The 68,746-nt window shown below is 42.8% G+C and overlaps 1 protein-coding gene across 1 annotated transcript; it reads left to right on the forward strand.

Annotated features, from left to right (window-relative positions):
* The first annotated feature begins 5,796 nt into the window (after window positions 1–5,796).
* Window positions 5,797–37,256, forward strand: LOC123372238. The gene is made up of 7 exons (XM_045020248.1): window positions 5,797–5,965; window positions 9,306–9,416; window positions 15,517–15,556; window positions 25,112–25,157; window positions 27,247–27,501; window positions 36,217–36,313; window positions 37,029–37,256. Exons 1-7 carry the CDS (start codon window positions 5,797–5,799, stop codon window positions 37,109–37,111), a joined length of 801 nt encoding a protein of 266 aa, XP_044876183.1. The 3' UTR covers window positions 37,112–37,256.
* Window positions 37,257–68,746: the final 31,490 nt, after the last annotated feature.

The raw sequence follows: 68,746 nt of genomic DNA on the forward strand, positions 1-68,746 counted from the left end.
CAGCAGTTTCATCCAAAGTGAGTAGATTCCTTTTGGCACCCCCTTCATAAGGCCCTGGCCAGTCCAGCTGTATGTAGTTAATTTAGAGCATGTCAGGTGTGGCAATCAGCAGTTAGCAGGAAGTGAGGCAATAAGTGCACTTTTGCTATGTGAAAGAAGCTGGAAATAGTAGCCTGTGGGTCTTTCTATTGGGAGGTCTACGGATGTCGGTTAGATTGAAGAAAGGCTCAGGATGGCCTCAGGAGCAGAAGTCATAATGTGGAATTTTTCTCAAGAAATGGAGACAGTGTCTGTGAAGGATAGAAATCCTTCACTTAATAAATGTTTTGTTTATTGTGTGCCTTCAGTCAACTGTCTGAATTAGTTTAGACAAGCCTACCCCCAAGCACTCCCTGGGTTTTGTGTGGCATGAGCAGCTGCCTAATTCATTCCTGCAAAACAATAAAAGGCTTACGTGCCTAAGCTGCCTGAGTCCAGGTGGTGGATTCCCATTCATGGATTGCTAAGCAAAGATAGGTGCCTATCTCCAAGAGAGGGTCAGGTGTAGGACACACCCTCTTGTTGGCATCTCCCATTGGCTAATTTAGGCCACTCCCCACCTAGCATGCTGGCTTTTGTGGATGCCATTCGTTGTATAGGGAGCCTAGATGTTTAACTCCACTTTGTGGATCACAGCGTTGTTCCTGTGATTTTCTAGGTGCCTAAACTCAGCATTGCAATGCCTAAGCTGCTTCATGGATCTCACCCAAGGTTCTGCAAATGTTCAAATGTGTGTGTGTGTTCATGTGTGCCCAAGCACACAAACATATCCATGAACTTTGGAGTGATCAGGAGAGTTTGGACTCAAGGATTGATTTCCTTTCTCAGGAAGAGGGATGACCGTACATATTAAGGACAAGAATGATTAAAGGATTAGAAAATGTGTCTTATAAAGATAGACTTAAGGAGCTGTTAGCTTAACAAAGAGAAAGTTAAGGGGTGACTTCATCACAATCTATAAGTACCTATGTGGGGAACAACTATTTAATAATGGGCTCTTCAGTCTAGCAGAAGAAAGGTATAACACAAAGTTGAAGCTAGACAAATTCAGACGGGAAATAAGGTATAAATTTTTAACAGTGGGAGTAATTAACCATTGGAACAACTTACCAAGGATCACAGTGGAGTCTTCATTACTGACAATTTTTAACTGGATGTTTTTCTGAAGATATGTATTAGGAATTATTTTGGGGAAGTTCTATGGCCTGTGTTATGCAGGAGGTCAAATTAGATGATCACGATGGTACCTTCTGGCCTTGGAATCTATGAATCATACGTGACTTGACTTATGCCTCTTTATTCCAAGCACAGCACAGGGTCTTCACTACTGCTTCATCTCTGGTGGTCTCTTTCCGCAGTCTTCTCGTGTCATTTTGGTAGCTTTCAGTTCTGCTTCTGTTGTGCTTTTCCAAGTTCTCCTTAGTCTACCCTGTCACCTCTTGCTCTGAGGATTCCAGTCCAGTCCCTGCCTTGTTATATTGTTCAATTCTTTCCTCCACGTGTGTCCTAGCCATGTCCATTTTCATTCCACAATTTCTTGTGTTATCAGTTTGATTCATCCTCCTCCAAAGCTCTTCATCTGTGATTTTTTTTTTTCTGGCCATCTGATTTTGAGGATTTGTCTAAGGCAGCTGTTTATAGAACTTGGAGTTTAGATAGTAAGGCCTTGATAAGTCTTCAAGTTTCAGTGCTATATAGTAAGACAAACTTTACAAACTTTAAATATTTGAAGTTTAGTTCAGAAGGCAGATTGGTTTTAGGATTGCAAAAGCACAATATCTTCATCTGTTCCACCTGTTTTGATTACAAAACTGCCAAATTATGTGAAATATCAGACCACTTTCTATGTCAGTCCAGACAGTATTATTGGTGTTTCTTCTTGTGTGTTGATTCCCAAGGTTGGAGTTTTCTACAGGTCAATTTTCATCTCTAACTATACAAAGATCTGGAGTTCATTTGTGTTAGCTTGCATATCTCTGTGGGTATGGGACAGCGGGTTGATGTCATCTTCAAAGTCAAGATCCTCTAGCTTCTGTGTGAAAAACCATTGTATACCACTTGGTTATTCTGGGATCTTTTCTCATGATCCAATCTGTTTCCAGTAAGAGGGTCATGGGTGATATACGACATCCTTGTCTGATCGCAGTAGTTACTTTGAATGGCTTAGTCATTTCGTTGTTATGTATTACTTGACATGTCGTGTTTTCATAGAAGTTCTGAATAATATTCACAAATTTCTGGGGAGCTCCATAGTGGCATATCAGCTTACAAACATTGTTCTGTCTACTGTGTCAAAGGCTTTTTGGAAGTCTAAGAAATTCACGTAGACCAGTGACTGACATTTGATCAACAGTTCTATAATGATAAATTGGTTACTATTTGGTCAATGCATTTTCTTCTGTCTTTCACCCTGGTTGTTCTTGAAGTAGCCTTGAATCCACTGCTTTTTTTAGTCTGGCTAGGATAATGCACGTAAGTATTTTACTTGGGATGGACAGCAATTGAATGCCCCTTTTCATTGACATCTCCTTTCTTTGGCAGTTTCACTATATGGCAATTTCTCCATTCGTTTGGTATTTTTCTTCTTCCCATATCTTTTGTTTTAGGCCTATCAAAATATCTACTGCGTTCTTTGAGTGTGCCTTAACTAGATCCATTGGGATGTTGTCCAGACCTGGTACTTTTCCAGTTTTTAACCAATTGACAAGATACATAGGATTAATAAATTATTGCAATCTACTTAGAGAATGGACAGTTCCTCCAAACCAGACTTCTTCAAAATCCCTTCTATGATTAAAAGAAAAATATACAAAATAAACTTCATTCCCTAATTCTGGTGGAAGCAAATTGAACAAATATTTCTTCCAAACTAGTTGTGTACTAAAAACAAAGCGAGAGAAGCTGCTGAAAGTACCACAACACAGGAAATTACTAATTTTGTTGCAGTGTTGGTGAGAAGCGGGGCTGTGGAATCTGACAAAGAAACAAGCAGGGAATCAATCATCTGCTTGTGACCACGAAAATGAGAGGTCAGTGATCACTGGGCAGCAGAACAATGGAAGGGATCTGAGTCTGATAACCCAAGCAGTACTGTTAGACTTAATACTGCATCAGTGACTGAAGCCTTCACCTCTTTGGGTAAGATCAGACACAGCGGGTAGTGGATCTGGTAATGGAACAACAACAATTTCCCTTCAAGTGTCTTTTCTTTCTTTTCAAGTCTCTTTTCCCTTCAAGTGTCTGAGCTACCCTAAATAGAAGTACCAGTCAGTGTATTACTGATAGCAATGAAGGTGGATCTTTCATTTCTCTACCCATGCAAATTACAGTGTTTGTGAAGAGCGAATCTTAATATACTCAGAGCAATTAAATCTAGTCTACTTTCTCTGTTAGTAACAAAATGGGGGCACAACAGTAAGAACTGTCAGCAAACAGCTGACAATTCCTGAAACAGAGAGAAAAAAACACTTTTACTCCAAAACAGCCAAAGGCCACAGAGCTAGCTCAGTGGATACCAAGAATTATTGCAGTAAATCTTTTTCTACATTCAGTTATGGAAAAACAAGGTTCCTACAGCATGCCACAGAATGTAGTTATGCTACAATATGCCACTCTGTAAATATTTTTCCACTGTGGCTACCATACTAAACAGGTTTAGAAAGAAAGGACCAGATTCTCCTTTCTGTTAATACCACTTTATACCACTCTGGCAGTGTAAAAAGGCCTTAAAGTGGGTGTAAATGTAATTTATTCCCACTTTAAGACTCCTTTGCACTGCCAGAGTGGTCTAAAGAAGCACCAGGTCCAATCCGTCAATGTATACTTGGTTATGAACATGAATTCCACACCCCCATACACACTTTATTTAAAAAAAAAGAAAAGAAATTGGCCTAAAATGAAGCAGTTACTTATGGCAGCAGAAAGTAGCATTACATACTGCTTTCACATGTGAACCAGTCCCTGAACAACTGATGTTTGAGTTTTACTACCCTGTGGACAGCTCCCCTACCACCACATACACACCACAAGACAGGTAAGTTTGCAGAAAATGACTGCAATTATGTTTAAAGTCTTTGATAAAAAACCACAGTGTTGAAAGTTTGCTAGATGGTTGTAGAGAAGCTAAGCTACTGGAACAGCAAAACGCAGTGCAGATTGGAATTGATTGGTCCAGACAGGATAATAGTGACATCTCAGCAATGGGCAACATAGAATGTCTGCCCAATTCTTTTTCACTCCCATTGAGACAGCTACCCATAATGTTGTGGATTCTGAACATGCCAGTCTAAGCCACATCATTCTTATCTATCTAGGTTGTATAAGGTCACCAAGCCCCATGGCATCTGAGCACCTCTATCAGACCCACCCAACCAGATGAATGTGTTGAAAATCATTTTGAGAAAAGTAGGGACCTTGAGGCTGCATCCCTTGGCTCCCCACAGGAAAGAGTCATAAAAGATGTGAAAATCAGCATGCTGCCAGTGTAGAATAATGTAATCCTCAGCCTCCAGGATCCTTGCTTTAAAAGTTCCCAACTGGCAATAAATCTCACAGCGCTAAACAGTTGCAGCTCTCTGCTGACAGAGGAATTGAAACAATTCAGCGATGCTTCCTTGAGCCCTTTGACTTCCTGACCCCTACATATTTCTGGCCTTCCCATTCAAACCTGTAGGATATCACATCAGTTTTCCCCTATGGTGCAACCAGTCACAAATTCCCAATTAACCTGTTGACCCAGCACTTGCAGATAGGACAGTACTGCTGATCAGATAACAAAGTCTTTGTCTAGCAGAGTGGACAGTTATCTTGTGGAACCACCTGTAGGTGTCAGTGATAACACACCCTTCATTCCCCACACAGATAAATCAAAGGTCTGGGGCAGCATTTCCAGGCAAGGAGGATTTTTATTATCTAGGTTTTCCCAGGTGTCTAAAGTACCTGTGCAGCTTTACTGCTGGGGTTGTAAGGAATAGCAAAGCACATTTTCTGCCAACAAATGTGGAGTGAGCAAATTACCTCCCTCAAAATAAACCCTAGCAGGCTTCATTATTCCATTGAAAAAGGCCAGGGGTCAGGAATGGAATGACACTTTATTGATTTAGCTGTGGAGCTACTTTTTTAAAAGGTGCAAGATGCCTGTTATAGCCTGATTATTTTTTTTTATTATTGCCCTTGTTTCAAATTATTTAATGGCTATTTCATGCCAGATAGTGCAAGACCAGTCCTAGACACCTGCCAGTAGCACAGCTGCAGAGGGGTCTGCACAATGGTCACCCGACATCTAGGGCATGGCTAGGTAGGGGATTCCAGAGAATGGGAACCCATTCAGATAGCCCATTCTCATACGCCAAGCACCCCCAGATTGGCCAGCACCCAAACCACCCCGATGCACCGGGTTATGGAGATCTGACTTTGCACAGGGCTCTGCAAAACTTAGCCATTATTCCAGAGTCGGCCCTATCATCAAGACCTCTGCAGCAAGCTGAGCCCAGAAAGGCACTGCGGTGCTCTAGTGTGGCCGAGTGGAAATTCAGGTGAATTGAAATACAGAGGTTTTTATTGAATTCAACTGGAAAATGTAACATACATTCAGAAAGTGTCCCTGGTGGTAGTTCGTTTTACTCTGCTTCTAAATGTTCAATATGGTGCAGATATTTGTACTGACAACATATAACTTAATCATAGGAATTGTCCAGGGAAAGCTGGGCAGGGTGCAGGTGAAGACTTTGGCACCCACATAGGTGGCAACTTGAGATTATGGGACAGGGAAATGAGCTGAATGTTCCTGTTAAAATGACCTGCTGTGAAATCGTTAACAGTATTGAGAACTCAGATGTCATTATTACTATGACCCTACTTGAATCACGGGATGATGGTCAAAAAATTGCAGCTGAGTTGTGGACAAGCCATGGAAAATCGCGGAAAAGTAATAATTGACCTTATTATTTGCAGTAACAAGGTCCATTATTATTTTTCCATGCTTTTCCACTGTTGGCTGCTGAAAGCTGAATTGAGAGCGGGGGCTTCCGCTGTTGGCTGCCTGGGACTGAGAGCAGGGGCTTGGGGCTGAGAGCAGTAGACTGGGGCTAACAGCAACCGCCCAGCGCTGAGAGCAGGGACGCTGTCAGAATTGCAGTGGAAGCCTCATATTGCAGGATCTGCAATATCGCAAATTAAGTAAGGCCTTAATTATTACACTTCAGAGTTAATACACTATTGAGAGGAATGGGCAGATCACATCCCTCCTAGAGGTTTTGTTTGATTATCTCAGATTCAGGATTGCATCAGTGTATCCCTGGCTCAACAATTTTAGCTTTTCTTTGAAACCCTAAGGGCTAGAAACATCATTTTAAAATGAAAGTTCAAATTCCGGAGCTCAATTCCACAGCAAGGAATGGATTGTGCAGAAAGTCAAAGAAGTTTTGTCCAGTAAGTTGTGCTGGGGGACTGTGGTTGTTTTCTACTGAAAATGTTTTATTTCCTACCACTTGGGATAATTCTAGCATTGTGCTGAGCAATTTTGCCAGTCATCCACTTCAGAACATGAAACCAAACTTCATTCTAGATCCCCAATACTTTCTGTATATTTTAAAAAAAATACTTCCTGAACTTATCAGATGCCTCTGCTTTCTCAGTGTTACATTTAGGAACTGGAAACATTTAGAATTATCTCTGAATAATATTTTCCATAAGTTTTGTTAAGCACCAGAAGAATTTTCATTCAGTAGCATGCAACCTCTTCATTAAGACGTGCTAATGTTGATATGGTCAGTGTCTTATTAACATTTATTTTCCTTCTTTAATCCATTTGCTTCTAATGCCAATCCCTAGGTGTCACTGAGAGTATTAAGGAGCTGGTAAATTACTTCAGGCATATAGAAAAAGGTTGAAAATGGAAAAATCCCAAATATTATCACTTTTTACTAGATAAAACTCAAAAGTTTTAGTAGCTTGCCAAAAACAACTTCATTTTCATAAGGAAAACAAATGATGCCACTACTGTATTAATCCCTAGATTTATTCTGGGGAGCATAGTTTAACAAGCGCGCACACATTTTAAAACACACTCAGAAACAGCATACATTAATTGTTCTCTTTAGTCATATAATTAAAAATAAAACCTCTTTACTAACTTGTAATTCCAGAAAATACATGTCAGCAAGCTGCCTGTATACTACAGTAAAAATATCTTTTCGGCACACAAACTTGTTAATGTTTTCAGATTTCCCTCTGCTGGTAATGTGATGGTGTTGCACACTAGAAATAAATAAATAAAATAATAATAAACCTGCACATAGCCTATTCTAAATAGCTTTTTAGTGAATGTTGCTTTTTTATAGAATATCAGGGTTGGATGGGACCTCATCTAGTCCAACCCACTGATCAAAGCAGGACCAATCCCCAGACAGATTTTTGCCCCAGATCCCTAAATGGCCCCCTCAAGGATTGAACTCACAACCATGGGTTTAGCAAGCCAATGCTCCTGCCTATGTTTAGGAAAACTGTGTTGTAACTGTCTCTATATTCACAAGGCATAGGCAGAGGTGCATAAATAATCAGCTTGAAGGGGACACAAACACAGTCCAATTTTATGTTCCTATCTCTAGCACTAAATTAAATAGCCTTTGTCATCTTAGCTCTCCAGAATGTACGGAAAACTAATTGGCTAATTTGTGTAGGTTCTTTGGGCCAAATTCATCACAGCAGGCATGGAGGAATTCAGACCGCACCTCCGTGTACCAGCCTGATTCTTTGTGCTGATACCCACCCTTCCTCAAAAGTTCTAGTGTTTGAAGACAGGTTTAGGTTAATCCAACAGCTGAAATGTAGGCTTCAGCAGAGACATGGTGAATCCACATATATGCTAGTGCTATGGACATGCTGCCCATGTTATTTTTATTGCACTGGCAGCCTCTGGCTTTCCCCTCCACCAGTGGAAGGCAGGTTTGGGACACCTTACATAGCCACAGACCCATCCTCCCCCGCAGCACGCTTACCTGCTCTGAGGGCCCTGTACTCATGTTTACACTGGCAGAAGCTGACATCAGTAAGTAGTGAATCTGACTTTGTTTCCATATCACTAACTGGAACAACAAGAAGATGATATTAGTAGATACCAGAGAACTACTGCCTCTATAATTTCAGCAGGCTAGATCCTGCTCTACTCTAGTGCAACTGAAGAGAGTGAAGGCAAAGGTGGCTGGATGCCACCTTTGTGAGCTCTCAGCCCTTGAGGTTGTGGGGGATCAATTCAGCCTCAAGGCTGGTCTAATTAGACTGGCTTGTAACATTCCCAAGGGGCTGTTATGCTAGAAGGCATTACTTTACGTATGGGGGCCAGGAGACAGGGTAGCTAATAGGGCAGGGGTGAGCAAACTTTTTGGCCCGAGGGCCACATCTGGGTGGGGAAATTGTATGAGGGACAGGGGTCGGGGTGCAGGAGGGAGTGTGGAGTATGGGAGGGGGTGCAGTGTGCAGGAAGGGGCTCAGGATAAGGGGCATGGGGTGCAGGAGGGTGCGGAGTGAAGGAGGGGGCTCAGGGCAGGGGGTTGGGGTGCAGGAGGCGACTCAGGGAAGAGGATTGGGGTGAAGGAGGGATGCGGCAGGGGGTTGGGGGCTCAGGGCAAGGGGTTGGGTGCAGCCGGGGACTCAAGGCAGGGGGTTAGGGGACTCAGAGTGGGGGATTGGAGTACGGGGGGGGTGCAGGAAAGGGCTCAGGGCAAGAGTTGTGGTGCAGGAGGGGGCTCAGGGCAGGGGGTTGGGGTGCAGGAAGGATTCGGGGTGCAGGCTCCGGCCCGGCGCTGCTTACCTTGAGTGGGTCCAAGGTGGCAGCAACGCACAGTAGGGCTAAGGCAGGCTCCCTGCCTGTTCTGGCCCAATGCCGCTCCCGGAAGTGGCCAGCATGTCCATCAGTGGCTCCTGGGGGTGGGGTGTCGCAGGTGACTCCACTGCCCTCTGCCCTCGCCTGTGAGTACCACCCCCAAAGCTCCCATTGGCTGCGGTTCCCTGTTCCCGGCCAATGGGAACTGTGGGGTGGTGGTGTCTGCAGGCAAGGGCAGTGCACGGAGTCCTCTGCCCTCCCCTTCCCCCCAGGGGCCACAGGGACTTGGTGCCGGCCCCTTCTGGGAGCGGCACGGGGCCAGGACAGGCAGGGAGGCTGCCTTAGCCCCACTGCACCATGGGGCTGGCAATCCCGTGGGCCTGACTGAAAGCCCTGACAGGCTGGATCTGGCCCGCAGGACATAGTTTGCCCTCCCCTGCAATAGGCCATAAGTGCCAGCATAGTCAGCTCTACAGCGGCCTGCTTAGAACAACTTTATGTCCTCCTTGTGCCATCAGAACAGCGCAAAGGAATTACGACTTTGGACAGAACCTGGGTAAGTTGTGATATAAATAATTGGTTGCCTAATAAATTAAGCTCTATAAATATATCTATTTTTACCAAAGGAGTGACACATTTTGTCATGTTATATTTTTGAGTCTGTTCCACATAATCTTTCTCCTGTTTGTTGGAAGAAAATATTTATCTCCCTGTTTCTATACTTTTCTTTTAGCATCCTTCTAGCATTGTCTTTCTGTTCTGCCCTAGTACTGCAGCCAAAGAATGCTTTCTTGAAAGGACTTGGATCCCCCAAACACATACAAATTTTGAGGAAGTTTGGATCTGAATCCAGATCAAAATTTAAGGCCTTGCAAATAACTATAGTGCTTACTGTAGTGCAGTGGTTCTCAACCAGGAGCCTGAGGTCCCCTGGGGGGCTGCAAGCAGGTTTCTGGGGTGCTGCCAAGCAGAGCCAGCATCAGACTCACTGGGGTCCAGGGCAGAAAGCTGAAGCCCCACTGCATGGGGCTGAAGTCTGGGGCACCGACCCTAGCCACCTGGGGCTGAAGTCTGGGGCACCGACCCTAGCCACCTGGGGCTGAAGCCGAAACCTGAGCAACTTAGCTTCACAAGGCCCCTTGTGACATGGGGCCCCAGGCAATTGCCCTGTTTGCTACTCCCTAATGCCAGCCCTGGTTTTATATGCAGAAAACCAGTTATTGTGGCACAAGTGGGCCGTGAAGTTTTTCTAGTATGTTGGCAGGGCCTCAGAAAGGAAAAGGTTGAGAACCTTTGCTATAGTGAACAGCCCCATGCTTACAGGATCAGATTCAAATGGCCTGGCCCAGTCCTCTGTACAGTCACTTTCATAATAGCCTTCTGTAGCAGGGTGCTGGTGCACAAGCACCTAATTAGCCCCTGCTCAGCCAGCCTCAGTCAGGGGAAATAGATTGGGGCTGGGGAGAAGGCTGGTGCCTGGCCTCAGGAACTGGCTGCACCTGTGAGCCTGCTCAGAGAAGAGCTATAAAGGCCGGCTGGCAGCCAGTGCAAAGAGGGGATTAGCCAGGGAAGGGGTAGTCTCCAGAGAGAAGGGAGAACTCCTGTAAAGAGGAAACCAAAGCCTTGTAAACTTTGTATATAGTGTTGCTGGTGGTGGGTACTAGATATAAATAAAACCATGGGTGCTGCAAAAGAGAAGCCTGAAGGTGCTTTATTAAAGGAGCCCAGAGCAGTGGGAAGGCAGGCCAGGAAAGGACCCGGTTACACCTTCTCAAAACAGTTGAGAGTATTAGCTACTTGTACTGTAAAGGAAGCCCCACAAAGGACTCATATGCAGAGCTTTTTGGCCATAAATCTGAGTTTACTGAGATGGGGAAACCGAGGCACAAGGCGATGATGTGATTTGCCCCATATAACCCAGAAAATTAGGGGTAGAGCTGGGAACAGAACCCATGTCTCTTGAGCCCCAGGGCATTACACTGTTCACTAGGCCATATTGCCTCCTTTTACATTTAATTTATTTTTAAATAACTGGAACTACTCATGTAAGGCAAGCAGGATTTGGCCCAACTACTGTAGTTTCACTTATGTTTCTCAGGTAGCATTTCTTTCATATACTTACTGCCATTATTGCTTCTCTCTGTTGTTGCATCTTATTGCGAATGTGAGAGCACCTTGTTAATGGTGTCCGAAGAATGACTGTGTTTGGTGCAGGGTGTGGCACTCACTCCTTCAGGCCACACAGCTCAGCTTATCTTTCCCTCTTTTTAAGCATACGTAGAGTTACAGCACCATAGACAGAAAACCCTCTTTCTGGATAGTGTTTTCTGCCAGTTCCTATGTTAGAGCTCCTCTATGCCGTTTTAAAATTTAGCTTTCACGTTTCGGTTATATTTAATGATGCTACTTCATTTGGGACTTGACATGTTTGGATTTTATATGATGTATTTTGTCGGTTTGGGTTTGCGTATTTTGTGATTCAGTGCTGACCAGAAAGGACCATTTCTAGTTGTGATGAGGTTAGTTCAGCCTCTGTGACTCATTATGCTCTTGATCTCTCTGCTGAGTCTGCTCAGAAAGTTGACAGTTGTGATGGTGAGTTTTTGCAATGTGATGGTGGGTTTTTTCCAGTGGAAATTGGACTGACACCAACCAGTCATTTCACATTGGCCATCAGATCATAAAAAAGTTCAATCACTATCAGCCTGAGCTGGGTTCATGCTAACCACCAACAAGGTACTATATTCCACTGCCAATCTGATAGGGCATCCAGTTTCCTCTTTAATGTTGTTGCTTATTATATTTTAACAGTTTGTATGGTGGCCTCTGTAAAGAAAAATATTATTGCTAGATAACACACACATCTGCCTATCTGACAGATCAAGTGTCATGGTTCATTGTCTAAAAATAAAGCAAGCATGATGGTCATGTGACTGTGTCCTTTTTGTAGTTTGACAGTAGTGTCAGGGCTGGCTGGCCCTTTAAGGAAAGCCAGGTTCAGCCTTGCCTGTGACCCAGCAGCTATCTTCCAACTGATGCTGATACCTCAACTTAATGATACTTAGCAACCTTAGCTGTGACAGGGTCAGGACAGAGGACTACCTAAACAGAGCTAATAGCAGTTTGGGAGAAGACACAGGAGAGAGGAGCAGAGGGAGTTCACTCTGTGGGAAATGCCTGGGGAAGTTAGGCTGGAAGAGACTCAAAGGAAACAAAGTAGGCGGGAAGCTACTTTCTACTTTGTGTGGGAAGCCTTGAACTAGGACCTAAAAGGAGCATGGAGATGCCTGGGGGAAGCTGCCAGAGTTCCCCAGAGAGAGGATGCGGTGGGGGAAAACTGGTTGGGAGGAAGCATCAGCATCAGAGAAGTTCTACAGAGGCCACGAGCAGGGGCCAAGAAAGAGAGAACTTCAGTGGATCTCTAGAGGGGCACAAGAATTATTATCTGGATATCTGTTTGGACTTTCAGTTACACCTTTTCTTACCTTGGAACGGGGCCTGAACTTTTATGTGACTTTGCTGGAGAGCTAGGCCGCAGAACACTCAGACAGAGATTTGGGAGACGACACAGGCTAGGAAAGGCCACTGTGGAGCTGAAGTAGTGTCTGTGAGGGGGCACCAGAGATGAGGAGCTCTTGCAGTGCTGCATCCAGGTATGAGGGGGTGCCCTTGAGGTGAGGCATGCTATTACAGAGCTCAGTGTCTTTAGGGTTTGTCTGTACAAATAGTGCATGGCAAACTGGAGTGTATATCTTCCTCACACTAGTCCTGTCACACACTAACTGTCCATTTGGACCCTGCTGCTGTGAACTAAAAGTTCCATAATGTCCTTTGATCTACTCCAATTTCAAAGTGTGGTAGATCAAAGCATGCTAAGGGAATTCACAAAGACAATTAGTGCTTGGCCAGATAGTACAAGGTATATTACACCCCAGTTTGCCATGCACTAACTTCATCTAGACAAGTCCTTAGTCTTATAGTCAAAAGAACCTGGATAAGAAAAGAAAGGAGCTAAAAGCATTACCAAATTCCATGGCATGTCCATAGAGGATCACATGACTCTATTGTTTCTAAAAATCAAGTCTGGAGAATCTTCATGTGTCTCCAGCTGGATTTTCCTTAATAGTGTGTAGTGCTACATGCTTTTAGTGGACACTATAAAATGCTATCTATGTTTTCTGTTATGTCTGATGCACAATAATTAGGTCCCAGAATGTTTCCGCTAGCAGACTGCAAGTCATTTCCTACCTAACAATGCTGTAGTACACCGTCAGCTACAAGTTAAGCATAGTAACCTACAAATGTATGGCTTCTGCTTGCATGTCAATGTCTGCTTGACTATGTACATCGGAAAACCAGGTTTCATTTGGATTCCTGTTTAAAGCTACTCAGCTAGGACATTCTTTTACTGTTGCTTTGTATTCTAGGAGGCACTGTGGCATGTGGGAAGTAGAATTTCATCATCCCACTTACATCTGGATGAATAATGAAAAAAAACTGAGCATATTTTTTAGTTTTTAAATTAGTTTTGTCTCAGCCAAGGTCATATCCCTGTTGTGTTGTCTTCAAGATGACATTCAACATACAAGTGATCAAGTTTTACTGGCAAAAATATTTGTGGAAATTGAATTTGAAAGTCCTCTGAATACTTGCAAAAGCCAAATTTTAAATTTGTTTACAGAAATATTTGTGCCAGAAGTGCTCCCATATTTATCCACTCAGGGGTTAGAAATAATAACATGTGACTTACCAGGTGAATCATAATTCTTGCCAGGTGTGACACATGTGCTCTAAAATTTGCATTGGTTTCCAATTGGCTTCTGGGTGGAGTTGAAGATGTTAGACCTTTGATGTGCAAAGCTCTAAATAGACTGGGAATTCTCTATCACAGAAACCACTTCTCTCCCTGGTTAATACTATCACATAACTGAGCTCACAGAAAAGGTTCAAGCTGGATTGTTCCATACCCTGGCTGTAAAGAGTGGGTAGGGGATTCTCTGTGAGGGCATCTTTTCCTTGGCATACATTCCCAGGTGGCAGAAGCAGGGGGACTAGCACCTCTGCAATAGAAATATTGGGGGGGGGGCTGTTTCCATCCCCCCGCAATAGCTCAGAGACAAGAGTAGGACCTGGCTATGTTTCCACCCCCACGTGCATGCAGTACGAATAGCACTCCACTCCCCATCTTCCAGCCCAGGGAAGGAGCACATGTGCCAGCTGCCCTGGTGAGGGTTGGTACAGAGCACTGGCAGCTGGATGGAGTGGGAGGGTGGTGTTAATACATAAGAAACCTGCTGCTGAGGAGGTGGTGGGACCACAGAGTGCCAACAGTCCAGGAACTGCTGGGCTGCCCCTGAGAGTCTCTGTAGCTTCCCTTGCTCTCCCTCCTGACCCATCCCCGCACTACCTATAGTGTGAAATAGTCTGAATCTGTTGATTTCCACGCATGCTGCAAAGCCCAACTGTTTGAGTGGACATTTGTGGGGCAGCTTTGATTGGCAATGTTTGCAGACTAGCAATTATTATTTAGTGGTGCAAGTGGAGAAGAAAAAGGCTTCTTTTGTTTTGCTTTTGTAGTTATTTCTGTATTTGTTTCTATTTAATGGAAGGTCACGGGGAGCACAAGATGGTCTTTTATCATATGCTTTTATAGCCAAATAAATTACACAACTTGAGTTTGAATACTTACAGGCCCGTAATGTAATACAAAATTAGAAAAGATATTCATTATCCAAATTTGTTTAATGAATAAATACATTTGAGTAAATCACGCTATGTCTGAAGATAGTCCAAAAGCAGAAAATGATGCTAAAGTAATCAAATTATCTGTTGCAAAATTTCACTCCGTTCTAATCCTATACAGGTGCATCCTGCAGAATCTAACTGAGCAAATTAATTTGCTTTGCCTTTTATAATTTGAGTTGATGAAGGAGAAATGAAAGCAAATTGAAAAGGTTTTGTCAATATGTTTATCTAATAAGCAAACCAATCTCAGTACATGGAGATAATTTCTCTCTTACACATGCTATTGGGACTTAGGCCCCAGATTTTTAAAGCTATTTAGGTGTTGCTGTGCAATGCCTAACTAATGTAGGAACCTAGATCTCACTTTCAAAAGGGTTTTAGGTATTTACGAGCCAACATCCCGGATTTAGTCTCCTAAGTGCCCAACTCACTTCTGAAAATGAGAATTAGGGTCCTAAATTGACAGCATATATCAGTCTATGCCATTTGTTAACTCACTGAGCTGTGAGTAAGAGCTGTCTTTGTACTGCCATCCAGTAACTGGATAATTTAAAAACAAATTTTAAAATGAGTGAAATACATGTGTATTAATTCTGGCCAGATTCTGTCACCTTGCATCTCCAAGCAACCTGAAACAAAAACTGAGAGATTTGACCTGCTCCTATTAATCTTAATGAACATTAACATATGAGTTACTCTGAAAACAGATAATGACAATTTAAACACAGTTTGCTCTTTCACTGACTGTAACATATAGAATGTCTTACCGTAGCTCTTGGGGGCAGAGGGAGTTAGGTGATGGTTATTGACCCAATAGTTCTTGCGCGGGAAAAGGATGCTAGTACTTTTTGTAACTCACTATTCTTTGAAAATGATGCAGATAATCAAAACTCTATTATTAATTTTGGCAGGTGATTGCAGTCCTGGGAACCAGAATACATGGGTTGACAGGTAATGCACTTGTTAAAAGGTACCACACTTTCCTCCAAATATATGTCAGTGACATAACCCTTATTGGAATTGTACAACATTTTAGAAAATACAATGCTGTTAAAACAACATTGAAAGCAACATGCTTCTTCAAAATTGCAGAAGGCTCTGCAGGGCCAGGGACCTTGAAATGACAGGTAGTTAAAATTGCCAAACTCTGTTGCACTGAAGAGCCTAGAAGAAGAAAGAAGAAAAAGATAAATTTCTCCATCAGGGGAGGAGACTGATCTGATCAATCATAAAACCGTAAGTTGTTACTTCTCATCTTTAGCTCACAGCCTCTGCTCCATCCATTCCCCTTTGTTTCCTTCTGATGCCTCAGCATGCTTGAAAGCTTTACACAGCGACCAAAAACCCTCCTAAAGGGAAATGCTTTATCTCTGTACTAGGCATAATGTAGCTTTTCAACAGGCTATAAAATTATTGCAATTCTATCTCCATTCAGATGTACATTGTTCTCATTAAGGAGATGATTTAGATATTCTCAGTTATCTGAACTTAAGTCTCCTGAGTCCCAGTATTTTTATTCAGTGCTGAACTGCTATAGATGTCTGGATTTACTTCAGAAAGATGAACATCCCCCATCATGTGTGTTGGGTGTTGAAGACCATCTTTTTAAAAAGCATTTAGCTGGGAAGATCCTATGCCAGCTTGCTGAAGAATATTCACATTGTTTATTCAGCACAGTTCTTCCTCCCCACCCCCAACTGATTGATAAATGTTTGTCACAGGTGGGGCTGCTCCTCAGCACCATATATATATGGTATATGTGTGTGTATGTCTATATATAGATACATGTGTGTGTAAATCTGTGAAAGAGAATATAGAGAACAAGTGAGAGAGACAATGACATTTGCTTCTGTTTGATAACTTGGTAACCAGTATCCAGATCAGGGCCACCCAGAGGATTCAGGGGGCCTGGGGCAAAGCGGGGGAGCTGCAGCGCTTGTACTTACCCGGCAGCGGTCCGGGTCTTCGGTGGCATTTTGGTGGCAGGGCGGCCTTCAGTTGCTCTGTATCTTCGGCAGCACCGAAGGGCCCCGTGCCGCCGAAATGCCGCCGAAGACCTGGACCGCCACTGGGGGCCCGGGGCAAATTGCCCCACTTGTCCTCCCCCCGGGCAGCCCTGATCCAGACTGGAGTAAAACAGCAGTGGATAAACTAAACCCAGCACTTTGGATGAAAATCTGTATCCCAAGCAAAATATTCTTCAGGTTTGTACTGTGGAGCTGTCGTATAGCCTTTCCTCAAACCCCTAGTGCAATTCCATTGACATGAAAGGGAACAAATCCAGAATATGCAATCCAATGATGATCCAAAAAGCACAATTTTGCAATCTTTTTGTTCAAGACATCAATATCCAGTACAACTTCCAGCTCCTACATTGTCATTATCTCACTACATTTAGGACTCAAGACTCCAGTGAAAAGGAAACTGGCAAAAAAAAACCCAGCAATCTCCCCATCTCTCAGATTTTTTGAATGTGTTTAGTATCCAAAGTGTCTTGATGATATGAAAGGGTTTCCTGTCATAATTTCTCCCTTCACAACTTTAGTAATAATAACTTGGACTTTCATTGAGTTATGCTTGCTTTATCAAGTGGCAAATTTGACCCCAGGATTCCCAATTCCCTGTGTTGGCTGAAGCAGCCCTTGTGATGTTAGTTTGCACACTCTAGAGTGGTCTGCACACTTGATTTAGCCTTCTTTATCAATGTGTCAGGTCTTTACAGAGTCTGTCTCTTCCCTGTTGCGGATATGATGCAGGAGAGAAGGGCAAGTCTATAGTTAAACAGCTCCTTGTGTTCATTGCTTCTGAAAATGTGGACATATTTCAGAGTAAAAGACTGTGACTACAAAATTAGAAGCCACTCCTGAAAATCTAGTCTTCATGCCAAATTCTGCCTGTAATTTATACATACATCCAAAAACCACAACCAGAGATGGAAATATGGGGCTGTCACACCCTCCAAGAGGTCTTTCTATAGGTCCTCCAGCAGATCATTTTGCTCTAGTCTCTAATAAAGTATAGACTTGCTCCCTCTTAACCTCACCCCACACAAGATTATACTTGCTCCTGACAAGAATAATCTTTGCAGAGGCCAGTGGGAATGAGTATTCAGCTGGTGCAGCTTTCATGGGTGCCATTTTCTAGCTAAGCTTTAAAATTGCTAGAATACAGCACATAATATTTCCACAGACCATAAGGTGAATGTTAGCAGTTATTGCACACTCAGATGCCCAGTGTAACATCAAGGATGCATGAACCCAGCTGCAAAGAGAGAAGTTGCTTTACTTCCCAGAATCAAAAAAGGCATGCAGATATCTATATCAATATTCATGACACATGCATAAAAAGATTCAAATTGGATTTGCTTTAATAACCTGCTTAGTTCTAGTTACCACTGCCTGAGAATGTAATGTATGTAGTATGGGCCTGCTTCTTTTCTCACCCTACTTTTACACCAGAATAACTTCACTAATTTCTATGGCGTTGTTCTTGGTTTGCACCAGTGTCAGAGAGAGGGAGAATCACCCCTTATTTTCTCTTCACTTCAACTGCAATGAGACAGGCAGAAAAAAATGCCCTGTCTTTTCTCCAGTTAATTATATACCTTTTGGGTCCTGCTTTCCGAGGAATCTATGCATTGGGACATTTAAACCACTACTTTATTCAGAAATGATATACTTTGTTTTGCTTCTGAGTAAAGATGTGCTATAGCCACAAAACCAAATCCAATTCAGCCCCAGACACCAGAAAAACAATGCATTTTAGCTCCAGATCCAAATCGTGCCCAACTCTAACATGGTGAATGTGCATTTCTGTTACCTAAACTTACGGTCCTTCCTTTCTTTAGATACTGTATAATAATTTCCTAGATTTAATCGCTTGCTTCAAGAAAATCTCACTGTCACAGGCAGCTCTTTTATACATTATCAGACCACTGTTACGGTCAAAATGAGATGACCCTTTCTGAAAACAATGTCATATCAGCAATCTGGCAGACATAAGTATCTTTTTCCGTTTCCCAGAATAATTCAACTTTCAGGCATAATAAGTAAAAAGAAAAAAAAGTAAAACTGGATTGTATGTCACATTTTCCCCTCTCAAAATATTCCTAAGTGTTTTCCAAGTGACCAGGTAGAGAAATGTGCCAGATATTATACACTGAAGAGTAGCACAGACCCATTCTTGAATATCAGAACCTGCATTAGGGTCTCATTTAGCAAGGTACTTAAACATGGGCCTTATTTTAAAGTCATGAGCAGTCCTATTAACATCAATGAGACTACTCACGTTCTTAAGTACCTTTCAGAAAAGGGACTTTATTGAGACCGAAAATGGTAGGATTATCCTTTGTTCTTTTCAGACAGTGGAGTGGAAGCTCTGTCTTCCATTTGGAGAGATTTTTAAATCTTACCTAAGGAACAAAGGATCAGATTTTAAAGTGGTTTCTATCTTGCCTCCTTATAAAATGTATCCACAAAAATTATGCCCACATTTGTTGTCCCCTGCGGTTAATTGCAGGCATCAAGCATACAGCTCTAGTGCTTGATTTGTACCTACAATCAGATACTAAGCCTTTTCTCAAATGGAACACAGAAATGCAGGCACAATTTTTAGGGAGTTTGTTGCAACAAAATGAGAGGTTGCCCTTTACAAATCAGGATCAAACTTTATCAATTCCCTCCCACCACCTCTAAATTACAATGGTGTTGCCATGAGCTATGGGTGTTTTACCAACATATTTGGAGCTTTAAACTGTTCTAGATTTTTCTGCGGGGGGGGATAGCTCAGTGGTTTGAGCATTGGCCTGCTAAACCCAGGGTTGTGAGTTCAATCCTTGAGGGGGCCACTTAGGGATCTGGGGCAAAAATTGGTCCTGCTAGTGAAGGCAGGGGGCTGGACTCAATGACCTTTTGAGGTCCCTTCCAGTTCTAGGAGATTGGTATATCTTCTATTATTATTTATTATTATTTGTTTGTGAGAGCCTGGATGGATTATTTCTCCACATGCTTTTTTGTTAAAAATCCCATACATGGGAATTCTTAAGCTGAACCTTTTCTAAAGGTGCCTCTGTGGGGAGCTATGTCTTCTAGATTCAAATATTGTTCTTGAGCTTAAGTCCCATTCTGAAGTCCAGAGCTTCCTTTTTAAATTAAATCTCGTTGAAAAAAGAAAATACCATGTTTCTGGACAGAACGTTTATGTTCCAGCATGTTAATCTGATTGAGTAGGAGTAAGCGAAAGCAGAGTTTACCCTCACTGAGTTTGCAAAAGACTCAATGGGGAAGGGAAAGCAGAGATCTGCATTAACATTTCCTTGGGAAATGTAAGCCAGAATTGATTTCAGAATATCAAGTCCTGAGCCCTAGGTATGCAGCCAACCTCGGTGTGCAATGGAAGTTCCCTAATAAACTAAGAACTACAGGAACAATTGGCTGAAATTCTGAATTGTGGTTGGTTGAAACCCCTGAGGTTTACTTTTTTATTATTTTTATTAGTTTTAATAAAAAAAACAATTCAGAAAAAATCCATGGATGCTGTCAACTTTCAACTTCTCTAAACCTTGTGGCAGGCAGTTGCTTTCCCACCAGAGTTTCTAACTGACATTATAATTTGGGTTTTCAACTCCATTGATTGCCATACATTATTATTTTAATCTCCCTAACCTAACCCAAAACATATGTTCGGGGATTTCTAGCTCTTAAAGCTCATAAAGTTAATCACATGCTGCCATTTAAATAGACCCTGGTTATCAAGCAATCTCTGAGTTTTTGCCTGCCTGATTCTCACAGACTAGCTGACCCAACTTCTACTTCCTATAAAGAGAGAAATGAACTTCTCAGTGAATCAGCTTGATGCACATTAACATGATGAAATCTGAAGCAAAATTTTAAACTCACATACATTTGGTGCATAGTTGTTAGATGGCTTTGGAAATTTGGGCAGAAATGGAGATGACTGTATGGTTGTGAGTGCCACCAGCCCATATTTGTGTTCAAAAGTTTGGAATAGGCATCAGTCTTGGGGAAAAAAATATTCACTACATCAAACATTAGTGCTCTTGTCTCTAGCCCAAATGAAAAGCTAGTTTTCTTAGGGATCCGTATTGTTTCTGTTTGGCTTCTCAGGATTTCCCAGCTTTTCTCTGCTTCACACCCTCAAGACCCTATATCATTCATGATCCTTGAAGCCAAGGTAGATTGGACAGAACAGAGCTCTCTTCAAAGCCCATCAACTCCACCCTGTAACTGGAGGAATCACTGTTGTTGAGCAATGCAAGGTCCAGACTGAACAATGAAAGGCCAAGACTCTCATTGTCTAAAAGCTGAACATGTGGTTTCCCCAGCACTTCTATCCCCTGCTAGTCAAAGAAGTAAAAGACCAGACTGAAAATTACTATCTGAAAGTATTTACTCCGCATCTTTACAGAAATAAAACGACAGTCCCTGCTCTGAGGAGGTCACAGTCTAAATGACAGGCTTAAATGTGAGTGGAATCTGTCCCTATGTGACTTGTACTGTGGTGTATCCAGCTCATTAATTCTGATTATTGCACCTAGTTAGACAGTGTAAGGTAATTCCATAGACCAATTACCAAAATTCATTAAGATTATGTGATCAATTCTCATAGGAAAAATTAAATTTCAATAGAGTTTTTACACCAGTCAGCTGTCCTTACCCTCTGGAGTTCCACACACTGAACTTGCTCATCCCTCTTCTCTCCTTTTCCCCCTAACTCCACTCACCTGCCAGTTCCTCTCCTGATTACCTTTGATGATTCTGCTGCTGCAGTCCACCACTGCTGTTTCTCCCTTCAGTTCCCATTCAGTGATCCTGTTCTTTGCACTGCTTCCTTTAGGCACACATTCCTTTTCGGGGCACTCTGAGCAGAGGTAGTATGTGGAAGCACAGTACCCCACAACAAGAACTCAAGGCAGCAATTGCAACAGCAAACACAACTAGCTGGTGACAAGACACCAGAATTGCCCCCTAGTTCACAGCCGAACACATGATAGATCAGAAAAAACGGAGAAGATTGGGTCAGGAAACTCAGGATAGCTGTATTTTAGGTAAAGTGGAGGAGACCATTTGTTATTACAGGATCGGAAGGGCCCTTGGGAAGAAGGAGAAGGGTTGGTACAACCATTGATTCTCAAGAAGGGAGAGTCAACCATGGACATGGTGTGGAAAAGAAAGGAGGCTAATAATTGGATCTGGTCTTTGCATAGAAGAAATACAAAGTTCAGATAAGGATTCATATTTTGAGGGATTAGCTAAACCTTTTAGAACCTTCTGAGATTCAACTATCAACATCAATAACATTCTGTAATGCCCAGTTCAGCTCTCATTTAAGTCAGCAGGAGCAGGGTTTAACTCTCCAATGAACAAATGGGACAATTTCCTCCGTTGTTTGAAAGGAGCTACCAGACACTTCAGGCAGTGGATTTCTTGTGGGTTACTACACCTCTCAGGTGGTTCAAGTTACTTGCCTGCTGCCACTTGCTTCATAACATGAACTTGAAATATTTCTTGTAATAACCACCAAGAAATGCATTGCTTGTCTCATTTCATTGCTTAGTTAATGATGGACACATAACTTAAATCTAAACAGCACAAACAATCTCTTTGGATAACAGCATATTTCTAATAAACTGCACTATAAGTTTGATACGTCCTCATTCTGAAGAGGCAAAAGAGTGGCGATATTTACAAAAAAAAATGTCTTTGCTTTTACATTGATAAATGTTTACTTTCCTTTAGGCTGGAATTCATTTAAACAGTTTTGGCTCATTGAACAATACAACTTGGAGCCAAAATAAACTGAGATACATTATTTTAGAGACCAAGTCAACAAGACAAGGGAAGCATTTGTGACATATTTTTCATAACAGAAAAACATGAAGGATTTATGCTGATTTTATTTCTTTTCTTTGATAATTGCATACATTTAAAGCCACCGGGGAGCTGTAAGGCACAGGGCAGCTAAGGAGGTGGAAGCAAAGGTGTTTTCACACCTTTATGCCCATCCAATCCTGGGGCTGGCCACCATATTCCCTGTCCCCACCCAGGTCTTCAACGTACACTCTACACAAGGGCTGCAAGGGGGTAGTTTAGGGCTGATGTAGCCTGTCGTATGCCACTAAGGGAAACCCCTGAAAGCCAGTTGGTCTCCCTGTGCTGTTGAGCAGGCAAAGCAGCAATATCTGGGCCAAGGATCGGACTCCATACTGTCTGGATGTTTCACAATGGCTATTTGCATCTATCAAAATGCAAAAAACATTTCCAGACATTCCAAACCTGTTTTAAATTAAAGCTCCACAAAATCACCAGCAAATACTAGCTGATTAATAGCCCTATGAGGTAGGTAAGTAGTATGAACTCTCTCATACAGATGGAGGAAACTGACGCAAAGAAGTTAAATGATTTGACTGAGGCCATCCAAGACTATAGTGAGCAGCAATAGCATAGCTAGGACTACAACTCAGAACATTCCAATTCCCAGGTCTGTGCTTAAACCAGTAAACTACACCACTCTGTATATCCTACTCTGTTAAACTAAAATGAATATGAACTAATGATGGAGGGGGGTATTTGTCTGAACTTTCAGCCTGCTCAGCTGGGCCATGTGGTCTAGCCCAGCAGTTGTCCTTAAGTTAAACTCCTTGTTCTTCAAGTATCCTTTCTGACAGTCACGGTTTCTTTTATCTGCTCGGGCAGCTGGACACTGCTCTTTATTAATGTACTTACATGTCACTTCTCCAGTGCAGATTTTTTTTAAATGTTATTACATCATTTGGTACAACTGGCTTATAAACTATTCATTATGGTCACTATCTGTTCCCTATCAATTCTCCTTGCAAAGAAGTCCACTGCACAGCAGATCCCATCATCAGACTCAAATGGAGAGCCTGTGTCTCTTGAGGGCTGGGAGCTTTTCTCTTCCATTGGCTCTCAATCTTGATGCTGTATTCAGAGGGTGGGAAGAGAAGGGAGGGAAAATGTTACAGCCTCTGCTCTTAACAGGCCATTTTCTGCAAATAAAAGGTCATTACAGGTCTTTCAAGGTCTTCATAATTCTTGTATCTCAATCAAATTGAGTTTCTATGGAATCATGTTAAATGTAAAAAAGGGAAAAAATCCACACACACACACATCCATAGAACACACCAGGAAGAAAAAAAACCTCTCTGTAACACTAATATGGAATGGGTTTTTCTGATAATCAAAGCTGATGTAAATTGGGAGGTAACTGATGAAATTATGAAATTCAGGTGCTCCCATATTGACCGATAATGGGGAAATGCTGTGTTGTTGTTTTTTTTATTCTCTTTTATTTTTTTAAACTGTCTTTATAATTTTCACTTCTGTCAGTTAATTTTATCCATTTTAATTAAAACCACCAATATCTGGCATTCTGGATTCAGTTTTGCATCTTGCTCCATATGTGTGTCTTGAAAAATGGAAAAAAACCCAAAAACCTCTCACATCTTTGGAAAAAGCTCTACATTTTATCAGCATTTAAATGCTACAGACTAAAATAAACCCCTCAATGTGTCTATTTTTTTAAAAGCTATGTAGAGACGTCAGTCTAATTTTTAAATTGCTACTCCATATGAATATTTGCTGTAACAAATAGATCCTTGTAAGGAATTTGGTCTGTCTTGTGAACACTCAGCACACTTTCAAGTTACCTTTCAAGCATTCTGATGAGAAATCATAACTTAATCTGTTGTTCTATTGAAGGAAAAAACAAAACAAACCCCTCACACCTTGGTTTTTTTTTTTTTTTAATGATCATGAGGACCATTTCTAAAATGACATCATTTTAGCTGGGCTGTAAAAGCATCTGGCATTTTTTCTGCTAGCAGAATTTTTTTTATACTCTTTCCTATTCTGACTCATTCTTTGCTTCACTAATTATGGCTGACCTAAACCCCTGGCACAACACCAAATCGTGAATTTGTTGTAGATGTTATAAGACAGGAAAAATGCCACAGTACGTTGGTGGCCTACATTTGTTAGTATGCATGACACATTGTATACATTGCACATCAGCTAGTGTTTTCCTCAAGGTGGAAATAGTGTCATATAAAAACGTTCTTTATTTTTGGCCCAGCATGCCTACTGTTTCCTGCCTTGAACACTGATTCATCTAGGCACACAATCACTGCAAGCCAGATTTAGCTCTTTCATATGCAGCAGAAGGTACAATGTTAACTGATAACACGTGGTCATTCTTTGATTGCTATTTGCAATACTTACATATGCTGTGCTTTTCATAAGACCATGGCAAAGCTATTTCCCTGTGTAGGCCGAAGAGACCTGGATTAAAGCTAGAGATTGTCTCACCAACCACAAGCACATTCATAGAGTATGTATTTCTTACATACATACAATTTAAATATTCTGTAACTTTAAAGTGGGTTTTTTTGGTCCCACATAAGTATTCAGTATTCATCCAATTTTCTTCTCTCTTCCCTCTTTCTGTCCTTTTTATCTCCTGTAATAGTGGATCATCTCGATGCACTCCCTGGTGGTCAGATTTGGCACTGCAGGTAAGCTCAGGCTTTGGTTTCCCCTCCCCAGACTTTAAACCAGGGGTTCTCAAACTGGGGGTCATGAGATTATTACATGGGGAGGAGGGGGTCATGGGCTATCAGCCTCCACCCCAAACCCCACTTTGCCTCCAGCATTTATAATGGTATTAAATATATTTAAAAGTATTTTTTTAATTTATAAGGGGGGGAGGGTCCACACTCAAAGGCTTGCAATGTGAAAGGGGTCACCAGTACAAAAGTTTGAGAACCACTGGTTTAAAGTAACAATTCCATGCAGGCCTTTCTAGCATTAAAGAGTGCCATCTTTGGATGGTCTCACTTATTTAACAGAAAGAACAGCACAAAAACATAAATGAAAGCTTCAGTCAGCTACTCCATCAGAAACTCTCCACCTCTGGGTTAATCAATGTTATGTCTTGCCCCTCTAGCCATGGAACACTCTCAGGCTGAATTCCCTGTCTGGAGCTTGGGCCTCTGCAAGGCATTTAGCCAAATGCCACTCTTCCCCTGATAGTGCATTCCTCTCTGCTGAGCATGTGATAGTCCCAAGTAGCCCTTCAGAAAGTCCCATGCCCAGCTCATTCCCGTGTGCTGCTCTGGTCCCTTTTCTGAGAGTCCTCCTCAATAGGTAGAGAAACGCGTCTGGACTCGCTGAAAGTTCAAGGCCTGTGGTCAGAGCAGGAAGCTTCTCTGCCTATCAATGTCCTGGAGTTTCGTGCCATCTACAATGCCTGACAGACCTTTCAAGATCACATCAGAGATGTAACGGTTCTCATAGTCACTGGCAATAGCACCATGACGTATTATGTAAACGGACAGGGGGTGCACACTCGAACATGCTTTGTCAGAAGATGATCAGGCTCTGGCAGATTTGCATCAGGGAAAACATTATCCCTGTGGCTGATCACTTGCCTGTGATCCACAATGACCTGGCTGATCAACTTAGCAGAAAATTCTCCCTGAATCACAAGTGATCTATGAAACCCAGAGTACTGCCATCCATTTTTGCAGTTTGGGGCATCTCGACAATTGACCTGTTTACCATGAGAGACAACAAGAAATGCCAGTTGTTTTGCTCCCAGAGGTATCTCAGTCCAGCTTCCTTGATCAATGCTTTTCAGGTGAGCTGAGAATTGACACCCCTGTTTGCCTTTTCTCCAATACCGATCATCCCGCAGGTCATTCTCAAGCTGAAATTGGACTGTGCCAAGTGCATTCTCATTGTGTCAGTGGCTCTGAGACAATGCTGGTTCTCCAACCTCCTCATGTTATCGGTTCAGCCTCCCATATCCCTTCCTCTTCATTCTGACTTCCTGACTCAGCATGACGGTGAGGTTTCACATCCAGCCCTCTGCATCTCACACCATGAGATAGCCCTCCATCAGGTCAGCCTATGCAGCCAAGTGGATGCGGTCTTTTTGTGATGTGATATGATGTGATGTTAGGCTGGAAAGTTCAACTGATGCTGGCTTATATCCAGGACATGTTGGAATACCGGTTACACCTTTAGTCTTCTGATATTGCACTTAGTTCACTGAGAGTCCACCTGACAGCGATTTCATCCTCCCATCCATGGGAAGTCAGTGTTTTCAAACTCCATGGCAGTGAGATTCTTGAAAGGAGTCATTCATCTCCACCCGCCTGTTAAAGAGGCAGTTTCTTTGTGGGACCTTAATATTGTCTTAGCAGCTCATATGGTAACTCCATTTGAGCCTCTGGCAACATCTTCTTTCCCCGTTCTGTGTCAGAAAACTGCCTTCCTTATGACAATAACATCATGCAAGGAGAGTGTGCAAGCTGCAGGCTTTGATGGCAGAGCCTCCTTACATTTACCCTAATTTTTTATCAAAGGTGATTTCCCAGTTTCACTTGAACCAAGTTATATATCTGCTAGTGTTCTTCCCTAAGCCACATGCAATCCCAGAGGAACAGCATCTTAATACATTGGATGTCAGGTGATGTTTAGCTTTTTATCAGGGTAGAAGTAAACCTTTCTGTTCCTCACCTTGCGTGTTTGGTTCATGTGTGGTGTGACGCAGTGCATCTATCCCGCCCTGGCTCTGCAGGGGTTAACTGTGCATTGCAGGCTGAGGAAGCCACGCCTCTTCACCTCTGCTGGGCATGCTCAGCCTGGAGGCAAGGTATAAAAGTTGCTGAAGGGAGAGGATGCAGACTGCAGGCTCTCTCCAGGGAGCTGCCACAAGCCCTGACCCCAGAGTCAAGTCACGCAGAGCTCCAGATGGATTCCAGGCTGCCTGACAAAAGAGAGGATGCTGCATTGTCTGGAGCTGCGCCACGTGAGGACCCCAGAGACCCGTGGACCCTCGCTGACGAAGACAAGGTAGGAAGCAGCCCTGGGGACTTAGACTTTGCTCTGGTGAGTGAATTGGGGAACCAGTCAGCATGTTTCAGGAGGATCCCCGCTGACTTGGTAGCAAGTAACCCAGCCACTCCCAGAACCCTGGGCTGGGGCTTGGAGGAGCAGGGAGGGCCCCAGTTCCCCTACCCTGGGCACTGCACACTCCTGAGTGGTGCCTCACTTCCCCAATGGGCCAGTAGGCCACACAACCCCCCGGAGGGGTGCAACTTTATTAACTCTGGCCATTAGGTCACGCTGCCCTGAACAGAAGGGCCACTTTATTGACTCTAGCCATTGGGCCACACAGCCCTGTGTGGAAGGGCGACTTTATTGACTCAGGCCACTAGGCTGTATTAGCAGGTTCCATAGTAAGGGTCGTTAACATAAGACCTCACCGGCTGCGGTACAGTCTCTTCCCTTTCTTGTGACCAGACGCTCCGTGACATGGTGCACCTACCCCATGACATGTGGACAGGGTCAAGTGGTCTCTAGAGCCCTGTGCAGATACACAAATGTGTATCTGCATCCAATCTGCAAAAATTATCTGCGGATATCCGCAGATATGCACGGATTGCAGGGCTCTACACTGGGGGCTGGGCTGAGGCTGCAAGGTATCTCCCCTGCCAGAGCCCAGTCAGGGAGAGCTGTGGGGAATGTGTGTGGAGTCGCGGACCCTCCACCTGTCCTCAGCCAGGAGGGGAACCTTGGGTGCGGGGACACAGCCAGGGGCTGCTCTCTCCCCTCTGCACTGCAGGCAGGTGGAGGGTCCACCCCAGCTCCCCACAGCTCTCCAGCTGAGCTCCATGCTGGACATGCTGGGGTGAGGGGGGAGACTGCGGTGCTTGGGCCCCCCACCCAAGGCAGGTGGAGGGTCCGCTGCAGCTCCCCACAGCTGGCCACCCGTCTCTTACCATGGCCCGGCTGCGGCTCCAAGCCACCCCCCTCCCCAGCCAGAGCCAGGTTGGGGAGAGCAGCACTGGCAGCTGTGGGGAGCTGCGGCAGACCTTTCACCTGCCCTGGCCACGGGGCCCGAGCAGCCCCCGCCCAGTGTCTGTGCTCCCCAGGCCCCCCGCCCAGGGTAGGTGGAGGATCCATGCCGCGATTCCTCACAGCTGCCCACCGAGCTCTTACTGTCAGAGCCCTGTGCAGTTACAAAATGTGTATCCGCATCCGCACTGCTATCTGCAGAAATTGTCCGCAGCTATAAAGTGGATACCCATGGATTTGCAGGGCTCTTGTGGTCTCTTCACAGACAATATCCAAGTGGATAACTTCCTGTATCATGACAGCTTACGAAGTAGCCCAGGCTCCGCCTCCTCAAGGGGTACAAGCTCAATCTATGAGAGCTCAGGTGATGTTCTAGGTGACGTTCCTATATTGGACATTTGCAGGGTGGCCACTTTGTCCTCTCTCCATCCTTTCGCAAACCACCATGCCATCACAGCTGTGGCTAGATCAGAAGCCAATTTGCCCAGCCTTACTGCCAAATAAAGAGAGGCTGAAGCAGATAAGTTCAGGAGATACAATGGCTAAACTTGAGTGTCTAAAGTTAGGCTTTTATGACTTGACTTTCAAAAGTGCTGAAGACCTAAGAGCTCCCATTGATATCTATTATCGTTGCGCATGTACAACACTTTTGGAAAATTATGCCACTGAATCCATATTTAATCATCTAAATAAGGGACCTGACTTTCAAAGGTGCTGAGCATTTGCAGTTTTTAGCTAAAACGAATGGGAATTGTTGGTGCTCAACATTTCTGAAAATCAGGCAACTTCTTTAGGTAACTAAATATGGGTGTAGATGCCTAAATTTAGACACCCAAGTATCTAATTTTAGTCCAATTCCTCACTCACACTAGTGTCAATCTGGTCAAGAGAGAAAAACTGGTATGAGAAGAGAGACAGGCCTACATCTCTTAGATCACTTCAGAATGTTTGGTCACAGAGACAACACTCATTATCCTGAAAGTGATTCTCTGTAGTCTTCAGAAAAATAGGGTAGACTGGCTCTTATTCAGGGATCTATCTGTAGTTTTTCCCTAGATGTTACACTTCTATGTTCACTTCATGCTAATGTTCCTCTTCATGCTAATGCTTGTAACTCAGAACGAGAGTTGCAAACCAAACTATAACAAACACATGAAATCTGTCCCCTGCCTTCTGTAATTTAAACAGTGATTTCTGTAAATAATTTAATGCACGAGAAAGCTGCAAGGAGATCTTCTACTTACTCTTTAGTGTAAGTTACATCCCTTTTTTACACAGTCTCTGCTTCTCTTCAACATGTACCTCCCACTGCCATGTAGCTGGCAACCTTCCCAAGATGTGGTAATGTGAACAAGAGGGCTACACAGAACCACTGCTTTGTTCAAATGGTGTAAAAATGTGAAATATGCAAGACATAAATACTAGAATAGAGAATCCTTATCTTCAAGATGATGACTTCAGACACATTCCTCATGGCAGATGTGAAGTTTACAAGTTATCAGTAGAAACATGCCCTGACAGAAATAGCTTAGAAGTAACTGCTTCTTGGGAGGTATTGGCATATTTGTTACAGTGAGCCACCAATACATGTAGGACCTATTTCATTTAGGCTCTATTCAGCAAAGAACATAAGAATGGCCATAATGGGTCAGACCAAAGGTCCATCCAGCCCAGTATCCTGTCTACCAACAGTGGCCAATGGCAGGTGCCCCAGAGGAAGTGAATCTAACAGGTAATGAACAAGTGATCTCTCTCCTGCCATCCATCTCCACCCTTTGACAAACAGAGGCTAGGGACACCATTCCTTATCCATCCTGGCTAATAGACATTAATGGACTTAACCTCCATCTAGTTCTCTTTTAAACCCTGTTATAGTCCTAGCCTTCACAACTTCCTCAGGCAAGGCATTCCACAGGTTGACTGTGCACTGTGTGAAGAACGTCCTTTTATTTGTTTTAAACCTGCTGTCCATTAATTTCATTTGGTGGCCCCTAGTTTTTATATTATGGGAACAAATAAATAACTTTTTCTTATTCACTATCTCCACACCACTCATGATTTTATATACCTCTATCATATCCCTCCTTAGTCTCCTCTTTTCCAAGCTGAAAAGTCCTAGCCTCTTTAATCTCTCCTCATATGGGACCCGTTCCAAACCCCTAATCATTTTAGTTGCCCTTTTTCTAATGCCAATATATCTTTTTTGAGATGAGGAGACCACATCTGTATGCAATATTCAAGATGAGGGCATACCATGGATTTATATAAGGGCAATAAGATATTTTCCGTCTTATTCACTATCCCTTTTTGAATGATTCCTGTTTGCTTTTTTGATTGTCGCTGCACACTGCGTGGACGTCTTCAGACAACTAGCCACGATGATTCCAAGATTTCTTTCCTGATTAGTTGTAGCTAAATTAGCCCCCATCATATTGTATGTTTAGTTGGGGTTATTTTTTCCAATGTGCATTACTTTACATTTATCCACATTAAATTTCATTTGCCATTTTGTTGCCCAATCACTTAGTTTTGTGAGATCTTTTTGAAGTTCTTCACAGTTTGCTTTGGTCTTAACTATCTTGAGCAGTTTAGTATCATCTGCAAACTTTGCCACCTCACTATTTACCCCTTTCTCCAGATCATTTATGAGTAAGTTGAATAGGATTGGTCCTAGAACTGACCCTTGCGGAACACCACTAGTTACCCCTCTCCATTCTGAAAATCTACCATTTATTCTTACCCTTTGTTCCCTGTCTTTTAACCATGAAAGGATCTTCCCTTTTATCCCATGACAACTTAATTTACATAAGAGCCTTTGGTGAGGGACCTTGTCAAAGACTTTCTGGAAATCTAAGTACACTATGTCCACTGGATTCCCCTTGTCCACATGGTTGTTGACCCCTTCAAAGAACTCTAATAGATTAGTAAGACATGATTTCCCCTTACAGAAACCATGTTGACTTTTGCCCAACAAGTTATGTTCTTCTATGTGTCTGACAATTTTATTCTTTAATATTGTTTCACCTAATTTGCCCGGTACTGACGTTAGACTTATCAGTCTGTAATTGCTGGGATCACCTCTAGAGCCCTTTTTAAATATTGGTGTTACATTAGCTATCTTCCAGTCATTGGGTACAGAAGCTGATTTAAATGACAGGTTACAAACTATAGTTAATAGTTCTGCGATTTCACATTTGAGTTCTTTCAGAACTCTTGGGTGAATGCCATCTGAAATGTATGATTGACTTTAAACACAGGAGCAGTCTCATTGAAGTAAATAGAATGACTCACATGCTTAAAATTAGGCATTTGCTTAAGTATCACTACCTTGCTGAACTGAGGTCACAAGGTGTAGAAGAACACATAACAGAATTATGAGTCTGATCAGATCCAGATCTCCTTGCAGCTTTCAGGTGTGATTATTGATTATTTTAAAATTCAAGTTATCTGATAACTGAGAGAGTGGGAGAGAACATGTGAATAGGACTTTACATCATTCCAACTCCATTTGTAACCTGAGATGAGGAAGAGATATAGCATGTTATACATTGCAGAGCTAGAATCTACTTCTAATTAGAGATGACTGAAGCTAGCATGTCTCAGTTTGAATAAGCACCCAAATATCTGTGTGTCTATCTAAATATCTGGGTGTTTTCTGGCTATCCAAACCTCAGAGTTTTGCCTGACTAAGGACTGCAGGATTGGGTCCATTGGGATTCATTCATCCCTGGTGTGGCTCCACTGAAGCTGTAGTGGAATTACACCAGAAAGTGCTGAGTTTTTTCTGAAATCAGACCCCTTTATGATTTCTCAGGTTAGGTACCCAAAACCACCAGTCACTTTTGAAGATCTTCACCATTGTGTAGTCATTTCAAGACACCTATTATGTTGCACTGTTGAATATACGAATTCTTTATACAGTAAAAATGGGCAGTTTATGTTCATCAGAACTCAGGAAACATGCTGATTTAAACAACAGTTAGCAAAAAGACTCCTGGTTCTCATTACTGAAACCATTAATTTGGGGGGAGGGCATTTGTTCCATGTGAAACATACTATTAAAGTTGGCCCACAAAATAGCCGGGAAGTCCTTCCATGCTGCATTACAGATGGAGGTACAAATTGTTGGCATTTTATATGGACACTGCTTACACATCGTTTCCTGTATGTTCTATGTCCCTATTGAAATATATATTTAAAATGTCAAAAATCCTAAATAGAGAGGAGAACTGGTACCATAAATAATGTTTTATATTTTCTTTGATGGTGATAAAGGTTGAATGTAAGGCACCAATACAGAAAAGGTTTTCTTTAAACATTTTTCAACATATTATTCATGTGGAAGATGAAACCCATTTATATAATTGAGCTAAGTCATATGAGCTTCCTCACAAATTTAGCAACCAAGATTTTGAAGATCCATAAGATGCATGCGAGTTCCTAAGAACCACAAATAATTTTAAATGAAACATGTAAATTGTGATTATTCATCTTTGCAGCTGGTAGATAATGAATTTGGGAGCTAGTTATGAGATTTTCTGTATTTAAATATAAATTTCAGGAAAGGAACATCTAAGATTGTAATGTAAAAATGTACTGTCAGCTTAAGTGCTATAATGTGTCCTTGGCAAAAGGTGAAAACAGTAGAGATGAAAATATTCAATTAGTAATAATCATGAAAAAAGAAAAATATGAGCGAAAAGTAAAGCTGCAAGTTTTAATTTTACCTTTTGATATTAATGTACTTATACTGTGCATATATAGAAAATATCACACCTATATACACACACAAATATATAATTTTCCAGGTCAGATTTTCAAATAAGATAGCACAATGGGGCCCTGATATCAGTTGGCAGTCTCTAACAATAGCTAAAGTAATATTACAACTAATAATAATGCAGTTGTGTGTGTTCAAAATATGTACGGAATTCCATACACAACTTGCACGTGCAAATACAATTGTTCATGCAGATTAGATTCAAATGATCATGCTTGTCATTTGTGTGCATAATTGCCTAACTTGCACACATACTTATGGTAAATGTCTGCACATATTGGGTGTGCAACTAAGCACCTAATTTATTCACAAAACACAGAGCTTATATTGCCCTATTTTCAAACAACATATGTAATTCTACGTGACTTACATACCCCCCTGCGAGTTCACTGAAGTTAATTGGCTGGCAGAGGGGCACCTCTACACAGAATTTGACCCAGAGTATGTGTGCAAATTGCCCTGACACTGTGATATGTTACAGTGAGATGTATTCCAATGACATTAACATAGCTCAGTGTGACTGATTCAGCTCAGTATGATTGGCTCATAGATTCATAGCTTTTAAGGCCAAAAGGGACCATTGTGATCATCAGATAGGGATCTCATGTATAACGCCAGCCATAAGACTTCCCTAAATTAATTTCTGCTTCAAGTCCAATAGTTCTAGTTGAACTAGAGAATATCTTCTAGACAAACATCCAATCAAAACTTAAAATTTTCCAGTGATAACTTCTTAGCATATGTGCAATGTGCCTCACATGGCATGTGACCAGGATCCATCACTCCAAATTTGGTCCACTAGTTCGATCATTAGCTTTCCTGGCTTAGGCTGGGTACTGATGGGGAATGCGACATGAATGCTGGTCCATGCTCTCAGTGAAGTAGGGTGGGCCCGGGTCTCCTACCGCCCCCCCCTCCACTTGCCACTAGACGTGGCTACTGGGGGCTACAGCTACTGACTGATTGTTTGCTCTGCTCTGCTCTGCCCAGGGGCTACAGACTGTTTGCTCTGCCCTGCCCAGAGAGTCAGAGCTCCCAACTGCTATTGCTGGCCCCAGCCAGGAGGCTCAGGGGCCAGGGCCGGCTCCAGACCCCAGCACGCCAAGCGCGCGCTTGGGGCGGCGTCCCGCGGGAGGGCGGCAGGCGGCTCCGCTGGACCTCCCGCAGACGTGCCTGCAGAGGGTCCGCTGGTCCCGCGGCTCCGGTGGAGCATCCGCAGGCGTGAGCGCCCCCCCGCCAGAGCGCCCCCCGCGGCGTGCCGCCCTGCTTGGGGCGGCGAAATTGCTAGAGCCGCCCCTGTCAGGGGCCACAGACTGTTTGCTCTGCTCTGCCCTGCCCGTTGGCCAGTGTGGGGTTGGTACACCCTATCACACAATCGTCGGGACTCCCTGTGGGATCAGGCAATTTTGATGGGGACTGCCCCATTCTTTTGTGCAAAGCCCAAACAATTAAGCTTTGGGCAAAGTGCTCCATAGAGATGGAATTCTCCCCCAATCTTCTCCCTTGACCTCAGTAGCCTCTGCCCCAGCTTGTGTCCTCCTTCCTCCTTAGCCCCCAGATGGATTACCCCGTGAAACTGTGTAGTCGTAGTGGCCTTTCCTCTACCATCCCACCCCCACAAACAGCCTTCCATGATACCATGAAAAGAGCCCCATGGAACATTATTTCATGGTGATCAGGAGTCAGCACCTCATGCAGTGTATGACAGAGTGCTGAAGGCTAGCACTGGAATTAGCAGTCTAGTCACTATTAGTACTAATTAGGTTCCCCTGAAGAAGGCCTAATTGGGTAGAGGTGTGTACCTGATTACCAGGCCAGATTGGGGCCGTGGTGGATTAGTGGAGGCTGGATAGCCATCTGTCTTGCATCTTGGCAGGGAGTTAGTCTAGAGATGACCCTTGCCATCCCTTCTAACCTTATGACTCTAAGAAGGTCTCTGATGGGGGTGTGGCTTGCTGCCCTGGCACACAGAGAAACTGCTCTGATTTTGCTGCCTTTTGGTCCCTGCATGCCTGTGGAGAAAGGCAGGAGACTGCAGCATGTATTAACACTGATTAGTTAGCACTGAGATGTTGCTCACAACTGCATTGCTATCTTTAATCATCACTCAAACCTTGTTTTTAAAAAGACTTTCTGAGCCAATTTCTCCTTCCATTTATACTAGGCAATGGGGTTCAACTGGTATAACTGTGGGGAAAACTTGGTCCTTTAACCCCTATCTGGCCTTGTACACTAATATCTAACCCAATTACCCTTTGGGGGCAAGAACTGTCTTTATGTAAAATGCATGGCAAGTACAAATGATCAGAAGAAAAGAGATACAGTCTTGGGCTAGGTTCTGAGCAGTCCCACCACTCTGAAGCTGATGCAAATGAAGTCAGTCTGGATGTACTACAGTGGTGGGTAACTTGCGGCCCACCACTGATGTACTAACCTTATCACTGAGATCAGGATATGGACCATGGCCTCAACATTCTTGTGAGAAAGGTGCTAGATGTGGACTACTAAGAATCAGGTTTGTTTGTTAGTAAATAAACTGCTGTTAATTTTCATTGACAGACAAGTTTGGGCATTCATAAGAAAGACAAATAAGCATGGTAGTGCCATTTTAATGTAATTTCTGGGCATACAGTGTCACTATAGCAGAACTGTAATTTAAGGAATGAAATCACTTTTAGAAATGCTGACTTGTCATTGCTGTTACAGTGAAATACCACACAACAGTGACAGTGTTTGAGAATAACTCATAATCAAGCTGTTTAACGTGCACAGAGTCTATGGGTCATAAACAATTCAAAGGACAAGACTCTGTCTTCTTATGTACGTGATCTCCTCCTCCTCCTTCATATGTTTCTTAGCCAAAACCACATAAAATACTGGATTAAACAGTCACTTAAAATAATATGGATTAACAGTGCATTACCTTATAGGGAAACGGATATGCGGCTAGGCTAATAATCCTGATTTCATACCGGACAGGAGAAGAGTTTGACTCATCAGGAAAGACTGAGTGCAAGATGTTTTGCAGTAAGTTATTAACAATTGTTGTGCATGTTGTTGCCTTAGTTGAATGACACTGAATTCTGCATTTCTAAAATAGCTGACAAGTTGTTTAATTGGGAAAACAATTTAAAACCAATTTATTAAAGTTGAGCTTTGCATAACGGATGATTTTGTGAAAGTGTAGCTAATGATCCAACCCAAATTATTAAGCTTTAACTGGAATCTCAGGACGTGACCTCACTAATAACTACAATGAGATATGATTCAGATTTAGCTTGGTCTCTTCTGGAAAGCGAAGCAGAGCAGAAGGTTGCCAAACAAAACACACAATTATCTGGCAGGTTAAGCTCCAGGTTAACATTGCAATAGAAAGACTTTTTTGTGGCTCCTCGCATAGGAATAAGTCAGAGGATAGAATGAAGACTCTAATCTCCTGTAGCTTTCTCTGTAATGGTTCATAAACTACTGAAAACCAGTGACAGGATTTATTAATTTCTTCTTGGTTTTTCCAGATGTCTGGGTATCTAAAATACTTACCAATAACCACTGTCTTGTAAAAGGTTTTAAAATGCAGACTAAAACTGAGTGCAGACTTTTGACTAGCCATTTCTGACAAAAATCAATTTTATTCATCTAATGAAAATGCATGCTGAGTAGATCCATATGTTGTTTAATTACAGAGTATACCTGGTACTTGAGTATTGGCCGTTTAATTCCTGTTTTTTCTATGTCTTCAAAGGAGCCTGGAGTCTTCTTCCTAAACATTTGCATCTAGGAGTGCTGGATAAACAATTTATTAACAAAACAAAACTTTGTGTATGACTCTCTAGCAAGTGACTCCAAGCTTTTGTTCTGGGTGAAAGGTAACTGTATTTGATTAAAAAAACCACCATATTAAACACTTGGTCCTCTTAAAGGAGATTAGGCTATTTCAGGCTTCCAATTCAAACAGGCATAGGCCCAAAAGACTAAGGGTCTGATTCTCCTTTCACTTATGCTAGTATAAATCAGAGTAACCCTACTGAAGTCAATGACATTGCACAAATGTAAAACAGGTATGAAGAAGAAGAAACAGTCCCAGAGGGCCAGGTTTTCAGAGGTGTTTAGGTACCTAAAGATGCAGATAGATGGCAGTTTAAAAAGCACCTAAGCAGGGTAGTTACCTATCAATGAATCAGATCAGATTTAGACTCTATGGCAGTTTTATACTGAATTTGACACTGTAGGTGATGGGAGAACTGAAAATGGTGCAGTTCATAGACACATACAGTAATCTGAATATTTTATTGAACCACTTTAGCCTATTGAGACTCAGTTAGAAACTAAGTACAAATTGTATCCTGTGACTTCTAGTTATTCTTACATCTAATTCAGTTCAACATTGAAGGAGCAGTCTCTCTCATGGCTCCTGCTTCAGGCTAAAATGAAAGTTTCAAAAACAAATATCTGAAGTTTTCTGAACCTCAAAAATTGAGTGAGGAAAAAATCAGTTTGGCTCATACCTGAAGTGGTTCACCCATCCATATTTGTAAACCTAACAATATGCTACTTACTAGCCTAGTAACGCAGGCAAGCTAAAAATTGCTCAGAACTAGGTCAAGGGTCTAAAATGAAATATTAACAACAGAAAAATAAAATTAATATATTTTACAGCTTCTAAAACTTGAGTGCATCCAGAAGTTGAGCACCGAACGTGGGTTTTATATTTCATGAACATAAGAACAGCCATATTGGGTCAGACCAAAGGTCCATTTAGCCCAGTATCCTGTCTTCTGAAAGTGGCCAATACGAGATGCCCCAAAGGCAATGAACAGAACAGGTAATCATCAAGTGATCTATCCCCTGTCGCCTATTCCCAGCTTCTGGCAAACAGAGGCTAGGGACACCATCCCTGCCCGTCCTGGCTAATAGCCATTGAGAGCCCTGTCCTCCATGAATGTATCTAATTCTTTGAACCCTGTTATAGACTTGGCCTTCACAACATCCTCTGGCAAGGATTTCCACAGGTTGACTATGCATTGTGAGAAAAAATACTTCCTTTTGTTTGTTTTAAACATGCTACCTATTAATTTCATTTGGTGACCCCTAGTTCTTGTGTTGTGAGAAGGAGTAAATAACACTTTCTTATTTACTTTCTCCACACCAGTCATGATTTTATAGACCTTAATCATATTCCCCCTTAGTCGTCTCTTTTCCAAGCTGAAAAGTCCAAGTCTTATTAGTCTCTCCTCATACGGCAGCCATTCCATACCCCTAATAATTTTTGTTGCCCTTTTCTGAACCTTTCCAAGTCCAATATATCTTTTTAGAGATGGGCGACCACATCTGCATGCTGTATTCAAGATGCAGGTGTACCATGGATTTATAAGGAGGCAATGTGATATTATCTGTCCTATTATCTATCCCTTTCTTAATGGTTTCCCAACATTCTGTTTGCTTTTTTTTCTGCCACTGCACATTGAGTGGATGTTTTCAGAGAACTAGCCACAATGACTCCAAGATCTCTTTCTTGAGTGGTAACAGCCAATTTAGACAACATCATTTTATATGTATAGTTGGGATTATGTTTTCCAATGTGCATCACTTTGCATTTATCAGCATTGAATTTCATCTGCCATTTTGTTGCCCAGTCACCCACTTTTGAGAGATCCTCTTGTAGCTCTTCGCAGTCTGCCTGGTACTTAACTATCTTGAGTAGTTTTGTATCATCTGCAAATTTTGCCACCTCCCTGTTTACCCCTTTTTCCAGATCATTTATGAATATGTTGAATAGAACTGGTCCCAGTACAGACCCCTGGGGGATATCACTATTTACCTCTGTCCATTCTGAAAACTGACCATTTATTCCTACTCTTTGTTTCCTATCTTTTAACCAGTTACCAATCCATGAGAGAACCTTCCCTCTTATCCCATGACTGCTTACTTTGGTGAGGGACCTTGTCAAAGGCTTTCTGAAAATCTAAATACACTATATCCACTGGATCCCCCTTGTCCATGTGCTTGTTGACCCCCCTCAAAGAATTCTAGTAGATTGGTGAGGCATGATTTCCCTTTACAAAAATCATGTGGACTATTCCCCAGCAAATTATGTTAATGTATGTGTCAGACAATTTTATTCTTTACTATAGTTTCAACCAGTTTGCCCGGTACTGAAGTCAGGCTTACTGGCCTGTAATTGCTGGGGTCATCTCTGGAGCCCTTTTTAAAAATTGGCATCACATTAGCTATCCTCCAATCATTTGGTACAGAAGCTGATTTAAATGATAGATTACATATGACAGTTAAGTATCAGAGGTGTAGCCGTGTTAGTCTGGATCTGTAAAAGCAGCAAAGAGTCCTGCGGCACCTTATAGACTAACAGACGTATTGGAGCATGAGCTTTCGGGGGTGAATACCCACTTCGTCACATGCATTCGACCAAGTGGGTATTCACCCACGAAAGCTCATGCTCCAATACATCTGTTAGTCTATAAGGTGCCACAGGACTATTTGCTGCTTTTATATGACAGTTAGTAGTCCTGCAATGTCACATTTGAGTTCCTTCAGAACTCTTTGGGTGAATACCATCTGGTCCTGGTGACTTATTACTGTTTAGTTTATCAATTTGTTCCAAAACCACCTCCAAAGACACCTCAATCTGGGACAGTTCCTCAGATTTGTCACCTAAGAAGAATGGCTCAGGTTTTGGAATCTCCCTCACATCCTCAGCCATGAAGACTGATGCAGAGAATTCATTTAGTTTCTCCACAATGGCCTTATCATTCTTGAGTACTCCTTTAGCATCTCGATCGTCTAGTGGCCCCACTGGTTGTTTAGCAGATTTCCTGCTTCTGATGTACTTAAACAATTTTTTGCTATTACTTTGGCTAGCTGTTCTTCGAATTCTTTTTTGGCCTTCCTAATTACATTTTTACACTTCATTTGCCAAGATTTATGCTCCTTTCTATTTTCCTCATTAGGATTTAACTTCCGCTTTTTAAAGGATGCTTTTTTGCCTCTCACTGCTTCTTTTACTTTGTTGTTTAGCCATGGTGGCTCTTTTCTGGTTCTCTTATCGTGTTTTTTAATTTGGGGTATTCATTTAAGTTGAGCCTTTATTATGGTGGCTTTAAAAAGTTGCCATGCAGCTTGCAGGGATTTTCCTTTTGGTGCTGTACCTTTTAATTTCTGTTTAACTAACCACCTCATTTTTGTGTTGTTCCCCTTTTCTGAAATTAAATGCTACAGTGTTGGGCCGATGTGGTTCCAGGACTAGCTGCTCCAAGAAGCAGTCATTTAAGGTGTCATGAAACTTTATCTTGCATCCCTTCCTGAAGTGATATGTACCCAGTCAATATGGGGATAGTTGAAACCTCCCATTATTATTGAGTTTTTTATTTTAATAGCCTCTCTAATCTCCCAGAGCATTTCAGTCACTATCACCATCCTGGTCAGGTGGTCTGTAATATCTCTCTTATGTTCTTATATCCCTACTGCTATATTCTTATTATTCAAGGATGGAATTACTATCCATAGAGATTCTGTGGTACAGTTTGGTTCATTTAAGATTTTTACTTCATTTGATTCTATGCTTTCTTTCACATATAATGCCACTCTCCCACTAACAGGGCCGGCTCGGCACCAGCAAAGGAAGCAGGTGCCCGGAGAGGCCAATGGAAAGGGGCAGCACGTCCGGCAATTCGGTGGCGGGTCCCTCAGTCAGGGGCGGCTCCAGGCCCCAGCACGCCAAGCGCGTGCTTGGGGCGGCTGCTGCGGGGGGCGCTCTCCCGGTCGCCGGGAGGGCGGCAGGCGGCTCCGGTGGACCTCCCGCAGGCGGGAGGTCCACCGGAGCCGCGGGACCGGCGACTGGCAGAGCGCCCCCCGCTGCGTGCCGCTGTGCTTGGGGCGGCAAAATTGCTAGAGCCGTCCCTGCCCTCAGTCCCTCTTGGAGGGAAGGATCTGCCGCCGAATTGCCGCTGAAGAATGAAACGGCGCAATACAGCTGCCACCGAAGTGCCGCCGATTGTGACTTTATCTTTTTTTGTGTTTTTTTTCCCGACTTCGCCGCTTGGGGCAGCAAAAAAGCTGGAGCTGGCCCTGCCCATTAGCACGACGTGTTCTGCCCTTCCGATATATTTTGTACCCTGGTATTACTGCATCCCATTGATTATTCTCATTCCACCAGGTTTCTGTGATGCCTCTTATATCAATATCCTCATTTAATACAAGGCTAGGGTGACCAGACAGCAAATGTGAAAAATCGGGACAAGGGTGGGGGTAATAGGAGCCTAAATAAGAAAAAGACCCAAAAATCGGGACTGTCCCTATAAAATCAGGACATCTGGTCACCCTATAGGAGGCACTCTAGTTCGCCCATCTTATTATTTAGACTTCTAGCATTGGTATATAAGCACTTTAAAAAGTTGTCACTTTTTAGCTGTCTGCCATTACGTGATGTAATTGAATGGGACTTTTTTTCTTTTGACTGTTTCTCATCAGACCTTACCTGTATTTTCTCATCTTCCAGCCTCTCCTCCTTATTAGGACATAGGGAATCTCCATTTATAGATCCTCCCCTAAGGGATGTCCAAACCACGTGCGCCTCTGCACCTGTCGGCTTTCCCCCAGCCCTTCATTTTAAAACTGCTCTACGACCTTTTTAATTTTAAGCACCAGCAATCTGGTTCCATTTTGATTTATGTGGAACCCATCTTTCCTGTATAAGCTCTCCCTTTCCCAAAAGTTTCCTCAGTTCCTAATAAATCTAAACTCCTCCTCCCTACATCATCATCTCATCCAGGGGCGGCTCTAGACATTTCGCCACCCCAAGCACAGGGGCATGCCGCGGGGGGCGCTCTGCCGGTCGCTGTCCCGCGGCTCCGGTGGACCTCCCGCAGGCGTGCCTGCGGAGGGTCCGCTAGTCCGGTGGCTCCGGTGGACCTCCCGCAGGTGTGCCTGAGGAGGGTCCGCTGGTCCCGCGGCTCCCCCGAAGCCGCGGGACCAGCGGACCCTCCGCAGGCATGCCACCGAAGGCTGCCTGCCTGCCGCCCTCCCGGCGACCGGCAGAGCGCCCCGCGCGGCATGCCACCCCAAGCACACGATTGGCATGCTGGGGCCTGGAGCCGCCCCTGCTCTCATCCATGTGTTGAGACCCTGCAGTTCTGCCAAACTGGCCCTGCGCATGGAACTGGAAGCATTTCAGATAATGCTACCATGGAGGTCCTGGACTTCAGTCTCTTACCTAGCAGCCTAAATTTGGCCTCCAGGACTCTCTTCTATCATGTAAGCACTCTGCCTCACTACAGCCTCCATGAACCTTTTGTGTCCATGTTCAAAAAAGAATTAGGTATGTATATCACGGTACTGTATTCTACATGCCTCAGTGATAATATTGAAGCTATATCATCAGGTTCAATTGGCTTTGAAATCCTCTCTGGTCCATAATGTCTTTCAAAATCCTGATATCTTCTTGATCAATGAAATGATCCTATTAGTATTGAGAGAAAACAGCCAAGAATCCCGACCAATTCACTAGATCAGGGTAGGCAAAGTTTTTGGCCCAAGGGCCACATCTGGGTATAAAAATTGTATGGCGGGCCGTGAATCCTCACAAAATTGGGGGTTAGGGTGAAGGCTCCAGCTGGGGGTACAGGCTCTGAGGTGGGGCCAGAAATGATGAGTTCAGGGTGTGGGAGGGGGCCTCCAGCCTAGGCCAGGGGGCCACGGGGTGAAGGCTCCAGCAAGGGTGCGGGCTCTGGGGTAGGACTAGGGATGAGGGTTTTAGGGTGCAGGAGGGTGCTCTGGGCTGGGACCGAGGGGTTCACAGGGTGGGAGGGTGATTGGGGCTGGGGCACAGGGAGGGGGTTGAGGGCTCAGTTTGGGGTGCAGAAGGGTGCTCCAAGCTGGGACCAAGGGGCTTGGAGGGCAGGAGATGGATCAGGGCTGGGGCAGGGGGTTGGGGCATAGGGGGGCGGGCTCGGGTGCTGGCTCTGGGCAGAGCTTACCTTAAACATCTCCCAGAAGCAGCAGCATGTCCCTCTCCTGCTCCTATGCGGAGGCGCAGCCAGGCAGCTCTGCACACTGCCCCGTCCACAGATGCCGCCCCTGCAGCTCCCATTGGCTGTGGTTCCCGGCCAGTTGGAGCTGCAGGGGGCAGTGCTTGGGGGGGCAGCGTGCAGAGAGCCCCCTGACTACCCCTATGCATAGGAGCTGGAGGTGGGACATGCTGCTGCTTCCAGGGGCCGCATGGCAAGCCTCTGACCCTGCTCCCCGGCGGGAGCTTGAGGTCTGGATTAAAAGGCCTGATGGGCTACCCATGGGCTGTAGTTTTCCCACCCCTGCACTAGATCCATGCAAGCCGCTTGATATCTTTAACACTGTACAATTGCTAACCTAACAAATAATGTGTGTAAATAAGATAATAGCATTTAGTCTTTGTGCAGGACAACTCAGACATCTCCATTTGAGCTCACAAAAAGAAAACTAATAATGATATCAAAGAGAAAATATGCTACAGATATTGGCACCAGGGAAGGCAGACAACAATATTATTTGAATTTAGTTGAATTTGCCCTGGGACAGTATTGTCTTTAGAACATTGTCTAATTTACTGATGCCTTCTGGTAAGCTTCAAAAGGTATTTTATTTAGAGACAGTTTTATTTATCTAACATACCAGCAAGTTTTCTCGCTCTTTTAATACTAAGGAAATGTGGATTAAAAGAGAATTTGTGAGATATATCATCATTCCTTCCTCTCGCCACCCTCAATAGAGCTCAAAGTTGAGAAGAGTAAAAACATATTCCAGTGCCCAAAGTCTATATGTGAGTAAAGCAAAAAGAGGTGGCATTTGCCTTCCCTTTATGTGAACATCGTGCATTCCAAGCTCTATAGCTATGTACTTATATGGCATCTGTCGCCGTAGCAGCTGAGCTCATCACAAACATCTAATGAATGTGTTTTCTCAAAAGCCTTGTGAGGTAGGGAATTATAATTACCTCCATTTTACAGATGGGGAACAGAGAGAGATTAAGTGATTTACCAAAGGTCACACAGGGAGTCTGTTGCAGAGCTGAGAACTGACCCCAGATTTCCTGCTGCCCAGGCTACAACTTTAACCACAAGACCATCTTTCTTTTCTGAGTTTAGAGGTGGAGTGGAGTGGAGCAGAACTAAGGGACTGTCATTCTATCTAGTATCAGCCCCCAGCAAACTCAAGTAAAATGTAGCCATTACTATAAAGATAATTCTGTCTGCACTCACAAGCAGATTCCTCTCCATATTACCTATTCTCCTGAGGGGCTGGATGGCAATGGCAACATGGCTGTTGATGGGGAGGAGGGCTCAGAAAGTAACTCAGGGTATTTCTGTACTGCAGTCACAGGGTGTGATTGCAGCTCATGTAGACACCACCAAGCTAGCTTTAATCTAGCTAGCTCAGATACTGGTGTAGTGAATCTGCAGCAGCACACGTCAGCTCTGGCTAGCCACGTGAGTAATTACTCCGGGTTCTGGGCAGGCTTGTACGGCCCACGCCGAAGCCCATGCTCCCATGGCTTCACAGCTCCAGTACCTGAGCTAACTAGATTAAAGCTAGCATAGCTATGTCTACACGAGGTGCAAACATCCCCCAGGAGTGCACTGTAGACATACCCTCTGAAGGGCTGGATATCTTCACAAATGTCCTGAGCTACTGGATTTCCCCACAGATCTCAGGACAATCCCCTGATTAGAGGGCCAAGCCTCCAAACCCCTTGATGAGATGTCTGCTGGGTCTTGCTGACATGCTCAGGGTCTGATTGCCATATTTGGTGTCAGGAAGGAATTTTTCCCCAGGTGAGATTGGCAAAGACTGAGGGCTTTTTGCCTTCCTCTGCAGCGTGGGGCATAGGTCACTTGCTCGTTTAAACTAGAGTAAATGGTGGATTCTCTGTAACTTGACATCTTTAAATCAAGATTTGAGGACTTTAGTAACTCAGCCAGAGGTTATGGGTCTATTACAGGAGTGGGTGGGTGAGGTTCTGTGGCCTGCAATGTGTAGAAGGTCAGACTAGATGATCACAATGGTTCCTTCAGGCCTTAAAATCTGTGTGAGAAATTTTGGAAATGTCAGATAATGGAATTCTCACTTAACTTTCCATGTGCTGTGTGGTTTTATTCAAATTGTCTCCCTCTTTGTATATTTGTGGTAAGTCTAAATACATACCTGCAGTTTGGCATTTTAACAATAGTAATATTTCTGAAGAAATATCCCATTGTGATGATTCTAATATCAATCATCATTTGAGGCAATCCTTAAAGACTCTAACAATGTAGGAAGAAAATCAGACCTGTCTCAGTAACACTTTATTTCACACAGTATAGCCATACAAAGACATGCATATACATAGAATCACAAAACAGATGCTGTGACAAACGAAAAAATTGGGAAATTCATTAATGTCCCCAACACTGCTTAATTTATGTGTTGCAAAACAGATGTTAGAAGGAACCAGATATCCTATTTTATATTGCTCCATCTATATCCCACCTAGAAGTAGCCATCTAGCTAGGAAGACTAATTGGCTAAGAGGTTGGCTAGTCGGAAACATACCCTTTAACCTGGATCATTGCTTAAAATCCTGCTCAAGTTGGTTTTGATTCAAAGTTGGTACCAGCTGATGTCAGTTCAATGTCTTAACCTAAATGTGTTTGGTGGTCTTAGTGGTGGTGGACCATCATCAACAATGCAAAACCAATGGATGCTTGACACTGATTTGCACTTTTGTTGGCATTCTCAGCAGAAAAGCCATGTCCTTAAATAGATTTAATCTCTTATCATTTCTACCTGTGATCTCTTCAGGTTTGGATTGAGAGAAATGAACTGGGCATTGCAGAGAATCTTTCATTGTCATTGCCCATGCTGTATTTGTTCTGTGGATTAATGCTAAAAACAATTTAACTGTAATTTAGAATATTTTATCTTGCATCTCAAAGATCATAAAGGTGGGTAAGTCTCATTATCTGCATTTCAGAGATGGGGATAATGATATTTGCTAGAAGAGATAGGCAGAAGCTGCAAACTTTGGTTACAAATCCAAACTTTCCTAAAGTTTGGAGGTGTTTGGATCTGATCTTTTTGATCTGGGTCAATCTCTAGTATTGCTTTAGTCTGTCAGCTTCCCCAAATACTACGTTAACTTGCTTCAAAAAGGTTATTTCTACAAATGAAAAGGAAAGTTCTGACAAGATTGACACAAAGTGCCAGTTAGTGCCAAATGTGGACAAAGTAAATGAGATGTGGATTCCTGTACATTAAGAAGTGGAGTGACATGACCATCTCACTTTCCATTGATCCCTGAATAATTATTCATACCTATCTGAGTACAACTAGGTATAGATGTACATTGTAGAGCTCTGTGTAACTTGAAAGCTTGTATCTTTCACCTACAGTAGTTTGTTAAATAAAAGATATTATCTCACCCAACTTGTTGCTCTATATTTTAAACAGTCAAGTAATTTAGGCTGACAATTCCACCTACTAGTGGGGAATTCCTTCCAAATTCTATTAGTCTTTAAAAATGTCAACACTGTATCACCAAAATCCTTTAAAACCACCAAAGCAATAAGAACCCGCATTAATAACAGTACTCTGCACATTCACTTTTATAATGCCTTTCATCAAGGGATCTCAAAGCAGTTTACAAACATTATATGAATTAAGTCTCACAAAGGAGGTCACTTATTCTTATATTATATCCTCATGCATCTGACGAAGTGGGTATTCACCCACGAAAGCTCATGCTCCAATATGTCTGTTAGTCTATAAGGTACCACAGGACTCTCTGCTGCTTATCCTTATATTACAGATAGAAAAACTGAGGCACAGAAATTGAGATTTGCCCAGTGACAGAACCAGGAATAGAACCCAAATGTCCCAGTCATACAGCCCCTAACCTTATACGTGCTCCCTCTCACTAGACCATGTCTGTCTCTCCCTCCCATTTTTTGTCTGGCTGACATAAAAACAAAATGTATAGACTCCTCCTATAGCAATTAACTATATGAGGCCTGCAGCTGTGTTGAGCAGCTGCAGTTGTTGTTGATGATATTGGTGCACAAACAGAAGTAAGTATAAGAGAATCATATTAGGCTTGGTCTACAGTTTTTGTGCTGATACAATTATTTTAGTTAGGAGACTGATTTTAGTTATACTGGTACAACTCCCAGGGTATGTCTGTCTACACTATGAAGGCTGTCGCAGCATAGGTATATCAGCATAACCCCATAGTGTAGATGCAGCCTACACTGACAGTTTTCTGGCAGTTGGAACGCCACCTCCTGAATGAAGTTAACTATGTCAATGGAAGCCTTCTTCCGTCAACTTGGCTGCATCTAAACTAGCCTTATAGCCTCATAAATACCTTGGTCAGGGGTGTTAAAATCCATACCGCTGACCAACATAGTTCTGCCAGTATAATTTTTTGTTGTAGACCAGCCCCTAGTGTGGACTCAGTTATACTGGTATAAGGGTGCCTTATACTGATACAGCTTATCCCCTATCCATATGTGATTAAGCTATACCAATATAAGCAACATTTACTGATATGACTGTGCCTGCATGTAGCGGGGTGGTCACCTCCTCCTGCCTTGAAGGGCTTGAAATCAGCCCTGAAAAAGGGCTGCAGGGGTAAAATCAGCCCTAAAAGAGGGCTGCAGCTTTGAAAGCTGGGCTGATTGGGAAGCAGCCACAGTTGTAGCTGGCTTAATAAGGGCCCAGCGGGCCAGGATCAAGCAGTCTCTCTCTAGCTGTAGAGGGAGATGGACCTGGCTGTAGGGCCCTGAGCGGAGCAGGGCTGGGGAAAGGCAGAGGATCTGGGGAGGCTCCAGCTTGGAAAGCCCCAGGCTGTGGCCTAGCAGAAGACCAACGGGTACTGGGGGTTGCAGGGGCAGCCCATGAGTAGGCAGAGGCAGCAGGTCCAAACCCTCCTTACTAGTGATGAATGGTGTGTATGCTGCAGTCTGCCCCAGGACTAGGCTAGTTGGTGACTGGCAGTAGCCCATGACTGAGGCAAGGTGGGGATAGAGGGTTGAGGGTTCCCCTGGGTGAGGAGACCCTGAGATTGGGGGGGGGTATTGCCAGGGGGCAGCACCCAAAGACAAAGGGCACCGGGTCCTGGGAGGGACACGGGGGGGCCAGCGGCAGCGGAACACCGGCCTGCAGAGGGTGCTCCAGAGGCTGGATGCACTAATTCCCTGAGAACACCAGCAGGAGGTGCCGCAGCAGTGAGTCCCACACGTTTACACTGCACTAGAGGGGTTGCATGGCTTTAACAATACCAGTATAGGAAAAGTGGTACAACTTTTTTTCTGTAGGCAATGCTTCATCACTCCCTGCTCTCTTAAAAAAACCAATCCTGGAGTTCATCTATGGAACCTCATTTGTTATCAAAGTCAGGGACTATTGTTGGTGAAATCATGGCATGATCTGAAACAGTTGGAGGAGGAATCAGTGGAGAAGGATGTCATTAGGATCTCTTTGTTTTCAAGCTTCTAAGGAGGCAGAATGTTTTTTTTTAAATAAGAACCAATTAAAATAACATAGTCCAAAGCAGAAAATTTCTTAGCATAGAAAAGTTCATTTGCTGAAGACCTTAAGAATTTGAGAAATTTTCTTCAATGCTTTTAAACTCAGCAGGTTACATGTTATACTCTTGCCAGAGTTTATAAACCCTGCAAGTGAAGAGCTTGTGGAATGTTACTGAAATGAAAGGAATATAACAGATCCAATTTGTGACTGTCGCATGAGGCCTAGTTGTTACATTTACCATGCTGCTTTTAATATAGGACATGGTTCAGCGTGCTTGGCATTTCACAAACATACATTGCATTTCTCCTGTACTTTCACTTCACTGGCATCAGGGTCAGTGCAACCTATTAGGTGACCTAGGTGGTCGCTTAGAGCACTAACATTTGGGGGGAGGCGACCGTGGCGGCAGGACCTTCCGCCGCCTCTGTTGGGGGTGGCATTTTGGTGGGCGGGACCTTCCGCCGCCTAGGGTGGCAAAAAAGCTGGCAGCGCTCCTGACTGGCGTACATGGAACCCAGCACAAAATACTGCAGATCCCTGCTGCTCTCTTGAAACCTCACTGCATGGTGATAGTAAACGTTGTTTGATGTTGGGCACTGAGTACCAGAAAATGTCGATTCTAGTCCTGTCTCTGTAGGTCTGTTCATCTCTCTATACCTCAGTTCCTCCATAAAATGAGAATACTACTACTTAACTTTGGAAAATGCTTTGAAATCTTTGAAGGAAAGGCACTCACTTATAAATACAAAGTAGTGTTGTTGTGATATGCATTATTTTTGGAAATCATTGTCTGGTATGATCCACCATAAAACAATCTCTTGGAGGAGCAGCTGTGGCACTGGCTTTACAATACATAAATGTGCTACAAATAATGTTAATCTCAATTATATGATATGGCAGATGCATCCAGGTCAGGGGAAACTGTCTGATAGCAAAGTTTGAGTTTGCTGCTAACTAGCATAGGAGTGGGAACTAGGGGTGTGGGGGATGCTGCAGATTTTACGTGGGGGTCCCCTTATCCCTGTCCATGTCTTTCTGCCCCCCCAACCCTCCCGGAGACATAGCCCTGCTCCCAGACCCAGCTCTAGGGGGTGGGGGTTGGGGGGGAGGACAGGAGTAAGGGGGCTGGCTTTCAGCACCCCTACTATTAAAAATGTTCCAGCATCACTTCTAACTAGAGCAAAGCACTAGGAGTATCATTGACTTTAATGGGCCCAGGATTTCACCCCAAGAAAACAGATACATCTGAGTTGCTATTGGATACATGCTGAGAACATGCTAAGGAAGTACTGTATAGCACTGGAAACACCTCCTCCTTTCTCAGGGGATTTATCTCCATGACACTTGTTAGGTAGGTAGATCTCATAGAGGTTTCCTAAATGGGCCTTCAGTCCTTTCCTCTTGACTCCATGAATGAGGTCTGAGCAGAGAATTACGGGGTTGGGCCACTGCACCCTTCCATGCTGCAGATGTCTGATAGTGGATAATATTTGTCACTGCTCGCATTGGCCATATTGTTCAATAAATTATGACCATCCAAATACTGTAAAAATAAATTCTTAAAGCAGGCAAGTGATATGTTCAGGGTGCTTCTAAACAGGGCTTTAGTGGCAGATTTGATTTTTTTCAAGTGAGATAGGAAACTTCCATAAAAGAAGGTTGATTTTAAGGAAAGGAAACACATTATAAGAACTAGATACAAATTAATTACAAGAACTGATCAGCTTCCAGCCAGCTTTTGGCTACATTATGCAAAAATATTCTTAACTGCTATGCAACGGAGTCCTGTGGCACCTTATAGACTAACAGATGTATTGGAGCATAAGCTTTCGTGGGTGAATACCCACTTCGTCAGACTGCTACGTATATTTGAAAATGTAATAAGGCTTATTAATATAGCAGGTTTACCTCATCTCTCTTGAATGTTCTGATTCTCTCTGAGTATTCAGAATTTCAGAAAGGTTAAGTGTCCTGAAAATAATGGGAAAGTTCTTTGTTTCATAATTATCCTTTCTGAGATAAATAGTTCACAGTAATAAAAAAATCAATAGCTCAAGGCCCTATTGGGTCTCTGAGGTAAAAAAGTGAGCGGTACATATGTAGTGGGAGTAGGGAGACCAGACAGCAAATGTGAAAAATCGGGACAGGGGTGGGAGGTAATAGGAGCCTATATAAGAAGACTCAAAAATCGGGACCGTCCCTATAAAATCGGGATATCTGATCACCCCAAAGCCTGGTCTACACTGGGGGAGGCGGGGGTCAATGTAAGATATGCAACTTCAGCTACAGGAATACCGTAGCTGAAGTTGACGTATCTTATTTCGACTTACTTCCCGTCCTCATGGCGCGGGATCAATGGCCGTGGCTCCCCCATCAACTCCGCTACCGCCTCTTGCCCTGGTGGAGTTCCGGAGTCAACAGAAGCGCATTCGGGGATCGATATATCGTGTTTAGATGAGACACGATATATCCATCCCCGATAAATCGATCGCTACCTGCCGATCTGGCGGGAAGTCTGGACGTACCCTAAGTGGGAGGCTGAAACTTGAAAGGTGTCATTTACTGAAGCCTTTGCAAACCCATTCTACATGTAGAAAAATTTGTTCTACATAATGCAGAACTGCTCTCTAGTGGTAGAGACCTGTCACTGCAGATTGATCATAGAATCATATTTGAGACAAATCCTTACCCAGTCCAGATAACTGAACAATTTTGCTGGGACTGAGTGAGTAAAAACACTGTAAAGACTTCAGGATTGGGCTGCAGGAAAGTGAGAGAGAATAGTTCATTTAGCCTAGCTCCCTGACAGTGCAGAATTGATCTCTGCAGTATAGCTTAGTTCGTATACCTGTACTTCATGGGGACTGGTACATGTTTGTGGTGATTATCAGTTATCTTGACAAATTAGGAGCTAAATTCAGTGCTGGTGTATGTGGGCTTAAATGATTGCCTGGAAGCTGGGAATGCTAGAAAGTGCAGATTGCTACTAGTTAGTAAAGTTTCTTCCCCTTTTAACTCATACATAATTATAGAAATTGGAGATTGGAATTCTGTATTGGGACATTCAAACCATTCCCTTGCTAGGTTTGTTTCCTTAAATATATACTTTTTAGTTCTTTACAAATCTAGTTTGTAAAGGTCTCTAAAATTGCTAAAATACGTCATATTTTGTTTGTAATACACACTGTAGTTTTTGCTTGCAAAAGTCAGAGAAACTAAGAAAATCAGTAAAGAATATACCCTTTCTATAATTATTAAATGCCAGATTGAAAGATTTAAAAGGCACTGAGCAATATAATCAGATCTAAAGGCTTATTGTTCAACAGCCAAGGTACAATATTGGACAATTCAACTTTTCTATAGTTTAATCATTTCACATTTGTAAACCCTCTAAGTATCTCTTGAAGACAAACTTGTTGTGGTAATAGAGATTAGCACGTTGTATAGCAGCCTTACAACTGTTTCTCATTAAATTTATGGTACTGAATATGAAGAAAACCATAACAAGCTGAGTTAACCTTGTTGAATAGATTTTCTGTGGCTCACAATAAACACAATCTTTTGTAAATATCAGTATATAGGAGGAGTGTTATTCACACAACAGGTTATCACTCGGTTTGCTGGTTTCCAGTTTGTAGTCATAGTGATAAACAGCACTGTGTGGTGTTCTTTCATCTTGAAATTTAGTACTCACACAGAAAAATTACATGGACACCACTAAAATAAGGTACTGCCAAAGAACTTGCATTTGGCTACTGGGTCTATCATCATTATGATTAGCAACAGTCACAGCACAGCAGCTACCTAGCTTCTGCAAAAAATTCTGCAGACATTACAGGAGTGGAAAATCTTAATGAAAGCTTTCAAGGAGAACAATGAGATGACTTTGTGAATGTTTATAGGGAGCTCCTCACACAATTTTTTTTAAAATTACCTGTATTTGTACTTTGTTTCCTGATTTGTGCAGGTAGTTGCACACACAGCTGTGGTCACTGTTTTTAAAAAAAAAAATTGGCCCAGAGCATTTTGCATCGGTCAAATATTGCAATACCTTGATCTCTTTCCCCACCCCCCTCATTTTGAGAGAATGAATCCTTTGGAAAATGACTGCTAGACCTTGCTGGAGCCAGGCATGCTCTAAGAAGATCCTTTGCAAGCTGCCTATTGTAAAACATCCATACTACTCCATATCCAAATCTCTCCTGAAGAAAGGGTGCTGCTGATGTTAAATTATCAGAGTTCTGTGATGTGGACTACTCCACAACTGGACTGGAGTGAGGCCACCATGAAATGTTAGCCAAATTCAGACTTGAGCCTAGAAGTAGAATCATAGGACTGACCGGACCTCGAGGTCTTCTAGTCCAGTTCCCTGCACTTAAGGCAGGACTAAGTATTAGTATTAGACATCTCCAAAAACTATTATATAATAAACGAATGCATGGTCAACCCCACAATCTGAAATCACTAATTTCATTTAATTTAATTATTAGGGCATTTGACCTTCAATCATTCTTAAATTTAATATTTGTTATGGAGCAAAATATACAAGGTCTGGTGAAGTCCTCCAGCTATCAGTGTGCTGCATTACCTGATGACAATTATAGTTTTCAGCAAATGGACTCTCGAGCTGTTCCATAAGAAATGCAGGTGATTTACCATCTGTGCCATGCAATATGTTCATTCCCCATGATGTTCTATGGAGTTGTGCTACATAAAGGGATGCAGTTTAACCCCTGTTACTCAAGAACAGACAATCTTTTAATCTTTTTTAATACATTTAAAAAGCAGATATTTCAAGGCTAGGCAGAAATTTTGTCTTCACTAGCAAAGATGAGAAGCTGGATATGAGTCAACAGTGTGCCCTTGTTGCCAAGAAGGCTAATAGCATTTTGGGCTGTATTAGTAGGGGCATTGCCAGCAGATTGAGGGACATGATCATTTCCCCTCTGTTTGACATTGGTGAGGCCTCATCTGGAGTACTGTGTCCAGTTTTGGGCCCCAGACTACAAGAAGGATGTGGAAAAATTGGAGAAAGACCAGCGGAGGGCAACAAAAATGATTAGAGGCCTGGAGCACATGACTTATGAGGAGAGGCTGAGAGAACTGGGATTGTTTAGTCTGCAGAAGAGAAGAGTGAGGGGGATTTGGTAGCTGCTTTCAACTACCTGAAAGGGGGTTCCAAAGAGCATGTATCTAGACTGTTCTCAGTGGTACCAGATAACAGAACAAGGAGTAATGGTCTCAAGTTGCAGTGGGGGAGGTTTAGATTGGATATTAGGAAAAACTTTTTCACTAGGAGCGTGGTGAAGCACTGGAATGGGTTACCTAGGGAGGTGGTGGAATCTCCTTCCTTACAGGTTTTTAAGGTTGGTCTTCACAAAGCCCTGGCTGGGATGATTTAGTTGGGGATTGGTCCTGCTTTGAGCAGAGAGTTGGACTAGATGACCTCCTGAGGTCCCTTCCAACCTGGTTATTCTATGAAAGGGATATTATTGTCTCTCATTACCCATTCCCAAGATATTATGTTCAAAAGTTTTTGCATGAACTACATCAACTGATAACCTTGGGCTGGCCTAGTTGGTGTAAACAAATTGTTCCGTAAGTCATTACTTTATATATAGCACCAGCAGTTCTTAAAAGCAATGAGATCAGTACTGATCATACCAGATGTGTTGGTGAAGTCTTAACTCAAATACGATTGCCAGCAGCAGTTCCAAAGCACTCTGGAAAGCTGAATTAAAGCAATATAGTTCACTGCTGTGGCTAACTGCAGTACTTTTTCAAAGCACCCTGAACTAATGTATCACATGAAATCAGAATAGAGGTGGGGATACGGGGGTGTCACAATGATGCAATCCAAGCTTTTATCTTAGAGGCAAAAAAAGCTCCCAGAAGGTCTTTTCTTACAAAAACCATAAGATGTTCATGTTCATCTTCAGAATCAAACATAGAAATAACTGAATACTAGAAGAGGAGAAAAAAGGCTTGTGGTTAAGACAACATTCCTTACAGCGGAAAGGTAGGGAGTGGATTACTAACCACAGGAAGAATTATTAGAAATATAATACACTTTGTCAGTTACTGGGAAGAAGTACCTTCCTTTAAGTTGACTGTAGCATTCTCCCTCTGCATTCTGATTTTCTGTCTCTGTCCTGTCTTTTGTTCATTTTTAAATTGTAATGTGCGTATACTCTTGCAAAGTGACTATGGGAAAATGGCTTTCTGGGGTTCCATGTTTATTGTCTCTTACATGCTTCTATATCAAATTTGCTCAATTTTCAAATGGAAAGATGGCTTTTCTAACTGCAAGCCCTGAAAACTCAGTCTGGAATTGAAACACAGCTTGACTTTCATTCTGGTTCACACATCATTACAAGTAACAAAGATTTTGCAACTAGAACTTAGTTAGCAGTTCTGTTGATGGATGAATGATAATTGAATCCAATTCGCTTTCCCTGATTGGTGTTGGCTCTGCAGTGCTAACAGGAAAAATACCTAAAACACTTATGTTTTATGTTCTTATTTATTTAGATTAAATAGCATAAGAGTGCTGATCTGGGCATCTCATGGCTGAGATGATAAAACCAGATGACAGACTGCTCTTTCCACATTACATATTCAAAAGTCTCCCTGCAACCTCCAGTTTATCCCAACAACACCCTCCCAAAGTGCCCTGGAAAAAAAGAGGAACTATGCACTATGCCTGGAACATTAGCTAATCAGGGCTCTGGCCGACTAAAGCGGGGAGCTCATTCAGAATTGAGGGGCTCCCAGAAGACAACACCCTGTCAGCAGCCCTCTCTCCTTGATACTGAGAGAGCAACAGCTCGAGCACCTCCTCTGATTGCAACTGCAGGGGTATGGCATGGGGGAAAGGTGGTCTCCCTGAGAGCTGGTCCCATGCCAGTATGGACTTTAAAGTTCAAAATATAATGTCTTGAATTTCACACAGAAACCTAGAAGCAGCCAGGCAAGCTCATGGAGCATCAGTGTTAAATGTTCTTGGGGAGGTCCCAATTAATAGGGAGGCTGCCACATTCTGCACCCGCTTCAGGTTCTAAGCAGTGTAACCCTCCCTCCAAAAGAAATTGTCACACTTGCCTCACCAAGCACAGATGGAAAACTCATTTTTAGCAGTGGCTGCTACTTGATCATCTAGCAGGAGTCTTGGAGCCAAACGTACTCCCAAACTGCAGAACTTTTTTTACCAATGGAGGCCATATGGAGTCTGGGATGTTGATGTAATTTCCACAATTATTGCTGCTTCCCCCACGCTATAAATATTACCTCGGTCTTATCTGGATTTCGCTTCAGCCAGCTAGACCCTCAATCAGACCCTGAGCGCCAGGTTTGAATCAGTAAACCTATATAACTCAGAACACACTGAAAATCAGTTATACAAGGGAGCAGAAAGACTCTTACATATTGAGTGCTGTCCAATGCACAAATTAACAAACTGAAGGAGGAAAAAAAGACAAATGCATCTTTCCACTTTTCTGATCTCTTTCCAAAAGATAAATCTTAGGGGTTACATGTACATACAGAATTATCATATGGAAAGTGATTTTCAACTTTTCTAAGTCCTTTGAAAGTCCTCTAATTAAACACAAAAGAAAGAGAATAGGCCATAGTATAGGGTGACCAGACAGCAAGTGTGAAAAATCGGGACAGAGGATGGGGTAATAGGAGCCTATATAAGAAAAAGACCCAAAAATCATGTCTGTCCCTATAAAATCTGGTCATCCTACCATAGTAGTACATGCCCATGATCTATTCATGTGCCTCATCCCTGATTTGAAATCAACTCTAACAATAAGAGGATTTTTCCTCCCCGTACAGTTCATAGCCTCTGTGCAGATACTGCTAACAACCTGCCGTCTGATGGTGCTTTCTGCAATCTTGATGTAAGGAACCACAGATCTAGAACCCAGGAGCATAGGGGTCTGGGTGACCAATGCCTTTATGTTGCCACTGGGGAGTCAGCTGAAGCACCACCCAACAATTACTGGATTGTTAGGCTCCGCAGGAAGTACCACCCAAAGAGGCCAGAGCAATAAAACCCTGAGGCCACCTGATTGCTCCACACTATTTAAACCACAAAGTCTGCCCAGGGAGATGCTAAGCAACCATACAGACTCTTCCGTTCTATTGACCTTGTCTTTTTGCCCTGTCTAGCTCCTGACTCCTGCCTTTTTCCATGGCCTGATCTTGGTACCAGTTTCCTGACTCGACTTGGTAACTAGTTTTTGCTCCTACCTTTGACCCCAGCCCAGTGGATGTTACTGGCCTGGCTGCCTCTGCCCTGATCATCTTGCGTAGGCCGCCTATGATAAAAAAAATGGTTATGGTGAAGCCAACATTCAGTTACTACCAGGCTGGGCTGATTCAAACTGGTAATCAATGGGTGGAAGCCTTCCAACCTTCTATTATTAATCCCCTAAAACATTAATTCCTAGTGTTTGTGGGTTTTCTGATGATAAACAATGCATGATGAACCCCCCCAGCTTGCTTGGTATAATGGCTGCAGCCCTGCCAATCCTAACCATTGTTATTATCCATACAAGAACAAACAGGCAGCAATGGACTCACTGGGAGATGAGCAGGCCCATATTCCTGATCAGAAGTGTCCAAGTTCATGCACAGAAATACAATCTTGGTCTTCCAAAATCAAAATACTTCACCAGACTTTCCTGGTATCAAATACCAAGTTAAAAGCTGAGCACATTAGGATCTATATTTGACTTTCCCACTGTATGGCATACAGTGAACTAGTGGGAGTGCAGTGCTACTACTTCACCACTAGGTATCCACTTGTGCACATCATTTAATACTGTATGAGAGGCTACCAGTCGCACACCAACACAGATTCATGTCTTGTAGCAGACATCAAAAACCATTCATGTAATTTTTGATTGATTTTATATACTGAGCAGCACCAATGTGCATGGTGCTGTGCCCTGCAAAATATAGAACATATTGGCCCTGTGGTTTTGGTGGTTATATGTAGGGCTGATGGAATAAGGAGAATGGCATGAACATTAACTCCTACAACTCAAAGTATTTTTCATTGCATGCTTTCAAAAAGTAAAGAAATAAAGTGGCCTGATTATTTTTAAATTAGTTTTTCCTATTTCCTGTAAAATCATGAGTCAGTCTATGGAAAAGTGTCTTAGGAGGTTTTGACTAGTATTACAGCAGGGGTGAAAGTAACTTAAGGGACTTACCAATATGGAGGGCCGGGGTCCTGAGTGGGGGGAGGTGGAAGGGGTGGGGCCTTTAAATTGCCGCCACTACGCCATGGCTCTGGCTGTGATTTAAAGGGCCTGGGGCTCCGGCTGCAGTAGCGTCAGCTGAGAGCCCCGGGCCCTTTAAATCAATACTGGAGCCCCATGGTAGCTATAGCTGCAGTGGCGGCCAGGAGCCTCAGGGCTCTGGTGGCGATTTAAAGGGCCAAGGGCTCCGGCCACTGCCAGAGCCCAGGGGCTCCCGGGTGCCGCCGCTACCCCAGGGCTCTGGCAGTGGGGCTCTGACAGCAATTTAAAGGGCCTGGGGGTCTGGCCACTGCCGGGAGCCCAGGGACCTTTTAAATTGCCTACCTGAGGAAGCTGCCCCCTGTTGGTACAGTCAGCTGTAAATCGGCTCTTGGCAGTACGCCAGAACAGACTGCCTTACTTTCACCGCTGTATTTCAGTTTATTTCCCTGTTTTATTACAGAACTCAATTTTCAAAGTTGGATGCCTAAGTAGCCATACTTAGGTACCCAGGTCAATCTCTTTTGTGCTGATTTGAGCATCTTATGTACCTAAATATAAGGGATCTAAATAAAATGGCACCCAAATAAATGGATGTCTAACTCGAGACACCCAAGTTTGAATATTGGCTCCACAATTTCATCTTGTAACTTTAAAAAGTGGAACATTCTACTTTAATATACATGACACTGGCTTCCAGCAGAGGATCTGCCCCTAGGAGTTTTATCACTCTCAAATAAAAGGCCTGCTCCTGCTTTCACTTAAGGCTGTGATAAAAATACTAGGGGCAGATCCCCTGCTGGTATAAATTGACACTAATTGACACCAGCGGGGAATCTTGGATTTTTTTTCACTGCTTTATGACTGTGTGTGCTGGTGTGATTAAGAAAAATACCTATTATTTTTGTAACCAGCCACATATGTTCCATTTTCATTAAAAAAAATTTATCAGCAAATCGTTTAGACAGTGCATTGTAATTTGTATACATTTGTTTCCCAAAATGAAGTCACGAAATGTGTCTGGGAATGTTGGTACTGTAACTCCAAATTCTTGTTGACTCACTCACTTCCTGATGAGCTCCTTACACAAAAAAGCTACATCATGTAGAAACTGCAGTGTTTCTGTTGCTCAAGCCGTTTAACTCGAGGTAAGGCTGCTGGACAATTCAAAAGACATTATTTGTCTCCCGCTTCTAACAGTGCGCAGAATGTGAAGAAAACTCATGTAATGTTGCAGCATCCAGAGCAGAACACAAGAGGTGATAAGGACGTAGAAGTATTGAATAAAAAGTACAACAGAGTCTCCACTTAACACTTTCCTTCTTTCTTCTCTTTAATATAGACACCTACCTGAACCAAAGCCTGAGCCAAAACTTTCGAAACCGGTCTTGATTTAAGGATCAAAATTTGCTAGACTTTGCTCTATCTTTACATGATGTTCTAGGCAGATCATTCTTTTGGCTGAATTACTTATAAATGTTATTTTAGCAATTATATCCCAGTAGTAACAAACCAAGGGAATGTTAATAGATTAATATATCACCTAGTCTAGACAATGATTTGCACAATAGATTACCGGTGGCTGAAATTTTGCAAGCTAAATGTTTCTACTTGAAAAATGCCATTCTTCAAACATGAAAACTTTTGCAAAAACCTATACAATTTTGAAAAGAATTGTGAATTTTTTTTGCAACTTTTTAGTGCTTTTCATCCCTGGCAATGGAAAAAAATGACTAGAGGTCAAGTTACTGTGAATTCCCGTTTACTTTAACTAATGGTCTCTGTTACCAATACTGCTACGGGAACGTAACCTCATGTTTTCCCTGCTATAATAATTAATCTGATTGCTAAAAGAATTTGTATATTTCTGTCCTTTCTTCTTTTCTAGAAAAAAAATGCTGTAAGGTGTCACCTATGAAAATCCAACTGGGAATAACCCACAGGTAATCAGCAAAATGCCACCAACTCCACTTACATAGAAGAGATATGTGGGTGGGATTCGTGTTGTATTGGCTCAGGCCATTATTCCATCAAGTCTAGAGCTGGGTGACCTGTGAGCTACTTTTGCAAACAATTGTCAGTGTCTTTGTAACAGCGGGATATGAGTAAAGGGCTTGGTAGGTACTGAACAAAATGTTTCTTTGCATGTGTGGCAGTGTTTGTAGCTCAGCAAAGAATATGTGTGAAACAGAACATTTATGACAACTAATAGGCCTGCTACCAGGGGCAGCTCCAGGTACCAGCGCAGCAAGTGCATGCCTGGGGTGGCAAGCCACGGGGGGGCGGTCTGCCACTCGCTGGGAGGGCGGCAGTCAGACAGCCTTCGGCAGCACACCTGCGGGAGGTCCGCCAGTCCCGCGGCTTCGGTGGCAATTCGGCGGCAGGTACGCCAAAGGTGCGGGACCGGCAGATCACCCACGGAAACGCCGCCAAATCCGTGTGACCAGCAGACCTCCTGCAGAAACGCTGCCGAAGGCCACCTGACTGCCGTGCTTGGGGCAGCAAAAAACATAGAACCGCTCCTGCCTGCTTCAGTGACTCCAACTGGAGCAGTAACAGTACTAATGCAACTGCACCCTTATAATTATGTATTTCAATAGCTTATGGTATTTTCTACCTCTTGGGCCAAATTTAGAGAAGGTGTAATCAGGTGCACCTCCACTAAAGTCACAGGTTGAACCCACTGACACAAGGTCTGGATTTTAACTCCCATTTTACACAGCTGTGAAGTACTGTGTGTACTGTTGCTATGTTTCAGCACAGGGGTGGCTGCTTTTTAGTGGTCTTAAGGTGCTTTGGGGTCTTTAATGGTGCTAAGTAAACATAAGACCAGTACCGGGTATTGAAACAATAGGTCACATTATGAGTTTTCAGGGCATATAAAATCACAAAGAAAAAAACGAGATGAAACTTAAACTAGATTTTTTTTTTTAAACAAACTAGAAAAACCTCAAATTTCAGGGCTTCTTTATTTCAGGCAGGCTGGCTTGTTATAATTTAAAACAATTAATTTCTTATCTTTACTGTAAATTATCAAGTAAATTTGCTGGAAGTAATGAAAATAGCTGTATGCTACGCATTGAAGCAGCATGCAGGTGACATAGGCACTTGTTTCCTAAACCTCATACCATTCCATCCACAAGACTGCAGACACTTCCCTGTTTCTCAAGAGGGGACAACAAAATGATCAGGATATTTCGAGGGCAGTTTGCAGAATGAGCACAAGCTACAATGCACCAACTTTGCCAGTCAAAATTGCCCATTCACATTACTGGATGACATAAACAAATGTGTGTGGCAGACTTGTCTTCCAACACAAACATCTCACAGGAGCTAAGCTGTAAAAACAATAAATGTTCCATGCTGTTGGACTAAGTAATGAGAGAAATGCTCAGATGTGACCTTTGTGAAAAAGCTTCATGGGACACACTTTTTTCTTTGATTTCAGTAGAGTTGGTGATTTCAACAGTGATATCAATAAGATCAGAATCCAGCTATAAACCTCCTGGCATTTGTTCTAAAGTAAGACAGATTTTGTTAAAGTGCTAACTTTAACTGAATACTCTTCCTGTCTCAATTTCCCAAGCAACCCTTTTGTATTCCTGACCTTCTGAAAGATTGAATTCTGCACCACCCACTGGATTTTTTTTTTTTTAAAGATGCTTCCAAGTTAACATTTCTTCTGAGCTTCTCAGTGCATCCTGTCTGTCTTTGTCTTGGAAGCTCTAGACAGTGAATGTCTTAATTTTGTATCTCATACAATACCCAGCACAACTGTTGACACCTAACAAATATTAATTAGCATTCAATTTGAATTTCACTAATTGGTGGTGATCGCAAACAGAGTTGGAAATGGAGGTTACTCAGTGTTTGCTCAGAAACTCCTAGCATGGGATCCAAAAGGGTATTTAGGAACCTCAGTCCTGTTTTTAGGAGCCACTACAATCCACAAAACTCCCGCTCAGCTGCCACCTAAAGCTGCAGGAGACTAAAGTTGCTCGGTGCCTAAGTTTTTGCAGTGAAAGTTCTCTATATGCCTATGTTTCTGCCTCTGAGCATGCTCACTAGTGCCTCAGTGTAGAAGCCCCCCTACCCTCCACCCCTAGCTATTTTGTATGAACTTGCCTGAGGGACCAGATACAGTAGCAGCCTCTCAGCACACCTAGTGGATCAGGCCCTGCATGCAATGTAGGCAGCCAAACACCTATCTTCCCCTGCTTCATGACTCACAAGCAGAGATAGGTACTTTCCTCCATCCCAAACTTGGCGCCAAACTCCGAGAGAGGGGTGGAGCTTAGAACAAACCCCCACATTAGCATCTCCTAAGGGCTAGAGTAGGCAGCTCCCTACCTAGCATGTGCTGGGTTTGTGGATCATATTCTAGGACACACCTCTCTCCCCAGGTATTATACAGGAAGCCTATACACCTAACTCGGGCTTTGTGGATTGCTATGTTCCTGTGATTCCTTAGGTCCTTTTGTGGCCTTATTACCTAAGTAAAAATACCAGAGATTGGAAAGCCATGTTCTGTCTATCCAAAATATTCTTCAGCGCCAGCTGTTCCAGATTCACAGCAGTTGTTATATTGTGGTTCTCTGGATAGCAAATACATGCAAGGTGTTGCCTGTCACTCTTGAATAGCTCTGTGAACGTTCATACACATTTTATCTATAACCACAATGAATTCCAAGTTGTGTGGTGTGTACTGGTCTGCATTATGTGGCTTTGTAAGCAGTGCAATGCCCTTCTGAACTCAGGTATGCTGGTGAGATTGACAGCTTGGCAATTGGTTACTTAGGGTTTTTCTTGCTGAAATTTGGTTGCCTCTTCATATTATAAATGTCTTTCAAGGGAATAGGCCATAGGCCTTGCTCTTCAGTTCCTCCAGGATGAAAGTAATATTTTAAATGCCATAGTCATTATGGCTTTTTATATTTCCCTGGCAGTGCTGATAAATCTGTCTGAGTAAGTATTTCTGAAGTTCAAACATGTCAATAAGAATTTTAAGGGCATGCATTGCAGACCATCTGTTACCATTAAAACAAGGAAACACCTGAATGGTGAAGTGGAATTTAGAAAAAACTGGAAAAATCAAGCTAATCAGAGTGCATCAGGAGGCAAGTCCAGGTTGAGCAACACAAGGAATTTATTGCAGCTCACTAAGCATGTTGCGCACATCAGTGAGCTGAGTCAGAAAGGATAGAAAATGAATGAATGTGCTACCAGGTTAATGTCCAAATTCACTAAGTTAGGTGCAGGGTGGTATAACTTCCACTCCCTTGCACCAGCTTGGTCACTCTGTGTTGCTGCTGCTTCTCACTTCCTGGTATTTTAACTTGGAGAAATCAACTTTAAAATCCATTAGCAGGCCCACAGAAGCACAGGCTTTTCATGGAGACGATGTCTCAGAGCATCCCTCATCTATCCATTCAGACTACACCCTGGCCATAGCCATATGCGTTTTGGGCATCACTGCTGTCCCACAGCTCCTCAATCCTTGGAAGTGAGGAGGCTGTGGTTGTCTTCTGCTGCTGGAACCTTATTCTCTATGCTCTGGGGCCCTGCAGCAGACCCTGGGCTGAATTTAGCCTCACAAATATTAGCCTTAGTACCTGCTGTGGTAAGAGCACACACACACTGGAGTCTGCAATGAATAGCTAGTGGATGATGTTACTGTAAATGCAGTGAGAGTCGTCATAATGATGTGACCTTCCAGCCATGTAAAGGTCAAAAGAGTTTTATTTCTAGGGTGAACTTAAATAAAACAAACCTCCAGAAATTGTCAACCAGCATACTGGAGAGTTTACTCATGATTCCATTAGAGAGGTTCGTGGGATCAAGTCTCCAAAGAAAACACTGAACATTTTCCTTCCTGTACAGATGTTTGACCACAAGCAGAGAGAGAGATTGTTTTAAATTCTCTTTCACATTGCTTCAATCTTTATTTGTTAGACATGATCAAGCATGAAAGCCCCACGTTTGCCTCTCTTTCCCTTGCACTCCACTCCCATCTGCAATCATTTATATGCATAAACATTCAGACCAGATTTTTACAAGTCACCAGTGATTTTGGATAGCTTGGGTTTTTTGGGTGCATAACTTGAGTCTGATTTTTTGAGAAGTGCTGTGCACCCTCAGTGTCAGGGGTGGCTCCAGGCACCAGCACGCCAAGCACGTGCTTGGGGCGACAAGCCACTGGGGGTGCTCTGCCGGTCGCCGCGAGGGTGGCAGGCAGGCTGCCTTTGGTGGCATGCCTGTGGAGGGTCCGCTGGTCCTGGTCCAAAATGCCTAGAGCCGCCCCTGCTCAGTGTTACTTCTATTGGGGCGTTCTGGGTGGATGCTGAACACGTCTGAAAAATAGGCCTCAAGTGTCTCAAAATCAGTGATCACTTTTGAAATGTATGGTCTCGATGACTGTTCTATTGATTATGGGGGTTCATTTCCCTAGTGCACATCCCTACTTATTATGCTCAGAATTGTCCGGTATTAACCTTCATTGCAAGCTCTGTGAGACGGGCCCATGTCTGCCTGCACCCCATAATATTAATTAAATGAATTCATTATATGAATGCATTTCAGGTGGCCCCTGAAAACTCTGTGGAGGGTAGTGGATGTTTGGCTCCCATCAATGTTCAGGAGAAAATGAAGAGGGCCACTCAGTTCCAGGAGGGGGAACAGGCCATGAAACCCTCCCTGAAGTCACCAAGATAAGGAGAGTGTTTCTGGAGTCTGGGTACAAAAGACACTTTTGGAATGGGACTTTTGGAGGTTTGATTTAATTTAGAACCTGAATCTTCAAGTGAATATCACAGCTTGGTCCACTGCCAATCCCAGCAACCACACCCTGTCTGATTTGCACAGCTCTGATAAATCTATATCCTTGGTATAGCAGTCAGCCCTAATAAATATGTCATGTATCAGTCAACCCACGAGGGCTGCAACACACCTAAAATCCTGGTTCATGAGTTGAGAGAAAAAGGCGGGACTCTGGGTTTCTTAGGATCACAACTTAGGGTGTGCATATGATACTTCCCCAATGCTCCCCTTCAAATTTCATTCTTGTGAAGCAATTAGGTCAGCATGGCAGCCCAGGCAGGGTGTAGCATCTCTGATTCTACCAAGCCAGCATTCTGGGCATCTGCTTGCTTTGCTACGGGGCATCAGATAAAATTTACAACTTTTGCAGTTCTCCTTTTTGCTTCCCACACTGTTATTGCAAATCACTGAATCTACAATATGTCATTGACATTTTTTAAAAAGTGTAACTAGTAATCTTCAACTACTGTACTGTCTGAATTTAACAATCACGATAATATTAGGTTTGATCCCATTAATCTCTCCCTTTACTAATAATGCTGGGGGGGAGTTATTCTTAAGAATGCAGAGGAGCCTGTAACACCAGATCCGAATTAATACCTTAAATCCCAAATAAACACACCCCTTCTTGATGTTTCAGGCTGGGAATCCTAAAACTACTATCCAAAATTACTAGTCACTTTTGAAAATCTTGGCTTAAAGAGTGATAGTGTACTTGACTACACTATATTAGTCCATTGAATAACTGAACTGTACCTTGGGCCAAAACTTGTTCTGAAGTAACACTGGCTTCCATTGTGGCACTAAATCAATGGAGTTACTTCAGACAAACACCATCATACAGGAGTGCAGAATTTTTCTCCTTGTGTTTAGAGGTAATCACTGGGGGCAGGGAGAGGTATTCTGGGAGTAGCTATGTGAGTGCACGACACAGTAGAGAAGTTCTGTTTGTGCAATCTGTCCCTTTCTCTTCCTTAGTCATCTGCATCACACCCAACACTGGTGCTGCCACTGAAACACAAAGAAGAGATTCAGGACACAGGTTACACTAACTAGGGCCAGGGCCGATGAGAGAGGGGGAAGCCGGTACAAATTACTGAGGCCCAGAAGGGGGCCCGGCGCCCTGCTTCCCCAGCCCTGTTTAGCCAGTCCGCCCTTGCTGGGGGGGCCGAAATTTTTTTTTCACCGGGGCCAGAACCCGCTCTTGGCGGCCCTGACTAGGGCAAAAAAAAGAGGGAGACATGAACCAAATGAGAAATTTCATAGGCTGTAAAAACTGTAGAATATGAAATAGAATCCTTTAATCCAATGAAAACTGACTATTCCCGGTGTTGCCCCATTCTTATATATATATTTACAGCTGGGCACGTTTTCCCTTTAGATATCCAGTAATGACATTAAATGGATATAGATGGTTCTTAGTGTTATGGATCATGGTCAAAGCTCCTTTCATTCCCTTTAAGCTCCTTGCTCTGAAAAACATGTTCACTTTTTAATTCCAGGATGTACTACTTTAATCCATTTACTCCTGGAGGCCAAGTATTCTTTCTTCTAAAATGGAATAGTTCAGAAACATACAAGTGCCATAGATTCCTCCCCTCTTTCTGAAGTTTTCTGGCATGACACCCCTTATCAAATTCTGAAGTACTCAAATAACCTGTTGTTAATGGATCTGAAAGCATCTTACAGGGTTTTTTGGGTGGGTTTCAGTCAATCAGACATGGGTACTAATTGTTTATAGTTTAATGGTTATATATGTGCCCACTGCACTGGGTGTGCACATTTTGTGAAAGAGAGCTAAGTAAATAATCACGTATAACATGTTTTTACAGTATATTAGAATACTAATTTCACTAACAGTATATGATGATTTCTCTTTTTCTGGATGTATATTTGACCAGTTGTCTGCAATGTCATAGAATGCCTCTCTCTCTCTCTCTCTCTCTCTCAGGGCCTGATCTTGCAAATGCTCAGACTCTCATTAATTTCATTGCAAGCTGAACTGACTCAGCACATAAGACTTTGACAGTAGGAAAGCAATACTATGAAACGCTGATACTATCTTGGAGATGGCATCGAGTCTAAATTCCTACATGTGCTTGTTATGATAAACATGGTTGTAGCACCATCCTTTGCTTCATTTATACTAGTGGCTGTGAATCTTAAGCACTCACGATGCTTTCTAATCTACTAGCATTACAACCCTTACTGCAAGCTTTAGGAAATTCCAACAGCTGGTATTAATGGATTAAATAACTCCTTCCATTTGAACTTCCTTGTGTTATGTGATTTAGCACAGGCATTTGTAAAACAGATTTTGCCCAAGTTTTCATTGACAGCTTGTTTTAAAGCAGTGAAAACATCAAAAGGAAAAAGGGGATATGTCAAAGGTCCAAGCCAGTTATCAGATGATCAGTTCCTTCCAAGTCTCATCACTTCAGAGAAATCAAAAAAGACAGGAGATGATGGAGATATAAATCCAGCTGAGCATGAAATTTTTTTTCAAAGTGTTTGAGTTTTATATATACCTTTGCCGGATGGGGAGCATTATTGATGATGCTTTCGGAAAAATAAATTCTTAAGCACAAAAGATGTATTAATGTTAAAGACATCTGTTAAACAAACAAAAAAAGGAAAATATTTTTCTGACTCTTTTTCTTTTACCTCCTACAATGCAGAATATTTTATCAATGTTGCCTCCGGTCACAACCAAAGAAGACAGCAAGATTTGTAGAGTCTCATTTTCTATCTAAACCAGCTGTGGGATGTCTTAGCATCAGAAAAGCTTGACTTAGACCAAAATTGCTTCTGAACAAATTATGACCAAATTTTCAAAAGTGGTCACTTATTTTTAAGCTTTAAGTTTTAGGTACTCAACTCGGGACACCAAAGGCTTGATTTACATAGAAGCCAAAGACCCACAGCTTGGAGAGGCTTTCCAAATAAATTCCTTAGGCCAAAGGGTTGTCTTTTTTGATATCTCTATATTTAATCAACAGATTAGCATTGTATAGGTTTGAGGATGAATCCTTCCTCAGTCATAATTCCTCATAACTGTTGGTTAATAGTTATTGGGATTAAAAAGTGATCTATTACCATTTTTAATGTGCAGGATAGGGTATGTAAAATACCCACTGTATCCAAACAGAAGGAGAAAGTAAATATAGTCTATAGTAAATATATTAAAATATATAATCTTGTAAATAAGCACTTAGTTCCTGATCTTTGGGTCCAGCTAAGCTCTTGTTAGTGAAGGATCTCAGAAGGGGACAAAGGTAGGTGTACACAACCATTGCACTCTCTCAGCACCAGAAGCAGCCGGAGGTCAGTTCAGCCCCTATTATAAATTAGAACAGGATCAAGGCTGCTCTAATTTATGCCAGTTTGCAACTATCCCCAAGGAGCCATGACACTGGTCAGGGATAACTAGAATGCAGCACATTGTTACTACTATGCCTCCCGTCCCAACACTTCCCCCAATACCAGAGGGACTGGTAGACGGGGTGTAGAGCCATGAAAAAAAAGCAGTTGACTGGTTACGACAGCTTTCTTTAAGGTTGCTTTGTGCCACTGAAATAGCTCAAAGTGGCTTTATCAGAGGGTAGGCTCAGTTCTTTACTTAAAACTCTATAATATGCAGAAGCTTATAGTCTCAGATCATGCTAGATCAGTCTAAATAACAATGTGAACAGTCACCTTCCTTTCCTTCCTGGTATCATCAGGCAAGAGTTGTGGAACCTGAGATTCTAGTACTCTCATTTCTTAAGGCTTACACGTTCTTCCCACAGAATAGCCTGTTGGGGCATGCCTGCTTGGCTTCAGGCTAAGCTCTCAACTCAGTTAG

Source organism: Mauremys mutica, chromosome 6, assembly GCF_020497125.1.
Source record: "Mauremys mutica isolate MM-2020 ecotype Southern chromosome 6, ASM2049712v1, whole genome shotgun sequence".
NCBI classification, from domain to species: domain Eukaryota; kingdom Metazoa; phylum Chordata; order Testudines; family Geoemydidae; genus Mauremys; species Mauremys mutica.

Excerpts from the sequence above, each read along its gene's own strand:
- LOC123372238 (XM_045020248.1), top strand. The coding sequence starts at position 5,797 with ATGGGACAGGGAAATGAGCTGAATGTTCCTGTTAAAATGACCTGCTGT. Across the intron at positions 25,158-27,246 it reads GGTCAGATTTGGCACTGCAG|GCTGAGGAAGCCACGCCTCT; the intron begins GTAAGCTCAGGC and ends TGTGCATTGCAG. Across the intron at positions 36,314-37,028 it reads TGAGTGCAAGATGTTTTGCA|GAGCCTGGAGTCTTCTTCCT; the intron begins GTAAGTTATTAA and ends ATGTCTTCAAAG.